Below are 72,089 nucleotides of genomic sequence, written 5' to 3' on the forward strand. Positions count from 1 at the left end.
GTGAGAAAGATAAAGTTTAGAAAAATACTTATTTTGGTAAATAGTTTTTTCAAATCACCTATTTAGCAAATAATATTTTCACCATCCCCATTTTGATTAAAAAACCTCATATGTGATGTCCTGGTTTAAACGTGATCTTAGGATCCACATTTTAATTGTAAACATTATCTTGGGAAGTCAAAGAATATATGGGTAGTATAATTGGGATTAATCACCGGCTCATGACTAGTCGCTTTAGCAAACTTTTTAATGAGATTATATATTCTAATAAAAGGGGGAGGGGCACTGCGTGAGGAGCTTCCATCACGCGTGATGGCTCACCGCACACCGTCGTCGGTCATTGCTCACGCGTGACGGGGGTTGGTTGCGTGATAGCCATCACGCAAGTGATGGGTGTTTATCGAGATAGTTTGACCGTTGGAGAGGGAGCCGTTGGGAGGGGGGTTAAATAAAAAAAAAACAATATAAAACCAAAACATAAACCAAATCCAACTCAAAACACTCTCAATCTTCCCCTTCATTCACAACAAAAAAATATGGAATTTCCGAATTACTTGGTTCCCTTAGACACCGATAGCTCTTCGTCTTCGGACGATGACATTATCGAATGGTTCCCGTTGTTATATAACGAACTTGAAGGCACGAGCCATCCAAAGAAAAAAATGGTGGAGAGTGATCGTATGCATGCCCACGAAGTGCTAATGAACGACTATTTTGTGGAGGAGCCGAAATACAATGACGGGACGTTTAGAGAACGCTTTCGTTTGCCGAAATCTTTATTTTTAAAGATTGTAGCCGACGTCGAAGCAAACGAAGAATGGTTTCAAGAATCTTACGACGCGAGGGGCATACGAAGTTTTACGGCGCTTCAAAAATGCACATCCGCTATTCGTCAACTAGCGACAGGTAACCCACCCGACCAATTCGATGAATACTTATAAATGTCTGAGAGAACTTCACGTGAATGTCTACAATTATTTTGTAACGCGATTATAAAATTGTATGGCAAAGAGTTTCTACGAAAACCAACAAGACACGAAATTACACGTCTTTACGCCACGCACGAGGCTAGATGGCATATTTTCCAGGGATGCTCGGTAGCATCGATTGTAGACATATCGAATGGAGGAATTGTCCACGGGAGTTGCGAGGGGCGTATATTAGGGGTGATATCAAACGACCGACCATCTCACTAGAAGCGGTTGCGTAAAATGATTTATGGTTTTGGCATTCTTATTTTGGTGTTCCTGGCTCAAACAATGTCACACCCTCAAATTCCACTAACGGAGTTTTTACCGTCAGAGGGTGTGAACGAACAGGATCGGAATCATCTGTTATAATCAAACCATAAAAACGTTTAAATGAAATTAAGTGCGGAAGCGTAAAAACCAAAAGACAAAAGTTGCGTCACGCAGGACGACTTAAAAACCCAAGTAATAATAGTTAAAACATGTTTGCATATCAGAATGTTCAAAAACCATGCATGATCCTATACCGCGCACCCGCCTCGGCTACCTGAGAATAACATACTAAAAGTGTCAACACAAGGTTGGTGAGTTCACAAGTTTAAATAAAATAAAGCGTTTAGGGTTTGCGTTCAGCGTTTTGCGTTTAGCGTTTTGCGTTACCAGATAGTGTTAAATCAATTATATATCGATAGGTAGCTAGCCTATACAACAAGTATTATTAAGTGTTCGACACCGAAGCTGACTGTTTATCAAGTGCCTTGTCACCAGGTCATCCAGACCATGGTACGTGTTAGCCAAAATTACACCCGCTCGACCTCCAGTCGAGTTTAGCGTTGGGTGGGGTTTGTCAAACCCAGTAGTACTACTCAACAGTGACTCGCTATTCCAAATATTAACCGGTTCGATGTTTAGGACTTCAAATGTTTCGTTTTCCACTTAGTCTTTACAAGTGATATATAATTTACTAAAAAAATCTTAAATGCGTTTATCGGAGTATGTTATCTCCACCAAGTGAAAAGCGTTTAAAACAGTTTAAAGGGGTAAGTGAAACTCACTGTTTGCGAAGAATTCCCAAAATACATCACCAAGTGATGTGCGTCACAGAAAACTCTCTCTAGCGTTCTAAAACAACAAGGAGATTTTCTAAGTATCGGAACTAACATCGAGTCTCTAGACCCGGCACATAAGTCCTAATCACAAGATACGTTTCGTGTTTGTTTGTGAATCGTGTGTGACTTAATGAGTACATTTGTGATACGATACGTGTGTGAGCAATTATTTACGTGTCATGTATTAATAATGTACATCACTAGCAATTACTCCCCGTAAGGGCAATTTGGTCACACATAACAATTAACTAGCAATTATTCCCCGCAAGGGCAATTTGGTCAAAACACGACAACTATTTAGCAAGTATTCCCCGCAGGGGCAAATTGGTCAAAACATAACAATTAACTAGCAATTATCATGTTTCATGCATTTTCACAAAATTCAGCAGCTAGTTTCACCGAGACAGAAATTCTACTTGAAAGATTGTACTATTCCACCGATCATAGCATCTCAATTAATTTACCAAAAATCATCATTAAAGCATGCATGTGTTAGGTTTCCAGAACATATTTTATTTTATTTTTATTCCACATAGATTTCTCATAATGATCAAAACACTACAGCAAGCTCATAACAGTCAAATTCATGCGCAACAGAATGTTATTTGAAATTCCCGTTAAATGAAAAATCCAACAAATGCAAGACCACTTGGGTTAGGTTCCTAACTCAATAAGTCAACTTCCAGAAGTGGAACCAACCCAATTGGTGTGACAATCGTCAATTTCAGGTTAACTCTGTTAACTCAACTCCGTCAATTCAAACTTAAGATCACTGAATCTATAACGCACACCTCATTACATTTAAACTAGGGTTTAAATGACGCTTAACACTTACTACATGTGTAGTCTTTCGGGAATTGCACCGAAACGCAAACGAGTTGACGCAAACGATTGGTGAATAAACGAAAAACCTCAAAACAGTAGTTATGTGATAATTATGTGTTAGACTTATGTGTTGTGTGATAACATCGTTATAAACGTTAACTCAATGTACTAGAACTAGTTAGTTAAGCTAGAAAAGCAACAATTGAAAGTTGAGGGACTTGAGTGTAACATATTATTATTATTAATAATAATAAACCTAAACCCTAACTCACTTTTTCCCTCCTCTCCTCTACCCCGATCGGACCCTTCTCCCCCCCCCCCCCCCCCTCACGGCTGCCGCCATTCACACACACACATACAACCAAGTTTTCAAGCTTTTGATTGAAGATTAAGGTGCTAGGAAGGTATAAACGACTATCCCTTGCATCCCTTATACTTAATTTCGATGTTTAATGGGTTAATTGAAAACCCTAGGGGCCGATTTATGTGTGTATGGTGTTCATATGATTGTTGTTGATTTGATGATGATTTGATAACTAGAATGGATATTGTTACATGTTAATTGCTTGTGTCTTTGATTTGAGTTCAAACAAAAACCCTAATCATGTATGTAATGTGTAATTGATGTGCATGGATAGTGATTATGGAGTCTAGAGTGTTATATGAATGAATTATGGTTCATAGATAGTTAATATGTTGAGTTTGGATGCAAACAGTTTCTGGACAGATTGTGTTATTGATGTTTAATTGACTGTAACGGGGTGTAAAGGTGAAAATTGGTTGAGATTATTGATACTAATGTAAACTAGGTTGAGTCTAGTTTCTAAAGAATATAAATTTGCAATTTTTGGACGTGGAAAAGTTAACTTTTATGATTTTACAAAAACGTTGTGCAAAGCTGAGCTGTTAGACCTGCTGTTAGGTTGTTTTGTACATATTATATCTCATGAACTACAAGATCAATTGGGTTGGTTCCACTTCTGGAAGTTGACTTATTGAGTTAGGAACCTAACCCAAGTGGTCTTGCATTTATTGGATTTTTCGTTTAACGGGAATTTCAAATAACATTCTGTTGCGCATGAATTTGACTGTTATGAGTTTGCTGTAATGTTTTGATCATTATGAGAAATCTATGTGGAATAAAAATAAAAAAAAAATATATTCTGGAAACCTAACACATATATGCTTTTGTGATGATTTTTGGTAAATTAATTGAGATGCTATGATCGGTGGAATAGTACAATCTTTCAAGTAGAATTTCTGTCTCGGTGAAACTAGCTGCTGAATTTTGTGAAAATGCATGAAACATGATACTTGCTATATAATTGTTATGTTTTGACCAAATTGCCCTTGCGGGGAATAATTGCTAATTGATTTTCATGATTTGACCAAATTGCCCTCGTGGGGAATAATGGCTAGTTAATTGTTATGTGTTGACCAAATTGCCCTTACGGGGAGTAATTGCTAGTGATGTACATTATGAATACATGACACGTAAATAATTTCTTACACATGTAACGTATCACAAATACACTTGTTAAAGTCACACACGATTCACAAACGAAACACGAAACATGTTGTGTGCATAGGTATTATGTGCCGGGTCTAGAGACTCGATAATATTCCGACACTTAGAAAAATCTCTTTGTTGTTTTAGAACGCTAGAGAGAGTTTTTCTGTGACGCGGATCTTGGTGAATTATTTTGGGAATACTTCGCAAACAGTGAGTTTCACTTTCCCCTTTTTAAACTGTTTTCAAACATTTTTCACTTGGGGGAGATAACATACTCCGAAAATGCAATTAAGATTTTGTTAATATAGATTATATATCACTTGTAAAGACTAAGTGGCAAACGCAATAACTAAAGTCCTTCATTCACATCGAACCGTTTAATATTGGATAATAGCGAGTCATTGTTGAGTAGTACTACTGGGTTTGACAAACCCCACCCAACGCTAAACTCGACTGGAGGTCGAGTGGGTGTAATCTTGGCTAAACACATACCATTGTCGAACACTTAGTGATACTTGTTTTATAGGCTAGCTACCTATAGATATATAATTGACATAACACTATCTGGTAACGCAAAACGCTGTAACGCAAAACGCTGTAACGCAAAACGCTGAACGCAAACGCTAAACACTTTATTTTATATAAACTTGTGAACTCACCAACCTTGTGTTGACACTTTTAGTATGTTATTCTCAGGTAGCCGAGGCGGGCGCGCGGTTTAGGATCATGCATTGCTTGAAACACTTTTAATAATGCAAACTTATTTTAAACTGTTATCATTGGGTTTTAAGTCGTCCTGCGTGACGCAACATTGGTTTCTATGGTTTTTACGCTTCCGCATTTAATTACTCGTAAACGTTTTCATGGTTTTGAAACTTTGTTTTATGGTTTGATTATAACTAATGAATCCGATCCTGTTAGTTCACACCCTCTGACGGTAAAACTCCATTAGTGGATTTTGAGGGTGTGACAATTGGTCTCGTAGTTCATGAGATATAACATTTACAAAACAACCTAACAGCAGGTCTAACAACTCATCTTTGCACAACGTTTTTGTAAAATCATAAAGGTTAACTTTTACACGTCCAAAAATTGCAAATTTATATTCTTTAGAAACTAGACTCAACCTAGTTTACTGTAGTATCAATAATCTCAACCAATTTTCACATTTACACCCCGATACAGTCAATTGAACATCAACAACACAATCTGTCCAGAAACTGTTTGCAACAAAACTCAACATATTAACCATCTATAGACTATAATCCGTTCATATAACACTCTAGACACTATAATCACTATCCATGCACATCAATTACACCATACATACATGGTTAGGGTTTTATTTGATCTCAAAATCAAGACACAACAATTAACATGTAACAATATCAATTCTAGTTATCAAATCATCATCAATACATCATCAAATCAAACAAAGATCATATGAACACAATATACGAAATTTCCAGATTTTAGGGTTTATAATTAACCCATTCAAACTCAAAATTAAGCATGTAAAATACATAGGATAGTTGTTTATACCTTCCTAGCACCTTAATCTTCGATTAAACTTGAAAGATCTTGTGTATATGTGTGTGTGTGATTGACGGCAGCCAAGAACAAGGGGGGAGGGGGGCCGATCGGTCTAGAGGGAGGGAGAGGGAGTGTTAGGGTTTAGGTTTATATTATTATTTATAATAACATGTTACATCTAGGTCCCTCAACTTCTAATTTGCACTTTTCTAGCTTATTTTAACTAGCTCTTGTTTCTTGTTTAGTATCATACATAATATAATCAAGTAACACATATGTCTAACACATAATTATCACATAATTATTGTTTTGACGTTTTTCGTTTATTCACCAATTGTTTGCGTCAACTCGTTTGCGTTTCGGTGCAATTCCAGAAAGACTACACATGTAGTAAGTGTCAAGCGTCATTTAAACCCTAGTTTAAATGTAATGAGGTGTGCGTTACAGATTCAATGATCTTAAGTTTGAATTGACGGAGTTGAGTTAACGGAGTTAACCTAAAATTGACGATTGTCACATCATTCCCATGTTAAAGAATTTTCGTCCCGAAAATTTGAGTCAAGTCGTGATGAGTGTCTGAAAAAGTAAGAAAAATTTTCAGTTTGTCATATCAACTCCTAGTAGAAAGAAATTTCGTCCTGAAATTTAATTCATACCTCCGGTGATTTCTGACGGTTTGTCGGGTTTCGCGGTTTTCTGTGTTTGGTCAGCCCTTCAAAAAGGTGAGGATACTTTTTCATCATTTGATCCTCGCGTTCCCACGTGAACTCCGGTCCACGTCTTGAGTTCCAACGAACCTTAACGATTGGAATTTTGCTGTGCTTGAGTGTTTTGGTTTCCCAGTCCAAAACTTCAACTGGTTCTTCAATGAAACGTAGCTGTTCATCAATTTGCAGTTCGTCCAAAGGGACTACTTGGGTTTCATCGGATAAGCATTTCTTCAAATTGGATACGTGGAAAACATTGTGTACACTACTGAGTTCCGCTGGTAAGTCCAGTCGGTACGCCACCGGACCAACGCGTTCCGTTATCCGGTAAAGACCAACGTATCGTGGGTTGAGTTTGTTTCGCTTCCCAAAGCGAACCACACCTTTCCAAGGTGAGACTTTGAGTAACACTTGGTCATTCACTTGAAATTCGAGAGGTTTTCGGCGCTTGTCGGCGTAACTCTTTTGGCGATCTCGTGCTGCTGCCATGCGATTTTGGATTTGAACAATCTTTTCCGAAGTTTCGAGTACCAGTTCTGGATCAGTGATTTGGCTGTCACCCACCTCTGCCCAGCAGAGTGGTGATCGACACTTCCGTCCGTACAGTGCTTCAAACGGCGCTGCTTTAATACTTGCGTGGTAGCTGTTATTATACGAAAACTCTACCAAAGGTAAGTGAGGTTCCCAACTTTTTCTGAAATCCAACACACATGCACGCAACATATCCTCCAGGGTCTGAATAGTTCGTTCACTTTGCCCATCCGTCTGAGGATGGTAGGCTGTGCTCATATCAAGACGTGTGCCTAGTGCGCTTTGTAGTGACTTCCAAAAGTGCGAAGTGAAACGAGAATCTCGATCAAAAATGATTGAGACAGGCACTCCGTGTCTAGACACTACTTCCTTCATGTAGACGCGAGTCAATCTTTCCATTTTGTCCGATTCCTTAATCGCTAAAAAGTGTGCGGACTTAGTCAACCGGTCAACGATCACCCAGATGGTATCGCATCCCGTCGGTGTTTTAGGTAATCCCGTGATAAAATCCATTGAAATGTGTTCCCATTTCCACATTGGAAGGTCCGGTTGTTGTAGTAGGCCAGATGGTTTCTGGTGTTCTATTTTGACTCTGGCACAAGTCAAGCATTTTCTCACGTAGGTGGCAATGTCGGCTTTCATATTCGGCCACCAGTAAAGTGCCTTTAAGTCATGATACATTTTATCTGAGCCAAGGTGGATAGAATATCTGGACTTGTATGCTTCGTCCATCACCAGAGTTCTCAACTCTCCATATCGTGGAACCCAAATCCGGTTCTCAAAATATCGGACCCCGTCCGATTTGGTTTCAAGTTGCTTGTTCATGCCCCGCATGAGTTCCGATGGAAGATTATCATCTTTCAAAGCTTCGAGTTGCGCCTCGCGAATCTGATCGGGTAAGTTAGTATGAATCGTGAGTTGCAATGCTCGCACTCGTCTGGGTTTATCTGTTTCTTTTCTGCTGAGGGCGTCGGCCACTACATTGGCCTTGCCAGGGTGGTACTTGATGGCACAATCATAATCCTTAAGCAGCTCGACCCAACGACGCTGTCGCATGTTCAGCTCCTTCTGATCGTAGATATGCTGGAGACTCTTGTGGTCGGTGTAAATGGTAAACTTGGTACCGTACAAGTAATGCCTCCATATCTTAAGGGCAAACACCACAGCTCCGAGTTCCAAATCATGAGTCGTGTAGTTCTTCTCGTGAACCCGCAGTTGTCGAGAGGCATAAGCTATAACCTTCTCGAGTTGCATCAGCACACAACCGAGACCTTGTATCGATGCGTCACAGTGTACCTCAAAATTCTCCGTTCCCTCGGGTAGGGCTAGAATAGGGGCGCTACAGAGTTTGGTTTTCAACAGTTGAAAAGCGGATTCTTGCGCGTCACCCCAATTGTACTTAGTACCCTTGTGAGTCAAATTGGTGAGAGGTTGGGCAATCTTTGAAAATCCTTCAATGAAACGCCGGTAGTAGCCGGCCAGTCATAGGAATTGCCGCACCTCAGTCGGGGTCTTAGGTGCTTCCCAGTTTTTGATGGCCTCTACCTTACCGGGATCGACATGGATACCATTCTCGTTGATCACATGTCCTAAAAAGTGAACCTCGCGAAGCCAAAATTCGCATTTCGAGAGTTTTGCGTACAGTTGTTCCTTCTTCAATAATTCCAGAATTACCTTTAAGTTTTCCTCATGGTCAGCCTTGTCCTTGGAGTAGACCAGGATATCGTCAATAAACACAATCACAAACTTGTCGAGGTACGCCTTGTATACTCGATTCATGAGATCCATAAATACGGCTGGTGCATTGGTTAGTCCAAAAGGCATAACCGAAAACTCGTAGTGACCATACCGTGTTCTGAAAGCCGTCTTTGAAATATCTTCTTCGCGCACTCTTAGTTGATGGTAACCAGATCGCAGATCGATCTTCGAGTAATAACTCGATCCTTGGAGCTGGTCAAACAGATCATCAATTCGGGGTAAAGTATAACGGTTCTTGACCGTCACCTTGTTCAACTCCCGGTAGTCGATGCACATGCGGAAAGTCCCGTCTTTCTTTCGGACAAATAAGACAGGGGCTCCCCATGGTGATGAGCTAGGTCGGATAAAACCTTTATCCAATAAATCTTGCAACTAAGTGGACAGTTCCTGAAGCTCCGCCGGTGCGAGCCGATACGGAGCTCGTGCTATGGGTGCTGCACCGGGGGTCAACTCGATTTGGAATTCGACTTGTCGAATAGGAGGGAGTGCAGGCAAATCCTCCGGGAAAACTTCCGGAAAATCTCGCACAATCGGTATATCTTCAATTCGCTTCTCTTCCGCGGGTTTCTCAACAATCTGCGCCAAAATTGCCGGATGACCCTTTCGTAGATACTTCTGCGCCTTCATGAGGGTAATGACGCTGGTGGTCATGCCGTTTCTCTCGCCCCGGATCGAAATGATCTCGCCGGAAGGGGTAATAATGTGGACTATCTTGTCGTGACATATAATCTCCGCTCGGTTCTCGGATAACCAGTCCATGCCGACCACGACATCGAAACTACCAAGCGTAAAAGGTATGAGGTCGATATCAAAAATATGACCTGACAGTTTTAACTTACATCCCGCAAGTACATGAGTCGTTTCTACAGACTTTCCGTCGGCTAATTCTACTGGAAACTTAGCATCTAACGGGGTTGGAGTTAAGTCTAAGAGTTGACTAAAGGCTTTCGACACAAAACTCCTATCAGCTCCAGTGTCAAACAATACAGAAGCAAAACAATCGTTCACAGGAAACTTACCAGTCACCACGTACGGATCATTGCGGGCTTGACCCGACCCAATAACAAAAGCTCTTCCTTTACCATTGTTTCCACCACCACTGCCACTTTCATTACCTCCATTGTTGTCGTTCTGTTTCAGCTTGGGACAATCTTTCCTGAAATGACCTTCCTGCCCACATTCGAAACATCCCTTCGTCGTCATAGGTGGTTTAGGAGCACCCTTTGCCGCAAGGTCTCCTCTACATTCCTTTGCCTGGTGACCCATCTTTCCGCATCTCAGACACTTGACACGGTCACACGACCCAGCATGATGATAATTGCACCTGTTGCACTTCGGATATTTCCCAGCATATCCGCTCGAACCCTGCCCGCCACCGTTGTTATTGTTATTGTGACCCTGATTGTTGAAGCCCCGAGTGAGTTCGGGTTTACGGTAGTGTTGTTGCTGTGGAGGGTTCGAGGATGAGGATCTGATGTTGTCAAACTTTCTCTTTCCATTGCTCGGGTTGTTGTTGCTGTTGTTGTCTGTACTCGGGTTGTCACGGGCTTTAGTGGTTGAACCCCTAGGTGGTAGCGTACCTTGGGTCTCTTTCAGTCCGTCAGACGTACATGTTGGATTCCCTGTAATTTATCTTTTTTTTCGATAAATATTCAATCTCCAAGACCCCCACTAGCATCTCTAGCTCCTGTCGATCTGTAACAATATTATTATTATTACTATTACTGGTAAGTCCAGCTCTTTCTCTTCCATCACACTTCTTGAATTCTTGTTATTATAATTAACAATACCAACGGCACCGGTACGGTTTTAGGCGGGTAATTAATAGCAGCGTGGTGGCTTGAATATACTTTTAAGTCACTCTCATTTTGGCGTGTCTCTCTTAGGACCACTTCTTATTAATATTCCCAAAAGATGTCATTAATTGAAGATTCAAAGAGCCTCAGAATACCCTTTCAAGATATTCAAGAAGCCACTCAAAACTTCACAACCTTGATCGGAAGGGGTGGATATGGTCCCGTTTATAGAGGACGACTCGCACTTTCTGATGAACTTACCAACGTTGCGGTAAAGCGACTGCAAGCAGATTATGGACAGGGGATTAAAGAGTTTTTAACCGAGATTCAATTGCTCTCTCGTTATAAACATCAAAATCTTGTTTCATTTGTTGGCTTCTGCGAAGAGCTCAACGAAAAGTTCCTTGTTTATGAGTATGCAGACCGTGGAAGTCTGGACAATTACCTCAAACAGACTAAAACCATGTGTCCACTCACTTGGATGCAACGAATCAATATATGCATTGACGCAGCACGCGGTTTGGATCATCTCCATAACCATGTTGCAAAGAACCAAAGAGTTATCCATAGAGATATTAAAAGTGCAAACATCCTGTTAGACCACAAATGGAAGGCTATGATTGCGGATTTTGGGCTTTCCAAAATAGGCCGTGCAAATGAGAATGACACTTATCTTATTACTAATGCTTCCGGAACTCATGGTTACTGTGATCCAGTATATATCCGCACAGGGATCCTGACTAAAGAGTCTGATGTTTATTCATTCGGAGTAGTATTGTTTGAAGTTCTATGTGGGAGGCTGTGCTTCGTAAATGTAAACAGTGAAGAACGATTTCTAGCCTCGTTAGCCCAACGTTACTATGAGGAAGGGAAATTAAATCTTATTATTGATCGTGATTTGAAGAACTACATGACCTCGGATTCCATGAATGTCTTTTCAGATATTGCATTTCATTGCTTGAATGATGATCGGAGACGAAGGCCCTCAATTGGACTGGTGTTAAGAAAGCTTCAGGAAGCATTGAAACTGCTAGTAAGTTAGAATTCCAACTTTAAACAATTTAATGTATGTTTTTGTTTGGCAATTTTTAATTGACTATTTGGAAGTACAGGAAATGGAGGAAGCACCTGAATTGCTAGTAAGTTTACTTTAAAGAGGTTCCTTTGTTTGCATATATGCTACATTTACTTTATTAATAATCAAACTCATTTACTTTGAAAAAATTTGCTGATGGTACAGGAACTTGAAGAAGCAATGGAACTTAAAGTAAGTACAACTTTAGTGGACATCAAGTGAACTTGGTGTCTAACTAAACTAAGTTAAACCACATATATCAACCTCCTACCCTTTTGCTGAAAATTTACCTGGTTGTACAGAAACTTGTGGTAACTTTGCAAATTCAGGTAAGTTCACATTGTGGAAAAATAATAAATGATCTAGTACACGTACTATGCTAAAATTTTCTTTCGCGGTGAAGCAATTTGAGGAGGCAAGAGAAGTGCAAGTAAGTTCGAGTTTGTCAAAAGTAAAATATTACTTTGTGCTTATATATGCTAAACGCTTATTTGAAATTTAATTTGATGTCTGTTGGGAGCTTGAAGAGGCCTTGGGATTGCATGTAAGTACATACTTGTCAAAAATTTACAAGAGGTTACTTTGTACCAATATTGTAAAGTTAACTGTGAAGTATGAGCTCCCACACCTTTTCTGATGATTTTCTTGATGATACAGAAACTTGTAGAAACATTGCAAGTTCAGGTAATCACATATATGTTCAAAAATTATGACGCTACTTAGTATTCATATATGCAAATGATCTCACACACTCTTCAAACGTTTATTTGATGGTAAATTAAGCAATTTGAGGAGGCGCGTGAAATGCAAGTAAGTTGAATTCCTTCCAAAATATGTGCTTCCTTTGTTTGATTATGTTCTAGATTGAACCCATATTTTTATTTCAAATCGTTTTGATATCAGGAACTTGAAGAAGCATTAGGATTGCACGTAAGTTCTAATTTTCAGAACATGAAAATGTGATTTTGTATCCGGATCCGTATATTATAAATGAACTGGATTAAACTCATAACTTTGATGAAACTTTGTATGGAGTCACAGAAACTTGTGGAAGCATTGCAGCAGCATGTAAGTTCAAATTGTTGACAGTTAAGAGGTTTCTTTGTGTAGCTGCATGAACTCATCCACTTTTCTGAATATCTGTTTGCTGATACAGGAATTTGAGGAAACATTGAAATTGCAGGTAAGTTCAGTTTTGTTGATAATTAAGTGAATACTAATTCATTGAATCTATACTAAATTAATTCCATTGTTGTAACTTTAGGAAGCCTGGAAGTTGCAGGTAAGTCCTAATTAATTTTAATTCAAAAAAGGTTAGTTTATGACATTATATGTTAATGCAACTAGAATGATTTCACACACCTTAATTTTCTGAGTTTTTATTTGGTGAAATGGTGGTACAGAAACTTTTGGGAGCATTGGAATTGGAGGTATGTTATATATATTTATGATGTTCATTTGTTTCTATATACAGTATGTCAAAATAACTAGAATAAAATATAATATAAATCAACAAACTGAATATATATATATATAGTATGTTATATATATTTATGATGTTCATTTGTTTCTATATACAGTATGTCAAAATAACTAGAATAAAATATAATATAAATCAACAAACTGAATATATATATATATATATATAGGATTAGGTTCATTTTAGAAGTGTTTTTAGAGCGAGAAGTGCGAGAAAATAAATTCAACCAATCACAATTTATTCTTTTATTAACCATTTTTTTTATTACAAGGGTATATTAGTAAAAAAGATTTTTTTTATATTTTTGGAAAGTAACAATAAGTTACAGATAACTTGTTTTTATATATAATTTATCAATTTTTCCAAATTACGTTTCAAATTTAGATAGCCTTCAATATTCTAACCAAACCCCTTTTATCGATCATTCAGTTAAACCCACATATTTCAATTTAATTTTGTAGCTTTATCCCCAATTAAAACAATATACTTGATTATCAAAAATCTATTTTATATTCTTCTATTTGCACAGTTCGATTGAATTTTCACATATACTTTACCTTAGTGGAGGTCTTTCTTCAATTTCTCCATTAAATATCACATGTTAAATACTAACAATACACATTATAACCATACACACTACTTACATGGATTGTAAGTTTAATCATAATCGGTTATAATACACTACGTACATGGGTTGTAAGTTTAATCATAATCTTAGATTAAGTATAAAAAAAACTTGTTTCATCAACTAAGGAAAAAAAGTTGGTGCATGTAAACTATAATACACAGCACGTAGATACAAAATAAAATTTACAAAATCTGAATATTGACTTATTACATTAATACTTTTAAGAATAATACCAAATCCACAAAAGAGTTTGTGCTAAAACATCATCTAAATGTTCCTGTGATGTGATGAAGCATATCCAAAGTTTAAAAATATCGTAATTATCAAAGAAATTTTAACATATAACAATGGTAAACATCAACCAAATTTATATATATACAATGGTAAATACCGAACTACAAACTCATATTTTTAATCCATCACGTTAACCAAAAAACTTTCAAACAATCTTGTATAAAAAATCATCCAAATTCATAAAAAGGTCACAAACACTTGACCAACTAGTTTTACTTTAAAACAATATTTAATTTAAAAAAAACGAGTTAGAACCATCTAACTAGTATCTTATTAGTTAGCTGCTCATGGTTCAACCAAACACTCATTTTAGACACTAAAACCTCCTTAACATGTTACCTGTTCATGCTTATATTTGAATGCACAGTCTTGGCCGCAAAATATACTCTTAAATCATATCGTATGCTTTTTGACTCATGAGAGCTTTTGTCATCCTTCAACTTCCGTTAATAGGATTATTTTAGCAGAGCATCATCTCTTTTGTAAAGAAGACTTTTCGAGTATGTCAAATGTCTTTTATTCTGTTTTTAAAACAAAACAAAAAATTAATAAACACCTAACAAAAACAAGTAACCATATCAAACACCGCTACACAAAAATTCGACCATAAATGTTGATACACATATCTTATATACTAACCTATATATACCTAATTACCAATACAACTATTCCATTTCGTTACCCATCCTACACCTATATTCTACCATTCCTACATAGTAACAAAACCAATACACAAGCTATAACCAATATCCGCATAAATTTAAAATACATTACCTATATTCCTACATAAATTTTAACATCCCTACACACGATAGAACCAATATACAAATTTCAACAAAACCAGTTTACAATATACATACATCCATGACAAACACCCTACAAAGATAAGTACACATCTTTTGCAATACGATAATAACATCTACGTACTTTTCATACATGCATTAAATAGTCCTACATAGCAACAAAACAAATACATATTTTTCATGCATGCACTAAATAGCCCTACACGGCAACAAAACAAATACACAAATCTAACATATTCCTACATAAATTTAGCATCCCTACACATGGACCGTTCATCAGAAGCACAACCAACCAGTTAATACATATATTGCATACTCCTACACAACAATAAATCAAATACACATAATCTAACAGATTCATACATAAAATTTAACATCCCTACACAAGGACTAAACATCATAACCACATCCAATTAAGACATATATGATGTAATCCTACACAACAACAAAACACATACACATAATCTAACATATTCCTACATAAATTTTAACATCCCTACACATGGACCGAACATCAGAACCACAACCAATTAACACATATATTGCATAATCCTACACAATAACAAAACAACTTCACATAATCTAACATATTCCTACCTAAATTTTAACATCCCTACACATGGACCGAACATCAGAACCACAACCAGTTAACACATATATTGTATAATCCTACACAGCAACAAAACAACTACACATAATCTAACATATTCCTACAAACATTTTAACATACATATACATGGACTGTACATCAGAACCACAACCAATTAACACATATATTGCATAATCCTACACAACAACAAAACAGTTACACCTAATCTAATATATTCCTACATACATTTTAACATACATACACATGGACTATACATCGAAACCACAACCAATTACATCTTCCAATCACATATTTTAGATTACCTATATATTATATATTAAATTTTAGTAGTCATATTATAAACACTCTTTACACAAAAATAGATTCCTCATCATAGTAAACCCTCATCCATAAAAACTGTTTTACCTACCCAATTTGCATATAATCCCTACACAACCAACACACATACACATACACATACATACCATATAATTTCACTAACTGTACATTGCCGGCTCTTGAGATAATCCTACACACCCTACACAAATATGATTACAATACCATACATGAGTGCATTACCTATTGTAGTTCTGGATGAAAACCTGAGATTTTTCCCATGATTCCTTTTTTTAAATCCCTAGTTTTTCCCCGAATCAATAAATTCAACAACATAGTTTATATTTTGATTATGAATTTGGTATATTGATTCCTAAAACACAGATGTATTGAGTTATAATAAAAAGAAAAGGAAAATGAATAAAAAATAACAATATACTAACCATAGTGGATTGGAGATTGAGATTCTAAAGATTCTGGAAATCGATTGGATTGGTGATTGAAGATTTGTAGAATTTAAATATTGTTGATGATGATGATGGGAGAACTAATATGGATATCGATTAGTGAGGATGTTGAAGAGAATTAATAGGGCATAAAAGGGGGAACCGATTATGTACGCTTTAATTGGTTAAGCCCACACCAAGAGACTAATCTATCCTTTTTACTTAAAAATATGTTAAAATATTGTGTTGGTAATTACAAATATGCCACTTCTAATCAACACCATTGATTACATATAATCAATGATCAAGATTTATTTCTCGCATTTCTCGTTATAATTTCACTTCTCGCATGAACCATCCCCTATATATATATATATATTTATAGTTACTATATCATAATGTAGAGCATAAGGGCATATAGTCATATCTACCTTCTACCAATACTATTAAAATTTAATGCAAAACAAATTATTTCATGTCATTTAATTAGAGTAGTTAAATAAAATGCCAATTAATACTATTATCATTTATAGATTTACTAACGAAGTTTTAAATGTAACTTTAAATGATATATTAAATGAAATTTTTAGATATTTATGAATTAAAAAAATTTATTTATCATTATTTGTATCTTATGAATTAATATAAGGTATGTTATTACGTATATTATTAAATTCAACCTTTTTGTTATATTAACCACTCGTGTATTATACGGGCTATATCTTAGTATATTATTAAGTATTAACTAAGAGCATTCTCATCCAATCTTTCATATTATGTGAGGGAGTGTTTTTATAACTTAGAGAGTGATTTAGTGTGTTGTGAGTGAAAAGTTTTTATATTTTAGAAAACGTGGTTATTTTTCTGTATATTTGAAAAGTTACTATTCACCCCCTATAATTTTTTAATAAATTTTAAAAATGGTTGTGAGTGAAGGAAAGAGAAATGATAATGGTAAGGTATAAAAAAATATTATTTGATTGAAAAGGAGAGAAACAATATAGTATGTTTTAGTGCAATTTTGGATTTAAGGATAGGGAGTTAGATGGAAATGCTCTAATACAACTATTAATGCTTATTATAAAGGGCTTAATGGATCTAATTAATAGTTACTAGTTTTTTGTCTTTAGTTACAATCTTGTCTCAACATCTTTACCCATGTTTTAGTTATTTAAAAACTACCTTTTTTATTTTTTTAACGATTAACAAATCCTCCAAATTGGCTACTAGCTAAATTTATCATATTAGGACATCCTAGAAAAATCCTCACCTAAGGTCAATGCTCGTGAACACCCGCCTAAAGGCACGACAGTACGGTGACTCAGTGAGATAAAACCTCGTTTAGTTCAAGGATCTTACTAGTGAAAGTCACCTACTCGACTAGTCTCACATCATCATCCATGATGCCTCTGAAACTAAATACTAGAGGTAGGATCGAACTTGGGTCATATGAAACACCACGTCTCTCCCTTACTACTCCACCTCTAGCCCATTGGCTATTTAAAAACTACTTACAATTTTGACCCCAATCTTTAGTCCTAAAATTCTTTTAATTTTATTGTTAAACCTACTTTACCAATGATTTTAAAATGGTCATTACTTTTTCTTACGTTAATAGTATTACAAAAATTACATAATAAACACAACCATCTAATTTGTTCGTTTTAACTTGAGTATAGTATTGCTAGAGTTTTCTTTTTCTTTTTTTAAGTTTAAGTATGGTATTCAGTGTTTAGATTACTAAACGAGTTGACATTTATTTCCATGAGATTGGTGAATCACGGATAGACTATGAAGTCATGAAAGCCATATATGACTTGCCAGATACTCCTCTTTTATACATTGCCGGCGATCAAATTTGTTCACATCTCTCCAGGGGAATCTTAGTCGATAATGACAATGTGGTAAGTTATTTTCCTTTTATATATTTAGTTTTCGTCCTCTAGTTATGATAAAAGCCCATGTGGACATGCACTCATACAACCTAGAAAAACATTACACATTAAGATATAATAATCTTTCACTCTCATTGATATAATAATCTTATAATAATAAATTAAACTCGTCTTTAAAAGGATAACTTTGACAACAATAAAATATTTATTAATCAAGAAACGCGTCGTTCAAAGGATAATTAACCTTAAAAAACATTGATTAGACAAGAACCTTTTGTAGGCTTTGTTGTCACTCCTAAAAAGAATCGTGTACTTTTTGTTACAAAAGGACAACTTTCTTTCTCTTATTTAGTTATTTATTTATTATCAGAAACTAACATTGGTGTATTTAACTTTTTAATTTAGAAAGTTGTTTACTATGTTGCAATAGCATAGTATTTTTTATACGTATACATAACGTCGAATTAATTAATTATCATAAAATTTGAATTCATAGATGTATTGCATTCAACACTAGAACCTCATGTGGCATTAGTGATTAATTTGTGGTATCTCTAGCCAAAAATGGTAGGGGGTTCGGGTGTTTGGAGTATTTTAGCCGTTAAAAAAGATAAACTAAATCAGGTATGGAAATGATTTTCCATATATTTAGAAGCATATATAAGCATATATATATATCATGTTCCTCTAGCTTACAAAATATAGCACTGCATGTGTATGATACATTTTCGCAGTAGAAACAAACTTATTCTTAGGAGCTGGTCCTGAATGAGTTCATGTGTGATAAAGAGAACAAATTTAGAGAATAAGAGATCAAGAGAAAGTCGGTTAGAGTTTGAATTTAAACGTTTAGTTTATTAGTTTATTATGGTAATTAATTATTATAAATATAAGTCTTGGGTGTGGGTATTTGAGTGTCGAGTTTGAGTCTATTATAATGAATGATTAGGCAGTGGTTCGGAGTCGAACTAAGCTCTCCGTGTTAAATATGTTATATATGCTTTGGTAAACTATGCGCTCAAAGTCTCTCCGTGATGCAAGCAAATTGTTAGATACTTGCATGACATATATAGAGATAAGCTCCATTTTCATTTAATGTTGACCCAATCGTTACATAGTAAATGAAACTTCTATATATCACGGAACTTCTTACTAGAAGCATCATCTTGCCCACGCATTTGTTCAAGTGAATCTTTTTGTTCCACATTTTGATATATATCAAAGAGGGCAGTGTAGGACATGGGTCACAATAACATTTAAAGTGATAAAATAAAATAAGTATAACGATACTATCGTTATACAAGGGAAATATTGTAGTAGAATACCGTGTACAAAACTAAAAATAAATTAATATAGAGAACAATTAATATAGATTCGTGTCGATGTTTTTGGTGAGAACTTCACCATAAACTTCTCGACTCGAGTCTTCCACACGTTGAGTATCTTCACATTCGTCTTAGTTTTCCTTGGTGTGGCTAGATATTCTTATCCTTGACCCAACTCCATTGGCTGCAACAATACATGAGCATAATAATATATATACTGAGCGTTGGTTGAGTCATGTATTCAATACGCTTCTCTTAAAATAGATTTCGGGTCTCTACTAAAGAGTCTGTCTGTCTCCCAGGGTACAACAACCGAAGCAGTATGTACTACCGGGAAAGGCTACGCGCCCGAGGTTACATCGGGCATATCAGTATTCTTGAAAATGAATATGCTAGAATAATGTGATAAAGGAATCAAGTAGAGAGTACTCCTCTCTAACCATATGGATTTTTGAGTGAACACATTTTTCTCTAGATCTCTCAAATGAGGCACAAAGCCAACTAATATATTCAAGAGAAAACAAGTGTCTCACTTAATTAGTGACTTAATGTAATAATAAAATCTCATTAAGTGTCATCAAGTCACTTTACTCAAGAGTTTCACCAAACCAAGAGTTTTATATTATTATTACAATAATTAATTTACATTCACATTTTCTAAATTTTCCAACAATCCCCCACATGAATGGAGATTGATCAACACACACACAATATATCCAATGGAACCTCGACGGTTGAGTATTGCAGGATAGGTAGGTGTTAGCTTTGAACCTTCCTTTATGAAGTATACTTAGTCTACTAGCGGTTAGTAGACGCGATGTCCTTAAACTAACCCCCATTTGTGTAGACGACAATACACTTCACACAATACTCTCCCTAGCCGAGAACATCCCCTCATTTCCGTGTCCATCATGGTCCTAGAACACTAGCTTGGTTCTGTGAAAGCTCTAGAAAAATTGCGCACCCCAAACTTTCATTCGAAGCGACCTCACTTCTCTTTCACATAGGTAATTATCTATAAATCATTAAAAGCATTGAGGTTATGATGATTTACATAAATCATTAACCATAAATTATGCTTAGCCTCACAACATGCCACTATTGTTATAGGAATGGACTAGGAAGTAATTAAACTTCCTTTACAATTTTGGAGGATATATATATATATATATATAAATATATATTAGCTTATATGTCAACTTATACATTGGCTATGCCTCCACAGTGACCACTCTTAGATATATAATTAGGTTGTCCTATTGAACTTAGATCTTGGGATCTACAGTCAACTAAGTTAGGTTTTCCTTCATATATCTTTTTTTTTCATGGGCTTTAGTCTCATTCCACAACTCCATCTTTCATCAACCCTTGGGTTGTTGGATCCAAAACCTTTATCTATGACTTTGTCAAGTCAATACTAGATAATTGCAATTAAGATGAGTTGTTATGACGTGTTATTAACTTGTAAGTTAATATTGCCTCTAGTATGCCATATCATACATCTAGCAACCATTTGGCATTCGAGTCTAATAACTAGATTAGATCGTTATGACCATTGTGTACTCCACGAGGTCACATGTTTGAAATGTTTAGATAATAATCCTTATTGGTAAACCTTCCACGTTCAAATGCAAGATACCCCCCACATTTAAGTGTTATTGGATAACATCATCCAACTTTCAAATGGGGTATAGAAAGGTTATTCCTTTCCACACAAATTTGATAAATCATATCAATTACCATTTCTACATACTTCTAAAGAGTACTTTCTTAAATGGCTTCCCCCAAATTTCTTGCATTTTGATATAGTTTGTTTAACTTTACTTATGAAGACAACTCGACAATTATGATTTGAACAAGACCACCTCTTTGTATCAGTGGTTCATAGCACATGCCTTAGTGTTAGCTTCCACCACTTTCTAAAGTGTAAGCTAAACTTGTCATAAGTGTTGGGCCATAATTTGGTTAGACTGACGCATATCAAAAGGCCATGACAAGATCAAGACTAAAGTGATATAAAAAAAGACGAGTTGAAGAATTGCCTTGGTGTAATACCGAAATCCCTAACGAAGCTACAAACCAAGGGAGAGATTGTTGGGTCCATATTTGGTGGTTTATACTTAGTTATATGTTTATTGGGCAGGGCTACGGGTTAGCTATGTAAACCGAGAACTCTAAAGAGTTCTCGGTGGGCTTGTGATTAATATGGGCCTAGTGTTTTGGTTTCCCTATATATAGATATTATTGTATAGGGTTTAAGGGATAGTTCACATTAAGAGAGGTTAAACACTTTGAGAGCCACCATCTAGAGAGCTTAAGATCTGTGTGAATCGGTTTATGTATTTGACGATTGATAATATAATCGTATGCATTGAAACCATATTACGTGTTTGTCATATTCATACTGTTTATCATTGTTCTTGAATCACCACATTAACTAGATTCCGCATATTTGACGTGTGTTGGTTGATATCATATTGTAGTGATCCAGATTCGGGACTTACAATAAGGTTGTTAACATCACAGATCTAGAATAAATCACCATCTAGAACATACTTAAAGAGTTCGAGGTCTTCTTGTAATCCTCACAAGTTATATCATTTCCTTAGATTAAATGAAAATTTCATTAAATTTGTCTACACACAAATTCATTCTTGTGTTGTTGATGTTTCAAATTTCGCGTTAATTAATCTTTATAAAGAACCATAATTAACAAGTATTAGTCTAGCATGCTTTAGACTACAATACTTTAGCATGTGAACAGAAGATGCATCATTCTGATCCTTTACAGCCACTACAATATCACTTTGAAACACTCAACCCTTTGTTTAGACAAAATTATGAGACTTATTCACAACCCCCAAACCTTAATACTTAGGAAAGTCTAACGAGTTATTGTATATTGCGCATACATAACTTCATCATTAGTTTAAGGAACATAACTTGTTTTCCTATGATCTTCAAGGCTTCATCATTGACTTATATGGACTTTGAACATAAGTCTTAATCCAAATTATTTTGATGAATACATTCATCATGATTTATGTTACTCATCTACAATCACTATTATGTTGAGATAAAGTCAATTGGATTAACACTCAAACTCTTGGTATTTACATTTGCATAAAACAATTTATGCATTTCATTTTTGTTTCTTGAAATTATTTATTGGGATACTCTCCCGATGTGAAAGATAAAACTTCCACATAGTTCAAACAAAGTGAATGATGGTAGAAACATCTATATGTCCATCGCTAGTGTAAGCATATTATAGTAAATCTCTTGAGATTTACTTAAATTCAATTAAGTCGGTGAATTTTCGATGATGAATATCCAAGGATTTAACTATCTCATTACCATTCACACTTGTGAATTTCCAAGGAGTTAATACGTCATTAACACATATTAATTCATATGTTACAATTCACACTTAGTGAATTTTGAAGGAGTTAATACGTCATTAACATATATTAATTCATATGTTACAATTCACACTTAGTGAATTTCCAAATGAGTTGATACGTCATTAACATATATTAATTCATATGTTACAATTCACACTTAGTGAATTTCCAAAGAGTCAATACATCATTAACATATATTAATTCATATGTTACAATTCACACTTAGTGAATTTCCAAAGGAGTTAACATATAATAATTCATATGTTACAATTCACACTTAGTGAATTTTCAAAGAGAAAAAAATATGAACAGACACACGTGGAATCTTTTGTGCACTATTTCACCAAAACACACATGTACGCCTCATACAATATTTTCTAACACGCCCGTTAAAAAAATTAACGTTTACACAAAACGTTATAAATAAATCGTATCTTACACGCATGTTAGATATCTAACGTTTACAAGAAACAAATGGTTTACTTAAAACCATTTCTATCACAATTGTTAGACATAAACGATTGCAAAATCGTTAAACAAAACTAATGAAAACCTAACGGTTTTCCAAGATCGATTCTAACACTACAGTTAGAATACAAGCGATTACACAAATCGTTTTCTAAAACAAACGGTTGAATCAAATATTACGTTTTGTAACACGGTATAAGATTTAAGATTGCATCATGATATCTAAAATCCAAACACACCAAGTTGTACTACTCACATAATTTCCCAAAAGAAATAAGATTATAATATCTAAAATATTTTTATTTCAAACCATGTTGTGAACCCAAAATCCTTATAAATAAGGTTTTAAGATTGTAGCAACAATCTCACGAAGTCTGTTTTAAGATTGTAGGACATGGGTCACAATAATATTTATAGTGATAAAATAAAATAAGTATAACGATACTCTCGTTATACAAGGGAAATATCGTAGTAGAATACCGTGTACAAAACTAAAAATATAATTAATATAGAGAACAATTAATATAGATTCGTGTCGATGTTTTTGGTGAGAACTTCACCATAAACTTCTCGACTCGAGTCTTCCACACGTTGAGTATCTTCACATTCGTCTTAGTTTTCCTTAGTGTGGCTGCATATTCTTATCCTTGACCTAACTCCATGGGCTGCAACAATACATGAACATAATAAGATATATTGAGTGTTGGTTGAGGCACGTATTCAATACGCTTCCCTTAAAACAGATTTCGGGTCTCTACTAAAGAGTCCGTCTGTCTCCCAGGATACAACAGCCGAAGCAGTATGTATTGTCGGGAAAGGCTACGCGCCCGAGGTTACATCGAGTATATCGGTATTCTTGAAAATGAATATGCTAGAATAATGTTATGAATGAATCAAGTAGAGAGCACTCCTCTCTAACCATATGGATTTTTGAGTGAACACTTTTTTCTCTAGATCTCTCAAATGAGGCACAAAGCCAACTAATATATTCAAGAGTTGAGAGAAAACAAGTGTCTCGCTTAATTAGTGACTTAATGTAATAATAAAAACTCATTAATTGTCATAAAGTCACTTTACTCAAGAGTTTCACCAAACCAAGAGTTTTATATTATTATTACAACAATTAATTTCCATTCACATTTTCTAAATTTTCCAACACGCAGCACATATTGTAAGAATAATATACAATAATATATATTTATATATGACCATTATAATCATTTATATTATAATAGATCAAAATATTAACTATACCTTATTATATATTAGTTTGGTAATTGTTGATGGGTCATATTACCTATAATTTAACTAATAAAGGGTTTCCCTTTGGGTGTATATATAGAGAGAGAATAATAACATCATAAACCTAATCCCACACACATACAATTTTGTGTGCCTCCTCTCTCCTAAACCGGGTTCCTCTCAAGAACCCTAACACCATCCTTAACTATACTTCCTAAAGGGGAACTTGACCAAGCTGACAACTATGTCGTCTACATCCTTCTCTGTTGCGGTTACTACTCTCACTGCTGTAACAGGTTCATAGGTTTAATATTTATTCATGTTTTCTATTACTTACCTGAAGAACTTATCAACATGTGATATCATAGCGATGTTGATTAATCAGTTCTTTATGCTTTCCCCAAATCTGGAATTGAATTAGAAGACATGGACTAAAACTTGATAACCCTAATTTTTTCGGTTTCCTTTTCATGTTCTATTACGAAAACAATATAAGAAACTGTTTAAAATCGCTAAAATTCATATTTAGTAAACTCCAATATTTTCGAAATCTATTAATTTTATGTTTAAAGATTTCGATTCCAGGTTTTTTGTAAGTTTAATTGTTAAAATTTTCGATGATGTTCTTCGTGTTCATCACATTACCGAAAATTATACGTATGTTGGTTCAAATCTAGATTAAAATTTGTTAATGATTATTTAGGGAAATATTTTTTCAAATTTTGGATAACTTAGTAGTTTTAATATTTTCTTAAATTGAATCTTCTTAAAATAGGAAACAAATATAATTGTTAATCACTAAAAAGATTTGAACCAAATATATCATTATTTATTTAGTTAATAAAGATCATGGGTTAAGGAATTAAACCAATTTACGGGTTATTTAAAAAAATAATATGTTATGGACTTAAAACAGATTATGGGTTCTAAGAGTTTATGGGCTTGGGTCATAACCCATAAACCCGAAAACACACTAATACCGGAATCAACATTTTCCCGAAAACTCCATAAAATCATGTAAACACCCAAATACTGAAAACCCGCTAAAAGCCGGAAACTGAAGATTCACGGGAACCTAAAATTCTCGAGAACTAAGGTTTTACCGGAAACTTAAAAATCTTTACCCCTAAACATTCTTTTACTATTAACTAATTAAATGTTTTGTAAACACTTAAATTTTATAAAAATTTACAAAACATAAAAAGGCTTAACTTGAATGAATTATTTGATGTATCACTTCTGCCCAAAGGTGATGTGTTACATATACCTTATCTTTCAAGTCTAATTAAAGATTTTGTTAGTTTTGCCTAACATGATCAAAATGTCTCACTTCTGCCCAAAGGTGATGTGCTACATTTTAATCTAGCAAAATTAGTTCGTGCATAATTAAAATAATTGTCTCACTTCTGCCCAAAGGTGATGTGTTACAATTGTTTTGCACACATACTTAAATAAATTTTAATTCTGCCCAAAGGTGATTTATTTTTTGTTTAAGTAGAACTTTTAATTATTGTCTATTAGTTTGATGTTAATAATAGACATATCACATCTTCAATAAAATATAATGATCCTCACATTAATGATCATTCATTAATCTAATGATCATAAACTTTAATCTATCTTACTTTAATACCTCATAGCATTACTCACTATAATTTTCTTTTATAAATAACTATCTCATTCAAATCATCCACTCTAATATTAAAGCATAATATAAGTTTTACATCATAAAGAGTTCCAATAATATTTAGCTCTCCTCAGTTTTAATTATCCCTTAAGACATGATATGACTATCCTACTGCTCTTTCTGAAAACAATCATTCCATTGAAAACTGAAGCATAACAAATAGAATGAGTCAATTATAATGTCTCTTACGATAATGATAATTAAGAACTTATATAAATAAATGCTATCACTAGAGTTATTCTAGATTTAGTTTTTCCTAAGACTAATCAACATAACTCCTAAGATTCATGCACTCCTTAAAAGTTCTAACTATAAGGTTAAATGGCATTACTGAATACATCATAATGTACAATACCATGACCCATAAAGTTAAGGGCTCACACATGGAAATAAGTACACTTTTCTAATGCATTACATACTAAAATTTTATATTATTACAATTTGTTGCCTTAAGTATCAACTATAACACTCATAAGTACAAAAGGAAAACGAGTATGTTCATCAGTAGCATATGTACAAGAAAAAAATGTTTGGTACTGAAATAAGATGTTATTCAACTCACACCATTAAAACCTAAAATAGGGTAATTCTAAGGTTCATAGACAAAATACAAGTATTACTTCCAGCTTTAAGTTCTTTAAGGAGAAGTCTCATTGCAAAAATGTGCCATTAGATAATGCATAAGCAACAAGTATCCATAATTAAAAAGAACAGCCGGCTAAAATTGATAGTTGTATAATATTAATGATATTTATTTATGTTAATCCTAATATTCCAATTAGCACATGATAGGTTGAGTCTAGTTCTATAAGTTTCTTTACTGATATCAACAAATAACTAACATGAGTGTTAGTGACAAAATTTAAATGTTAAGGCTATTATAACCATGAAACTGTCTTCTAATTACGCTTTATGATAACTTAAATATTCTGGAGATTAATCAGAATTTAGTATCAATACTTAAGCTACATTAAGACAGTTATGAGGTCTGCATAGCCAACATAAAGTCACTCTTACCTTAAACTCTCATATTATTTGTTATCAATATCTGAATTGAAACATTTATAAAATAGAATTAGATGATACTACATACTTTCACGACTTTTGTTATCATGCAAATAAGAATTTAACAAAATACAAATGAGACTTATAAAGTCCATCCATTAAAACCAAATTTCATGAGAAATCATGACATGGTTTATAAGGGTGATTTTTCATCTAATCTTATTCTTAGTGATTATAATCATGTGTTAGATTCCCTAAACATTTCTTGGCTTAAGGAATAAGTATGAGTCCACCATGAGTTATATTTACTGACATTCGTGGAACTTATTCAAAATGGAATATTCAGACATAATTCTTTTATCATTTAAAAGGCTATTTACTTGTATCTAATCTGACTTCTATGGTCCATGGTTTTAAAGAGATCCATTCATATATGCCTAATACGATTTCTTCTAAATATGTCCCTGAGTTTATTATGACATCTGGACGTTAATGAACTCAAATCAAGTCTAACATATATATGAGAAATTACCACATCACGTACATCATTGAAACTCCTTATGTAGTTTTTCTCGAGATATTAAAGATCAGTGGGAGCCTTAAGTGTCTCAATCATAACTTACAAGATTTGCAAGAGGTGGGGGAGTGAAATCTTGATATTATCTCAATTACACCTCTTGTATAAGACACTGCTCCATCACAATACTATTTCATCAAAACTTATCTCTTTAGAAACTACCACTACCACTACCACTACAAAAGTTTCATTGTTGCTTAAACGTGGGCAAATTCAGATTTCTTACTAAACTAATCCTCACTAAGAGAAACTACAACTTATATTATTAACTTGTTTCTCTATTAGAATCTATTGGTCTTTAAATATTGAACATAAGCATGTAAATTTCCTAAAGGTTTCTAAGGTCAGTGGGAGCAGTAAAAGTCTTTATAATGACTTGTTAGAAGTACATGAGGAGGGGGAAATAGAGTTATTAAATTTTACTCCAAATTTAACTCCAGTTACACCTCTTGTACACCACACTGCACCAACTTTTACACACTTAGAATCCTGAAAATGATAGCAACCTAACTAAGAGCTAATCCGTAAAGCTGAGAGTTTTAAAATTACCCAATAACAACTTAGGAGGCCATCTAGGTTTTAAAACCTACTAAAACTGATGATTATGTAACCTCTCTAACTAAAGTTGAAATGGATGTTGGAAAGTTTAATGATCCTACCCCTTATAATTAAACCATTAGCATCAATCATAAATGACTCCATAAGTCAGGCTAACGTTTTGATATTTGGTTGAATCACCTAAGAGTGTTCATAACTAAACTAAATTCCAATATGAAACGTTAAGTCAGTAAGAAGCACGATTGATTGTAAAAGGTTATATTCAAGGATAAACCAATTATCAAAGAATCTTCTTACCTATAGTACAAAAGATTTCTTTAAGGATCATTATTGTTCTGGTAGCTTATAATAGTTAAGAGCTACATTAGATGAACATTAAAACAACTTTCCCTAACAACTGACTTACATATTTACATGTTCATAAAATAACCTGAAAGTTCTAAACTGAAGGTCAAATAACACTTAATATGTGAGTCAATAAAATCCATGTATGGGTTAATGTAGACATCATAATGTGATGAAATCTTTATACAATTATTTTCATCAGAAACCAAGTGGATTAATGTACCTACCTTAAGATGAGTGGGAGCAACTAAAACAAACTTTTCCTTATATAGGTGAGTATATGTTACATAAGTCAAAGCATTGTTCACACACTTTGATATTATAGATCTCAGAGATATACCTTACATATGTAACAAATAATACTGCTATACTTTAGAGGGTAATAGGAACACATAGATTATTTCCTTATGCTTCTTTAAGTAGAAGCCTTATATAAGTTCAAGTCTATACTCGTTTAGATATTACTCAAAATTGCAACACACTAGATATGTCTAGATTAATGTGAAGCATCTAAAAGAGTACTGAGATATCTTTAAATGAAACGAAAGACTTAATTTAAAAGAAGAAGTGAGAATTCAAACCGGTAGATTACTCTAAACTTTGTCATATTCAGAGATAAGAAAATGTAATTTTCGGGATATATTCTTATGTCAGTAGAAAAATCTATCTCATGGAGGAGTTATAATGAACTGATAATGACCCAAATCATAACGACATAATATGTTGATTAATTACAACGCTGTTGTCAATAAATGTTGTTGAACATTTATTAGTGGACTCATAAGTTTTATTAAACTCCATATAAATTATATATTGAAAACTTATTGGGATAAATTCAGATACCATGTTTTCTCACACAATAACAGTTTGAGAGGTGCTGCATTAAATTTTGATATGAAATTAATTATTCGTTTATGAACGAATTAAGGAATCTAAATTTTCATATCGAATACATTCATGATATGCTTAAAGATCCTATAACTAAAGGTCTGTTACCCATAAGTATTATGAAAGCACTTATAATCATGTGGGGTTTATTGATGACCGAGTACAACTGCATAACGTAGTATAAATGATTAACTATTAATTTTCCTCATCAATTTTGAATTTGAATGTCTCTTAATATATTCTGCATGCATAATGACATATAGACAAATTATTATACAAATCAAACGTTCTGAAGGGCTTACTTGAAAATTTTGATCATAACTACTTAGGTTTTAAATAAGGACTGCAGTAGATTAATGGGGGTCTTGAGCTGATGTTCAATTCAATGACTGTATTTCTCTACTTCAGTTTAAGTTTATAGCTAAAATGAGTGTTAACTCCAGATCACTCTTATCTAATACTCATAATAAATGATTACTCGGCCAAGTGGGAGAATGTAAGAATAATATATATTTATATATGGCCATTATAATCATTTATATTATAATAGATCAGAATATTAACTATACCTTATTATATATTAGTTTGGTTATTGTTGATGGGCCATATTACCTATAATTTAACTAATAATGGGTTTCCCCTTGGATGTATATATATAGAGAGAATAATAACATCATAACCTAATCTCACACATATACAATTTTGTGTGCCTCCTCTCTCCTAAACCGGGTTCCTCTCAAGAACCCTAACATCATCCTTAACTATACATCCTAAAGGGGAACTCGACCAAGCTGACAACCATGTCGTCTACATCCTTCTCTGTTGCGGTTACTACTCTCACTGCTGTAACAGGTTCATATGTTTAATATTTATTAATGTTTTCTTACTTACATGAAGAACTGATCAACACATATATCGTTCAATATGTAGCGTACATTCCCTTATTTTTATAGTTACTAAAACTTTTGGCAAGTAACTTCTTACAAGAAGCATCATCATCTCTACATTATTATTCAACTGAATCTTTTGATTTGTTCATTAGAGGAACATTGTGATTCATATTGTATTAAGATAAATTTGGTATTTATTGATTTACTAATCATTTGTTTATAATAATTATTTTATAGTGGATTTCAATAAATGATGATGGAAAGACTCAAGAAATGATATCAGCAATCAAGTTTGTCTCTCTAGATCGTGATAGATGTACAATACGCCGTGAACCTAATTCTCGGTAATTATCTCTCCACTCTTTACTTCACAAAATATTATGTCATGATCCCATAAGTTTGATAATATACATACTAATTAACTACTTAGAAAAAAATAAAAGAATATTATTCTTTTCAATAGTTTTGTATAAGCAAATTCATTCATTTTATAAAAAATGGTAGTGTGTATATATATATTTATGAAATAGTGATATAGTTGTATGTTTCCTAACATGCTCAGGTTCCCTAAAGTAGCAAAGGTTCTTTTACCAAATCAAGAAATGCAAGTCAAGATAAGAACACAGTTTCTATCATCTGATGTCTCATATGCAGCATACCTAGTATGCAAACCTGATTCTTATCCTGGTTTGGAGGATAATGCGGCATATAGTTTGATATACACACTAAACAACAAAAGTAAATCATATATTTCATAACCTAGTAAGATGGAGGACGGTGGATGGTGGATGTTTGAACTCTTCCAAACGGCCAATTTCAAAAGAATTATTGATTTTGAAGTTACTTTTCTTAGGCTGGACAGACCTTTTGGTTCTAGGTCTTATCTCTTGTTTGAAGGCATCCACTTCCTACCAATACAGAAGGTATACTTGAATATTTGTGATCATTAACTGAATTTTATGTACTTTCTATATTAAAGCTGAATTTTATGGGCTTTCCTTTACACTATAGTGATATATTTGAAAGAATAAACCTAAAGGTACCATGTTTAATGTCAGGAGAACATAAAATGTTAGAAAGATTTAGAAGAAAAAAATCAGAAGTACATATCTACCCTTTTTTGGCGATACACATTGTCTGACATCTAATACCACACCATTTTAAATGGCCGTCAGGATAGAGGTTAGGCAACTGTGTTAACAAAAAAGTTTCAAAGTTGGATTGATAATGGTCAAAACGGTTGTCTAGATATACAACAAAACTTCTCTAGAAACATTAAGTTCAAAAAACTTTAGTATTATTTAATTTTATACTTTTGAGATTATATCTTAGTTAAACATGAATATGCAAAATTTTCCCTTAAGCTATAAATTTTACACGTTTTGCGACTTCAGGTAAATCATGAAATCGAAAAATCAGAAGTGAAGAATCTCTTAGTTGTATCAAACAGAGAATGGAATAATCTATTGCCAAGTGACTATAAACAATATATATATTATTCAAACAAAGGTATGATGAATACACCTCAAACAGATGTGATATTTCCGACAAAAGAGGAAGCATACTACATTCTTTCGAAGGGCATACTTATCAAGTTCAATTATGATGTTAACATGGTTAGTCTTTTACTCACACACACACACACACATATATATATATATGTACATGTACACGTACACGTACACGTACACGTACACGTACACATACACGTACACGTATATGTATATGTATATGTATATGTATATGTTTGTGTGTATTGCTATATATATTAAAATTGTCATCCCTTTTGGTTGCCAGAGAGTATAAAAATGAATGCAATACGTTGTTTCTGTTAGTTAATCATCGATCCCGTTAAGTTTATTAGAGCTTAGTTAACTCTGTTAGAAAATACCGCTAGTATATTTAGTGCCAAAATTGTAACTAGGTGATAGTTTGTCTAGAAAATGTAAATATGTAAAATAGAACCGATGCAAAGTTTTATGAAACGTCGCGACCCTTGCCGGAGTAACTGTCGGAATAACCGTCGCCGGAAATAACCGTCACCGGAGGGTATAAATATCCCTCCCCGGTCAATTGTAATTCATCACAAACACATTCAGATTAATAAAAGAAATCGTTTTCATATTATTGTGTGTTCATATTATTTATCCAATTTTCTATCAGTTTCCCATCATACTTGAGATATATTAATAGGGTTTATAGTTTAGTTTTGAGTTCATGAATCGAGTGCATGGCATTTCATTTTAGGTTTAAATAATAATTTATATCATCGATAAGCAATACAATGGACCACATGATCTAGGATGATGTCTGCTAGCTATCCAAGTTCAGCCATGGAGTTTTGGGTAATATTATGACTGGTATAAACTTTGTAAGAGCTACTAAGCTAATTCAACACATTAGCTAATGGGTCATTTTACTAGAGTAATCTGAACTTGAATATATAGTTATATTAAACCTCATGACCTTATTTTCAATTAACTTGAATTGCATATTGAAGACATCATATAGAATGCCAACTGCTAAGTCTGCTCATTTATCATTTATCATAAGTCTTAGTATTGTTTTATTATTTAGTGAATAAATTCTAACCTTTAGTATTATAAACAACCGACTAAACAAGAGAAATAGCCCTATTTATAACAAACATTAAACATTTGGGTCGGTATGATTTAATGGACTAGATGCTCCTGCATCATTATCATAGAGAACAAGTTACTCATTTAACAAGTGATAAGATCAGGGTGTCTTAACTACAAATTGGGATTTAGGATTGTAAGTTTTATAATCTTAATCTGATTAGTGATCTAATATCATTAACAACGTTAGTTACCACTCAAAAGTCAATCTTTGGAGAGCTGATCGACCTCTCAAACATCGATTAAAACTACTTTCTATAAGAGTTATGACGTTGTGGATTGTTAATGATTCATTTCGCATAATACCGCCATATATAGGCATTTTTAAAGTAAGGAAATAAGATCATTTACTGTAGAGATTTGTGTACACAAATTAGGAAACAGTTTCAAGGTTTGAATAACTTATTTTGAGTATTAATTCATATGATTGTGTTGACTGATAATCCATTAATGTCTCGATTCATTCACCCCTGCAAGATGGAGGATCCATCATATACGCCAATCTTGGGCCGGTTACGAAAAAATGGTGCTCTTGACAACGGTGTGGTGAGCATGTCCTCAAGTTGATCGTGTGAGCTGATGAGAAGGACTTGTAAGCGGTGAGCCGATACTTGTTCTCGTACGAAGTGATAATCAAGTGCAACATGCTTCATGCGTGAGTGATAAAAGAGATTTGCACACACATACGTTGCTCCATTATTGTCACAAAATAATGTTGGTGTATGATTGATATGCATACCTAGTTCTTTTAGTAAATGCTTTAGCTATGCGATTTCCGCAAAGGCATTGGCCAAAGCTTTGTACTCGGCTTCTGTTGAGGACTGAGAGACCGTCTTTAGTCTCACAGACTTCCATGAGACAATGTTAGTATCAAGGTAAAGCACAAAGGAAGTGGTGGACCGATCGACATCATTTACACCACTCCAATCAAAATTGGAAAAGGCCGAGAGATTTAGTGACAATTTACGATTTAGAAAGAGACCATGATGAATTGTTCTTTTAAGATAATGGAGGACCCTTTTTACAACTTTCCAATAAGCTTGTTTGTGAGCATACATAAATTGAGTTAGTTTGTTGACATCCAACGAAATGTTCGGGGGGGTAAGTGTTAAATATTGAAAGGACCCAACAAGTTTACGATACGATGTGGCATCAACAAGTGGGGATGGATCGTTGGGTGATAATGGATAAGTGGCACTAGGAGGTAGGGCTATCATAATATGTCAAGAGTGATAGAGGCGATGATATACGAGATCGTAACATTTGTATGTAGATTTGGAGGTGTATTAACCAAGAAAAATGCATTTAATAGATTTTGGTTGTAACTTAGAAGTGGCATAACGGCATAGCCATGGGAAACACAAACAACCAAATTGTTGTAATTTCGTGTTAGTAGGTGTGGCATTGTAAAGTTGGTCATAGGGTGATTTGAAGTCAAGAATTTTCATGGGGAGGCAATTGATGAAGTGAACGACCGTTTGAAACACATGAGACCAAAATGTAAGTGGTAAATGGGCGTGATGAAGAAGGGATAAGCCGTTTTTAACAATGTGCCTATGGCGTCTCTTGGCAATACCATTTTGTTCTGAAGTATGATGCGGAGTGGTGAAGCGAGATATTTCATTTTTTTTTGTATATAAGAAATAAGACCAATATTTTTCAACCAACATTTTGAATGTTTGAAATAGGGTGGAGATGTCTAATTTGCGTTTTATTGGGTTTAGCCATGTGTATTTAGAATAAAAAATCAACAATATGACATAGTAAGTATAGCCATCATTTGATATTTGAACTGGGCCTAAACATCCGAGTAAACAAGGTCTAAAGGCTTAGATACTTTGAAGGAATTTTCTTCAAAAGGCATTTTATGACTTTAATTTATTTATTGAGCAAACATCACAATGAAATAAAGTTTTACGCGTTTTATTGTATTCAAGTCCCAAATTCATGAGTAAAAGTTTCAAAACGTTGATCGGGGATGTCCAAGTTTATGATGTCGTGAGAGTTGAACCGGTTGATTTGATGAGATTGACTTGAGATAGATGTTGAAGGGAGTTGATTGCCGCATGGTAGGCATCATTGACGTTCATTCCCCGCATTAGTAGCGCCCCCGTTCGAAGATCCTTTATAAAATATGATATGGGAAAAATTAACTGAAACATTGTTAGATCTGCAGAGTTTAGCAACAGACCAAGATAAACATTATATAAGTTTAGCGAACGAGAGGAAGTTGGGAATATATGTGTGACCGGTGTGAGAAATAGAAAGACCTTTACCAATTCCAAGAGCAATCTCGTCGGGCCACCATATTTTGATAAGATGTATAAAGATGAGTGGTCGGATGGAATATGATGGGATGCCCCATTGTCAAACATCCACGGTGGTGTAGGCACGAAAGAACTTTCCGACGAGAAGTTAATCGTTGAGTTGGATGGTGGTACCGGTGAGATAGCAATCTTGTTTTCATGCAAAAATCTTGTCAATTTCCTATTGACCTGTAATGTTACAATAATGACAAAATAAAAATATGATAAATATTTCGCAAAATAAGGTAACTTAAAAAATAATATAAAATGGTTTCATGGTAACCGATGGAAATGAGATTTTAAAAAGCAACAAATAATATCAATCAAACAAGGTGGGTATGATAAAAAAAACGACGTAAAGCATTAACGAAAATACAAGTCCCTTTTCATTTCTTATGTGGTTTTATCACTATAATTAATAAAAATGAATTCGCTACCGGAAGTTTAAATTTAAAGAATTAATACATTATCTTCTCCAAACTCATGTTGTCTTGTATGATTTAGTTGTGTACAATGTAAACATTAGGGTGCACATATCATATTTCATGTGGAAGGGTTAGAGCATTCTCAACATATCCTCCATATTATTATTCTATTATTGTGAATGAGTTTTCTATATTATATAAATAGTTGAAAGTGGTTATGAGTTGAAAAGATAAAGAAACTTTTGTTTATAAGAAAATTTGAAAGCTAACACTATTTACCTTTATAACTTTTAATGTTTATTTGAAAATGTTTGTAAGTGAAATAGAGAGAAAATGTAATAATAATAAAATTATGAAAAATATTTTTTAAGTGTATTTATAGATATAGATATAGAGATAACATTTTTATCTCTTTCTTTATAACTACAGTAAAAAAACACTAAATTTACTCTCTCATTTTCAATTAAGTAATTTTTTATCTCGTTCTTTATAATTAGAGTTAAAAAAAACACTACATTTACTCTCTCATTTTTAATTAAATAAAACTTTTTATACTTTTATCAATATATTTTTCTCTCCTTTACTCACAACCATTTTCAAAAACATTAAAAATTATAAAGGATAAATAGTATTTTCAAATTTACTTATCAACAAAAGTTTATCTATCTTTTTTTTTCATAACCACTTAAAACCACTCTATATATAATATATATATAAAACCCACTCATAATAATATAGTTGACTTGTTGTGACTAATCTTTTTATAGTATCCTCATACAATTTAATAACTATCTACATATATAATAAAAGAGTGGATTTTCAACAACCATTTTTTCTTACTTTTCATCAAATCAATTTATATTGCCACATGACATTTTGACATTTTAGTTTTATTTTTCATCTTCATTCTAATACCTTTTTATCAAATCTTTTTAATTTATCATATGCCATTTTGGCATTTTTTTTTCTTTTTTCCTTTTTCAAAATATTTTTCATCAAATCTCTTTAAATTGTTACATGGTATTTTACCATTTTTTTTATTTTTCCTTTTCATTAAATTAAAATTCAATTCACATATAACGGGTTATGTAAACAACCAGACTATGTAAAAAACAATTTTATTTCCATCCTTTAGGCTTAAACCTAACAATTCTATGTAATCTTCAACCCTAATTCTATAATGATTATACCCTAATTCAAAGTATAAATGCAATTAGACTATGCATATTCAGTTAACGTCGTCGTCTACTTTTTCATTCGTCTTCTATATTGGAATTATAAGGTTTGTTAGATTTCTTCTTTTTACATGTGTTTCAATCGATATTCATCAACATGGGTATCGATTTATCGAATGCAACACAAAATTAAAACATTCATAGGAGATTCGTCGGTAAAAACATGGATTTCGATAAATTAATTATATCCTTTTGGTTCTTTGATTAAATCCAATTTATGAAATGGGACTTCTCAAATTATATTACTTTGGTTTGAAATTAAAGAGTTCTATTCAAATTTCTATATAACTTTGTACAACATGTTATTTTAAACCAGCGGGGCTTTCCCCAATGGCCATGAACATGATGGATGACCCGGATATCTCGGGTTTGAATCCTGATTCCGGTCGGATTTTACCAGAGCATTAAAAACCTGTCGTGCTTTCGGGCGGGGTGAGCCAACTGGGTTTTACCGGGATCACCAAGCCAAACTCGGATGCCAGCGTGGATCCCGATCATGTCAACGTAGTTGGCCTGAGTGGGGTGGTGGAGCGCGAGGTGTTCGCGCAGTGAGATAACTTAACTGTGAAAGTCACTGATTGAAAATAAATAAAAAAACTTTAAAGTTTGGTAACGTTTGTTAACTATTACAAAACACTAATGTCTATTATGTGTATGCTATTGATAATTTTATGATATTAACAAAAATGTTTGTAAATGTTTATATTATTATTTATTTATCGTTTTTGTTTTATTATTACCCTGTGTATTACATGTGTTTTTTATATTATATATTTTTTACTAACCCGTGTATCACGCGGGTTCTAACCTAGTTTAACAATATTATTGTTGGGATTGTTGAAATACATAATTTGTTTGATTGCAGTGGTTTTGGATAACGAAATTATATGGAAAGAAATGTTTCATGATACCACCAATCTTACTTTCTTATAATCAGAGACCGGTTAAAATCAATCGGATACCTTTGAAGGAATCCAGGTTCTTCTCTCTTTCTCTCTTAGCTAAAATTTATACTTGCGTAATCATAAAAAATATTTATTCTCTCTCCTTATTAATTTCTTAATCATATTTATTCTCAAACACATATTTCATACTCATTTAATAAAATGTATGGTCCATATTGATTTCTTAAAGTTCTTACAACTCATCAAGGTTATCAAAATATACATCTTACGTTGAGTTCTTTCGAGTTCTAAAAACAAAAAGTGGTTCTGATGTGTGTCTAATTGTAAGGCCCCGTTACCGGTAACCCTACTTTCGTGTTGGATTTACTCATAAACACAGTTCTAACTATCAGAGTTGATTAAAACATTTACGCGGAAAATAAAACTTTCATAAAACATTACAATATTTCACAACTTGTCCCAAAACATCCATTGTCTTCCACATTAAAACATTAAAATTAAAACATCGTAAGTCTTCAGATGCCAGACTCCTGTTCAGTGCCATGTGTCTCCTCAAGCGAGCTGCCTCATCCTACTCACCTGCGTGCATACTAAAAGTCAGCTACGCTGAGTGAGTTCTAGTTAATCACATAATCATACAATACCTTCTTACATTTCATACTTAATCTCTTAACTTTCTTTCATATACACCTAAGTGCTCTTACCTTCATTTTTACTTTCTTACTTTCTTTACATACATAATCATACTTTTTAAAGAGCCTTTCGCCCTATAACCTCACAGATATTATAAGGGTCTGGTCCCTTGTTTTCGAATATTAGAAGGGTTCGATTCCCTAACATCACAGATATTATAAGGGTCTGGTCCCTATCATCACAGATATTATAAGGGTCTGGTCCCTAGTTTTCGAATATTAGAAGGGTTCGATTCCCTAACATCACAGATATTATAAGGGTCTGGTCCCTATCATCACAGATATTATAAGGGTCTGGTCCCTAGTTTTCGAATATTAGAAGGGTTCGATTCCCACTTCGTTACCATACAACCATACATCATACCTCAAGTATTATTAGGGCTCGGTACCCTTTTCGTAACCATACAACCATACATTATCATTTCTTTCTTCTATTATCACTACCATGCTCAAATACATAACATACATAACATTCTTACCTATACCTAGCGTTACAACCTGACAGTACGTGCAATATCCGAAGATCGTTCACGTACCATCAAGCAACCATTCTTACATAACACATATATCACATAGGGCATACACTTATCACTTAGGATAAATGTATTAACAACACATCAAGTATGCACACAGCCCCGAAAACATAACAAGGAATGGGGCTAGAAACTCACCTGAACACGGTTACGTTCACCGTTAATCGTAATTCCTTTCTTCAGTTGTGCACGGCTGACTGTATAACAAGTATACGTATCAATTAACTATCACTTCTCATAATGTATTTCTATCTTTATATGACCCACAACGAACGGGGGTCCGGGGCAGCGCCCCTGGCAGCGGGGTCTAGGGGCGGCAGCCCCTAGCAGGGTCCAAGGGGCAGAGCCCCTGGCTGGGGTCGAGCTGCCAGGTCAGCTTGGAAAAATTTTATTTCCATTAACTGTCTTAACACATTTTTCATTAGATTTTTAATTTATTTTCTAAACGAACTTGGCTTTAGGCGAAGTTAAACCTCAGGCGAACTTGGCTTTAGGCGAAGTTAAACCTCAGGCGAACTTGGCTTTAGGCGAAGTTAAACCTCAGGCGAACTTGGCTTTAGGCGAAGTTAAACCTCAGGCGAACTTCGCTTTAGGCGAAGTTAAACCTCAGGCGAACTTGTCATCAGGCGAACTTAAACCTCAGGCGAACTTGTCATCAGGCGAACTTAGCTTGCAGGCGAAGTTCATCAGGCGAACTTAGCTTGCAGGCGAAGTTCATCGCTTGAAGGCGAAGTTGCCCAGATGAAGGCGAAGTTGCCCAGACAGCCTGCTGTTTGGTTTCTGTCCAACATTTCGAGCGATTTTAACACCCCCGCTATGGTTCAATATCACCCACTACGCTTCCCGACCATTTCCGGTCACTTAACACTAAAAAGCTTGGATCTTTAAACTTCAAAGTTCAAGGATCTTACCTTTTTGAGCTTGTTGGATCTTGTTTCCTAGCTTAATCACAACCAACCGCTCTCTCTTCTCTCTCGGATCTTGGTCTCTCTCTCTACGGCTCTCGGCCTCTCTCTCTCTCCTCGGATCTCGGCCGCCGGTCGGCTGGTGTATGGGGTGTGTGTGTGTTTTGGAAGTGTGAAGGAATAGATGTAAATGAAGATATTTTTGGGTTTAGGGGATATTTATATCCCTTAAATCCCATTCTCATTTAACCCATCTCAATTAATCCAAGCCCCTGATCCGCTCCTACCCGATATTAATAATTAAAAACGCGAAATCACTAACATAACTTTCTTTATTCAACATTATAAATTTTAGGATGTTACACTAATGATGCTCTTTCTATGGAACTCACAACTAAGCTTTAAATTTACAAAACGGAACTCCTAACGAATCCACACACAACCGGCAAGTGTACAGATCAAAGGTAGTATAGACCTAAGGAAGTGCGAGTATCGAACACAAGGACACGTGAAAACGTCTATGATCACTAACCCTAGAAAAGACCTTCCTAAGAATAATATTTTTTAAATGATTTTTAATTATTAAACTACTTGACCTAACTTACTTTAACTAAATTAAAAGACTTAACCTAACAAGACTTAACGAAACTTTAAGAATGAGACTTAACAATGGAGAAAAAGTCTACCTAGGTAAGAATCCTATTGAAGGTTTGACAAGCTAATGGATTGAATAATATCACGACACCGGTATCTAAGGATGACACAACTAAGGTTCACTCAAGAAAGCTAGATCACCTCTCGGTCTCACTAACAAACCCTAACTTACACTTAGTTGATTTAAGAACAAACCGGGAAACGAATTGCTAAAGTGTTCTAATGTCGACTCTCCTCTCGATCTCACCGACACACGATCCTAATGGAAACGAATACTCGCAACCAAGGATAGATGAACCATTTGGTTTAACTTAAACTAGATCAACTAATCGCTCACAAACCCAAACCCGACAAGAACCGAACCCGCTCTTGCGCGATCCTAATCCTAACAAGTAAAAGCTATGAGACGACCTTACTTCCTATCATCTCTCGGTCTCTAAGAAGGTGTCTGCCCGCTGAATTTAATAAATTAACACACCCACTAAAACCCTACGGTTGTACTACTCGCAAACAATCTCTAAACACAAAATAAAGAGTTCAAACAAGCTAAAATCAATCAAAACTGATTCAATCAATCAAAGCAAGAGGTATATGAGTATAATTAATCAAATCACGGCTAATAAACACAACCTAATTCAATATTAAACCAAACTTTCATTAACAAATCAAGTCATGATGATCAACAATCCATATTACTTACTAAAACCTAACAATATTCATCTAACCTAGGTAGAACTAGCAAGTTTAGCCTACCATTATTTCTGGACAGCAGCTATACATCAAAGTAAACACCATAAAACTCAACCAAAACATAATTAAACTCATTCAATAATCAATATCAATCAAACACAACTCAATCTTCAAATCAATTGCAAAACAATTCAAGTTAAAGATCAAAATCAACAAGTTATAAGTCTTAAACAAGAACACAAATTTATGGAGTTTTACTCAATGATTATGGCTGAAATAAACGATGAGGATGAACCCTAGCTGTTGTACCAAGTCTACCTTGATGCTAATATCCTTCTCCTAGCCGCCGCCTAGCCTCCACAAAAACTTTTCTTCCTTGGTTGCTGCTGCCAGATTCCGATCGGCCTAGTGTAGGGCTGTTAGGTTTTTTTTTTCTTTTTTTAATTATCATATATTATGGTTTAAAAGGCTTGGATCTTGTGGGCTTGGGTCGGGCCTTGAGTTGTAGTCTTCAAAATTGATCAAAAAGGCCCCTTGAGTCTTCAAACTTAAAACTTTTCTCCCTTAAAACTCATAACCTACAATCAATTATCAATCTTTGTAAGATTATGCAACAACAAGTCATAACTCTTATTTATTAAACTATTAAGCACTTAAAACATGGTAAAAAGGTACGGAAAGTAAGTGTGTTTTAGAACACATCAAGTTCTAAAACGAAATCAAACACACACACACACATATATATATATATATGTGGGAATGTTAACGTATAATAATGGCTTATCGTACATTACGTACACGACCTTCCACAGCGTTAGATTAAAAAACAAGTATTGGCATTTTCGTAAATACCCAACAGTATTTCGCGATCAAAATTCGTCAATTACAAATCGACTCTGATCCAAAATCGGAACTCCTTGCTCAATCTAATCATAGATTAAAGTATGAAATCTCTAAAGTCAAAATCCAAATCAAAATCGAACGTCGTTGAACATCAAGAAATATTCAAAATTGATCAAAAATTGATGATTAAATCAATCGAATTGATGTGTAGAAGTATTTAGATTCATCAATCGATTATGGAATTGCAGAAATAATGCACTCAATCGAGCTCTGATTAGGGTTCAAAATATTACGTTTTAAACGTTTTGAAACAAAACTGAAGACCTTTACATGTTCTAATACGTTCAAAGAAGTTCTAAGAAGAAAAAGAACATTTTTTAACGTTATGAAACAAAAGTTAACATCTTTAAACGTTTGAATACGTTCTAAGAAGTTCTGACAAAAAAAGAACATCTTTAAATGTTCTAATACGTTCTAAGAAGTTCTGACAAAAAAAGAACATCTTAAAATGTCCAACCTTAAACCTTTAAACGTTCAGTTAAAACCCATCACTCAAAACTCAAAATTGATCAATTGAAACTTCAAATTAATGATTAATTGGACCAATTATAAAGTTTAAATGATCAATTAGTTCAACAATGTCAATTTCAATTGGCCAAATTTTATCAACTGGTATGTGAACAAGTCGTGACGGAGGAGATGGTGTACGGTGGATGGAATCGTTGGATGGTGGATGGTGGACAGAATCGTTGGATGGTGACGGATTTTTGAACGGTCATGGTGAAGGTGGACGGAATCTATGGGAGCAGTGGATCAAAAGTTTTGATGAAAATTACATTATTGCCACCGCATGTTACTTTAAATTGACGAGGATACGATTCGCGTACGTAATGTACGATTAGGGATTATTGTATTGGATCCTTTATCTATCTATCTATATATATATATATATATATATATATATATGTGGTATAGTTAATGTAAAAAAACAATAATTTTGTGAGAAGCATAAGAATCTAGACCCTTGGATGTAGGATCTGGTGGTTGAGATTAGTAGTCTCTAAAAACCGTTAGTTTCCTATTTACATGGTATAGTTTCCTATTTAGGTGGTTTGTTTTATTTTAAAGTATTCTCACACTTCCAACAAAACAATTGTTTTTATTTGAAAAACGTCTATAATTGTTATATATATATATATACACACACACACACTAGTTTTAATCCCCCGTATTATGGAAGTTGTTTTATACTATTGTTTCTAATATTTATTTATTTTTTGAATTTTTATTTTTTTATTGTATGAAAGTTAATAATATACGTATGGTTTGATGATAAATTGTTTCACAAATAAATGAAATGTTATAACCTGGCTTAAAAACTATATGGGTTGATGAGACCCAAGATCCGTTTATTTTTTTACTATAAAATTGGTTTTTTTAATTATAAATAATATATATCTTTTTTTAAATAAATCATTTATTAATTTTTAGTATATCCCTACTTTATAGGATTTTTATATCAAATATTTGGTGAGATTGGTTTTTTATTTTAATGAGATGTTATATCCGTTTATGAAATATCTGGGTTTAATGAAACCCATACCCGCGAATTCGGGTCAAATACATGGGAAGCCTCCATTTAAAAATCAAGCAAATCTGGTGACTCCAAAAAAAGGGGGAAGCGACTACATCGCGACACATAGGATTTTTATGGTTTCGTTTATATTATATATATATATATATATATATATAAACATGATCAAATATATTTTATTTTCAACATTAAAACAGTGAGAATCTATTTGTTGTCATCATTAATTTTATTTTTTTTTATAGATGTTTGCTGTTATTTTTTGTTCGTATTTGCTAATTTTCGATTATGAGACGTTATAAGTATTTGCTGGTTTATATTTTGTTGTTATTAGATTTTTTTTTCTTTTGCTATTATAAGCATTTGCTGGTATTTGGTATTATTATTTTGTTATTGATTTTGATTCTTTTGTTGTATTTTTAAACTTTTTTTTATAAATCATTGTTTATGTAGATTGGTATTGTAGTTGGTATTATTTTTTACGTTCTCATTTTTTTATAAATTGTTATTATTTTTTACGTTGTTCTCATGTTAAGATTAAAATGTACATGAACCTTCCCGTATATATATAACCCGGAAGCCCATACCCTCTAATTCACTTACTTTAGGCCGAGGAACGTAGATTCATCTTACTTTTTATTAAAGGAAAAAGAGACATAAGTCACGCATTCGAGCAAGTCACTTTGCCTTTCTTCGCTATGTAAATAGAGGGCCGGAGGAAGAAGTGCCAGTTGCTCAACAAAAGAATAAAGGTGATAGAGTCTTACAGGAGTACAATAAAAATGAGAAGGATGAGAAGGAATATAATCCATTGATCTAAATTTGGATGGTGGAGATTAATTTAAGAATAAAAATTGACGAAAAGGGCATGAAAGTAATAACCCACGTATGATTACTTTTATTCTCCACATGCAAGACATATGCCAATTCCTCCATTATTTTAAAACGTCTATAACTTTTTCATACGACATTTTCTTAGAACCTTTTTTTACCATAATGACAAGCGTTTTTTATCTTTAATATGAATATCATATTGTTATATAAATATAAAAAAAAGTTAGTGGGTTTTTTAATATTGTTTTATTTGGTTGTTTATTGTGTTTTTTAATTGAGTTTTTCTATGCACTGTGTTATAAATTTTGTTCATTGTGTTTTTTAAATTGGTACTTATATTAAAGATAAAAATTATACCAAAGATTGCATCATTGTGTCTTTATACTCAACATTTTTCTTTTGACATATCATTGTGTTTAGTCATTGTGATCAACATTCACTTAAGTTGAGACAAATAGTATTATGTTAATTGTGTATTACGTTCAAGTCATTGTGTAATATATAGATTGCATTGTGTTTTATGTTTTAGGTCATTGTATTATATGTATTTACCATTGTATCTTACGTTTCAGGCCATTGTGTTATATGTATTCATTATTGTGTTTTACGTATTAGGTTATTGTGTAATATGTATTCATCATTGTATTTTATGTATTAGATAATTCGTTGGTATTTTTCATTATATTTACATATTATTACACAATGGCGAAAAAAACACATTGACAAAAAGAAAGACACAATGACGAAAAAAGACACAATGGTAAGAAAAAAGACACAATGACGTATTTTTTTTATTTTATATATAACAAAATCATACTCATATTAAATATAAAAAATGATTGTTCTTGGTGAATTTTAATTTAAAATAAATATCATATAAAAAAGTTATAGACGTTTAAAAATGATGGGGAATTAACATTTGACTTGCATGTAGAGAGAGAAAATGTATACTGTTACTTTTATACCATTTTTCCTTTGGTCCCTACTTGACACATGTCAGTTAATTATGACTTCTCACACTTCTTATTTTCGTTGCACTTTATAGAATAACTCTACACTTGTTTTTATATGGTACTTTTGTCTTTTCTGTTTTCTAAAAAAATTGTCTTTTCTTTCAATTTCTCAAACAAATATTTCCTCTCTAAATTAGAGAGCGATTAGTTTAAAATATGTGGTGAAGTAAAACAAGCACCTTATAATTTTTTTTAACTTTTTTTTTTGTGAGGATATTTTGAGCTTATTATACTATGTGTTGTATGTGTTGTAGGCTAACTAAAAATTATTAAATTACAATTCTTGTAACTAATAACAATATTAAAGAACAGAAAATGATAATAAATATGTGTGTTATCATGTGACTGGGGAAAACAGTGAATCTCACCCACCAAAAATTTAGGAGGGCATTAAGAGGATGGCTTTAGTAGTTTAGTGGGCGCTAAGACTATGCCCATTGACAACCAGGTTGAACATTTGGATTGCTAAATTTAAAAAAAATAAATAAAAAATTAGTAAAAACTCACGATCCGTTCGTTCCACCAACCATGGTTGCAAACTAGATTGTACAAAGTGGATTCCACATGTCACTTGTGTGTTGGTTGATTTTTATTTTCTTTTTTCTTTTCCTTTTCTAATAATTCGTTTTAAATATAATTTGATTTTTCTTTAATAGCTTATAATATTTAACTTTTTAAAATATTTTAAAAACACTATGTTGTTTAGTTTTTTTTGTGAACATTCCGGTATAAATTTTATAAAAAACGGAGTTCGTTTCAAAATTTGTATTTTCTAATATAAAATAAATATTAATTGAGCATATTTGGCAAAAATAGAGTAACTCATAACGTGCTAAAAAGCGATTTGATTGAGCGGCAAAAATTTGGTGTTGATGAATAAGTATGTAGTTTTGTATCATTAATATGTGTAATTTTGTATTTCATGCTACTATTGAAACTTATTTTTATCTATTTTATAAAATGTGTTTGATTAATATATATATTTAAAGTTTTTTATATTTATATAGTTAATCAAAACTAATTATAAATTGAATTTATTTAATAAAAAATGATGAGATTGGGTTGTTAATGGGAGTAAAAGATCAGAGTGAGTTAAATTTTATAGATTGAAGAGAGAGAAACTAATTTTATAATGTGAGATTGAGATTGTGAGATTATTAATGGGGGTAGTCTAACGTCCTTTGGTGATTGTGTTGCTGTGGTTTGGCTATTGTTGGGACGCTAAAATGCTTGAGATAGCATGGGCGTTATCCCAAAACGCTTATCCTTAATTATAAATGATTCTAGCAATTTGTTTTTTTCATTCGGTAGGAATTTGAGCCGCAATATAATCAACAGGTAAATTTTCATTTCAACTGCTTAAAGTTATTAAAAAGGACGAAAAGTCTTAAATAAAAAATTGGTAACTAGGTTTTCTTTAAGAAGAATATTCTAAGAAAAGCAGGGGTGTGCGTGATATGGTTTGGTGAGGTTTTTGGTTAAAACCGAACCGAAAACCAAAACTTCGGTATTTGGAGTATTTGAAACCGTTTGGTTTCGTTTTTTCGGTTTTCATTTTGGCCTCGGTGTTTTCCGTTTTTTGCTATTTAATCTTGAAAATTTTAGGTAAAAAAATGTTTTAAAAAATAATTATTTTAGGTATAAATAATTTTGTTAATTGTAAAATAATAGACTATTAAACATTTTACCAAAAATATTGGAGTTACATATTTATTAAATTCTTATAAATTATTTAATATAAAATATAAAAAACAAAAATTTAGGATTTCGGTTCGGTTCGTTTTTTATTACATGCAAACCAAAACCGAACCGTTAGTTCGGTTTTACAAACACAAAAAACCAAACCATCGGTTTTTGTTTCGGTTCAGTTTGTATTTTTCCGTTTTCTCGGTTCCGGATTGTTTTTCGGTTTCTTGCACACCCCTACAGAAAAAATTTAAAAAATTAGAATTTTAATAGACTGCTACTAGTGAGGCTATGTTTTTAGAAGTTTCTTTCCAGTGTTGACGTGTCACTACCTGGTTGCTAAGCCCATTGCAGTACCGATCTCCTGCATGTTGCCCAGAATCTTAGATTAACACATAACTGAAAGGTAGTTGAAGAAATAAAATTGCCTGAAGAAGACTTTTATATTTGATTGATAACTTCTAATTGTACTGAGGTCATCAAAGGTCGAATAGTTTCAAGACACTGATTCGATGATGCATCTGACACATCATCTTGGTAGTTACCAAGTTTTATTCTAGACACTCTAGAACTAATGCTTTACATATACAATAGGTTGAAGACACAACTGAAATGTAATTGAAGAAACAAAATAGATTGAACAAAAATTTGATATTGACTTCATAACCTCTGATTGTATTGATCTTTAATTGGTTTGCCCTATTTATACAAGTCCAACCAATGCCTTCCAGGGTTGAATTGTTTCAACGCACTGATTCAAAAATACATATTTATCTTAGGCATCATCTTGGTAGTTAACAAGTAATTTTATATTCTACATGTACACCCTAGAGTCTAGACCCGGCCTACACTTTACATATAGAATATATATAATAGTGAACATAGTTTCTTTTAATTATAGAATAACCCCTATACTTAGACTTACATGGATTAAACAAATTAGAGTTTCTGTACCGCAATGGTTGTGTTGCACTAAAGAAAGTGATCTGTTTCGCCAAAGATACGTATTAAATCCGATTAATTTGTAAAAGTATAACGTTAAAGCTAGGTAGTTTGGCAAATTGGTGATTTAAGGCTACATACACATCTCCTCTTTCTCTTATATGGTTCTCACTCTATCCTTTCCCTCATTTATTATTTTATATTAATGTTAATATTCCTCAACTAATATGGATGAAGCGGGCATGAGTTAAGACTAATGTGTACCTTTTGACATATATTATATATTTTATATTTTATATAAAGCTTTGCTAACCGAGACAATTTTTTTTTTATATATTCAACACATAATTTGCTTATATAACACATAGTGGCACAAGCTTGGAGGCCAAGAATATACAGTTAGTAACATATACGATAGTTTGGCCTTCTATGTTACGCATTTACGCTAATGGATAGATTTTTTGAATAGGTATGGTTTATGTAGTCTAACCTTGTGCCTATTGACACTTTGAATGCCAAAAGTTTTTTTATATGAGGTTGTTTGTTTTGCTCTATGCAGAATTGAAAATGTGTTACACCTATCGCCATCAAAAGTAGTGGGTATGCGTTTCGAGGTTCCAACTAATCTTTTTTCAACAAACACAGCATATGGATGCTACCTCGTTTACAAGTTGCCCCAACATTTTGCTTGGGAAAGTATGGTGACAATGACGTTGGATGATGGTCGTGCGCTACTCAGCCAATGCCATGACAAACTAATAACATATCTGAGTATACCTCAAAGCCCTGTAATTGGACCACACGGTGTATCTAGATCTTCGAGACCAATAAACAAACTTAAAACCATACAGTTACCACAGAAGAGAAAAGATGATTGGTTGGAGTTGAACTTGGGGACCAAGTCAGATGTTCAGTGGATGAATATACAACAAGATGAGCAGTACCATCATTTTTGGCGAAGGTATGTATCGTCATATCATGAAGATAACAACCAAACAGTTTTACAAGTTAAATACGTTTACTCTAAAAATTATTACAATTATTTTTTTTGAATTTTCATTCAGGGAAAGCACGTGGAAATCTTGCTTTCTTCTATGTGTCTCAGATAATGAGTCAACTAATATTTATAGTGAAGGGAAAAACGTTAGCTTTACATTAGACCCTAGATGTATCTCAACCATCACCATTTATATGTGGCCTCTTTGTAACCCGATAGAGACCCCAGAGCTCATTGTGCAAGGTATTGAGTTTCGACCCGTATAAATTCCACATGTTATGCACAAAGAAAATCGTCTCATATTATCGTAATAGATTTTTCTTTTGGTTTAAGTCATTTGTTTCTTAGTAAATTCGAGATGAACACTTCATACCGATCTAATTAGATGCATCACTAGTCGTACTATCCAATCAAAAGCAAACCGTGATATTATTGTTTGAAATAGCAACTAATTAATTTCTCAAAACTAGATAGGTGACATAAAAGAACCACCAAATAGGGCTAGTTTGGCATTAAACATATTAGAATTGGTAAAATCTACATTGTTGGTTCAAACTACCAGTTTATAAGACAAGGAATGAAAAACAGAATCTACCCTAAGGGTTTTCAAAAGAAAACAAAGGCCAAGTCCCAAGTGTGATCTCAATGATTCAAACAAACAAAGGCCAAGTGTGATCTCTATTGTCTCCAGTAAACCGCTCGCTTTATGAATAATCTTGATTTGAATCACCTAAATCGCATCGTTTGTAGATTTCAATATAGGACAATGAACATGGGATAACAACCTCACAAGCTTGTGTTACAATCTATTTGTTTGGATTATGCGAATCTCTTCGGTCATGGTATCTACTCGTATGACTAAACATTCTTTATTTAGTCGCACATACTTCTACATTCTATTCTACGTTCAATACAAAATTTCAAAACAAAACACAAACCTAAAATATAGTTTGTATTGAATGATGTTTTCTCGTTGCCCTTGATGTCACACCCAGCTTCAGGCATTGACGGAACTTGAACATGTAAACTGCGGGGGCCGAAATAAATTTCAATAGGTCTGATAATTTATATTCTCTTCTTCAAAAATGGAATGTATGTGGTCGGTAAGGCAAACAAAATAGTAATGAAATAAAATAATATATTTTAATGTAATTTTATAGGAAATAAAAATAAACAAGTACATTATAAACCAATTAAAATATGAACTCTAATATAAAACAAATAAGTAAATAACAATTAATAAAAATGAATATATAAATGATGGAAAAGTTTACCTGCAAACCCGCATGGCTATTCTCTGTCAAAAGTATACACTCAAAATAGTTAATTATAATATTATTCTGTTTTTCTTCATCTTCTTCATTTCTCTTCAAATCAAAGCTCATGAAAAATGGATCTCCATCTTTATGTTTTCACTCTCCTCACCTCACTTGGTGCTCATGCTACACATTCAATTAAAAAATTAACATAAAATAGTTTCCTCCCTTCAATAGACCGTTAAGCAGCTCTATCTAGTATGCTACTGATCCGAAAAACCGAGAGGGCCACGACCCCTCCCCGCCCCACATAAGATCCGCCCTAGGCTTCAGGGGCTTGGACGTATGACAAACAGTTGGTATCTATTTTATCTTTTAATCTGAGTTTGATTACACAACGGAAATTCTTGTATGAAAATATTATTTATATATATCCTCGGGAAATAAACACCCATCTTTCAGTTACGTAAGGTTGTTCATTCAAAATTATAATGTATGTTTGTTAGGTTTACAAAACTTAATGAGCCATCAGATAGATTCTAATGACTATTCATCATCATCCTTCTTTCTACCTAACCTAACCTTACTATTCACCTGAAAAGAGTTTTGATAATACGCCAGCACATGGTTGGTGAATAACGTTGACTTGAATCAAAACCTTTTCAAGTTTCGTTTTCAAATCATCAATAATGCCTTTGCGACGACTAATTAGGGACACCAATACTTGACTCAAGACCTTTTCAAGTTTCGTTTTCACTATAGCCCCTCTGCTCTACCTATATATAATAATATAAAGCATCTGATACAACAATCTCTTATCGTACATTACATACGTGACTTCACACAACATCGATTTCAAAAAACACGCGGTGGCGAAATTATAAATTTCATCAATTCCGAGTCCGTTCAAATTATTCGTTTGTTTGATCAGTTCACGATTTACGTTGATTTTGAACCTAAACTCTTGGATATGAAGATGTCAAATTAGGTCACTTTTTAACTTAACGTGATTAGAGGATTTAAGAACTTGTGAAGTACTTCGCATCTCACTACCTAATGCATGTCACACCCCACAAACCTTAACTTAACAACGAAAGACTTAATTATGCTAATTTAGGCGGTGATAGATGTCATTTAGCCAATAATACTCAAACACGACATTTACACAACCATGACATTTATTTATAAATAGAAAATCATTGTATTGAGTTTAGTACACATTTATTAAAATAACATCTTTGTCCAACTTTTTGGGTTCGAACACGACACCCATTTTCCCACATTCCTTCACGAAGCTTTCATCATAGTTACCTAAAATCACGTTTAAAATTTTGTCAACACAAAGGTTGGAGTTCTTAATTTATAAACCATATTTTGAAACCATGGTATTTCCCATTATATATATTTCATTATATATATTTCATGTCAGAGCGTTTTATCTTATGAATTATTTACATAAAACTACTTCGTCTTTTGCTAGCACAAAATCAACTTTCACTTTAATTATGAAACTACTTTGTCCTTTGCTAGCACAAAATCAACTTTCACTTTAATTATGAAAGAGTATGAATATAACTTTTTAATCCAAAGTGTGACAAATCATATTCACACAAAATACCATTCGAATTCTTACGAAGGTAACTTTTAAACTAAACTTTTTCTAAAATTTATAATATTAACATTTTATTTCTTTGAACAAATCATATTAGTCACAAACTAGCTAAGAATATGACACGTGTATGACTATTCATCACAACTTTACCTAGAGTGACTGAAAGTGACGGGGCGTCACCCCAATACATCTATTAATATTTCTATGTCCTACTTTGAGGTAAACTATTATAACGACTTGGTAATTTATACCGGGCAATTTATGTCTGCTAATCTAACTCATCCCATTTAATACGTTTGTAAAAATAAAATGCAATTCATGAAAAATGTTCTTCCCCAAAACATTTATAAACATTAAAACATTTATGAAGTAGGGATTCTGAGAAGCTCACATTTGCCTCAGCACAAATAACACATATGAGGTGATACACAACAAGTTAATGTCAATATTTTAATAACACTCATCCAATGATAACTGGATTCCTATGTTTAATACAAACTATATTAATACATAAACATAGATACAAATATGATCATATCCTAACTTAACTTGGTTATCCACATGCGTCTTATTTATCATAATTATAATAATTAAATTACGAACTTCTATTGTTTTAGAAAATTGTAACTGAATCGAATGTTTCAAAATATCCTATAGTCATTTGAATAACTTGGTTTCAAATATCTGTTGTAAAACTAATATATATTTTCAAAACTAAAATTGGATATTATTTAATAAAAAGTATTGGTTTATAACAAATATAATATACTGTTGTTAATCAATTATCCGAATAAAAATATTTTAGTCCAAAATGGTCCAAGTCTTGGTTGTATCGTTTTTAACACGTGTAGTCATGAATTTATATTAGTTATTTACCTTTTTATTCTCGTTATTAACGCTCGCTCATAAACTAATTACAGTTAAATTAATCATTAACCATATTTTAATTGTCCAAAGTAACTCAATAACTCTATTTATACAAATCTATCACAATCTAACTTTATCGAAACTTAAAGGATAAAAGTTATACCCTCTCGCTTGCGGTTCACTTCCAGAAATTTGTTCAAACCCACATGCAATGTGATCAAAAATACCAAAAACCTGCATAAACATTTCTATGGTCTCTGATCATCCGTAATGTAACACCCCGTAACCGCAGCGGAAACGTACACGGGATGCAACAGACACATCTGATATCAACAGCATTGCTTATAAAGAATACACCACTACATTAATTTAAACGTATTACATTATTCTGAGTTTCGTTACCATCTAGGCGTTATCACATAAGTTTTACCGATAGTACATTAACATATCTAATGCAAAATATAGATCTTTAAGCTTCCACAAAATAGCACACATCATCAAGCACGTATCACTTATTCCAATTTGGGTGTACCTAGAAAGCATGTAAAGAAAACGGGTCAACTACGAATAGTTGGTGAGTTTCACTAATTTAAATAAACCATGACAAATCATTTTAATAATCATAACTTAATGATGTAATTATGCTGAGCCTACAAGTGAAAACTCTGTTAACCCAGAAACACATTTAATAACCTCTGGGGACACTGTTAACCCAGAAACACATTTAATAACTTCTGGGGACACTGTTAACCCAGAAACACATTCAATAACCTCTGGGAACACTGTTAACCCAGAAATACATTTAATAGCCTCAGGGGACACTGTTAATCCAGAAACACATTTAATACCCTCTGGGGACACTGTTAACCCAGAAACACATTTAATAACCTCTGGGGACACTGTTAACCCAGAAACACATTTAATAACCTCTGGGGACACTGTTAACCCAGAAATACATTCAATAACCTCTGGGGACACTGTTAACCCAGAAATACATTTAATAGCCTCTGGGGACACTGTTAACCCAGAAATACATTTAATAACCTCTGGGGACACTGTTAACCCTGAACACTGTTTCGGGCCTTACAATATTAGCAACTCAGACAATTACCATCTTAATACATTACCGTACGATTCCCGTACAATAAACATTATATAATACATTCATTTCCATGCGATCGGCATGTACTTAAACACTTTGATAAAAACATGCTTTCCGCCCCGGGAAAATATTTAAAACAGTTCAATAAAAAGGGGCTCGTGAAACTCACCTTTTTGTGAGCAAGATGTAATACTGTGAACAGCTACCGGCCCGGATCTGTAATACGATCCCTAATTCGTTACTACACAATTTCTATTAATATAACTTAAATTCGTGTTAACCGGTACGTCTGGGGACACAGTTGACCCAGTACCGTACACGATCCGGGGACAATGTTAACCCCGAAACACTTCTCAGGACTTAGATTGTGATATCCCTTAGAGTTCTTTAGTCAAAATTACCATTAGTTTGTTTTTCTCGTTTTGCGTGCCTAGCACGGTTAACCGTCTTTATGTTTTCAAAAAAATGAGTTTGGTCACATACGACCCGAAAATAGTTGTTACTGATATTTTAATTAAAGCGGTGAAATTATAGCTCGTTTTAGACACCCCGTTTGGCTGCGGGGCCCGTTTCCGTCTTTAGTATACCGGAAACTGCTAAATCGGGTAAAATTACCCAAATCATCCGAATTTCTTTCGGATGATTTATTTTTACTTGATTAACTTAGTTTCATGAAAATAGTCCATTTTTAGGGTTTTTATACACCAGTCAGCTCGCTTAGGCGAACTTTGCCGGTTTACGCGTTTTAAGCTTTAAAAGTTTGTTTTTATGTTCTGTTTAGCACAAATAATTATCCGTTTAGTCTCGGATCTTGAAATTTTGCACAATTCAGTTTTTGACAGTAAGGAATTTTATAAAAATATTTCCAGATTTAATTTCTATATTTAGCATTTATTTATCTATTTTTAAACGTCATTTAAATACCAAATATGTCGAAAATACCAAATGACCTTAGAAAAATCCCAAATTTTTCTGGGATGACCCCTGCCATCCACATAGTCCCCTGTAATTTTTCCAGAACCAAAATCTCATTTTTCATGCCATTTTCACCAAAACCGAGCTAGAAAACCCTAGAACTCGTTTTACCGAAAAGCCTACTTAGACTTCTCCAATGGACCTGAAATTTTGTGTGTGACTTTCATATGTTATAAAAAGCATATCTGAATTTTTCCAGAATTTTTCATGATGTTTAGCTATTTTTCACCATTTTTAGCCAAAACCGAGCATTAAATTAACAAATATTCATCCTTTATCCAAAAATTACCAAAATTTCACAGATCTCATATTTTCATGTGTAGATCATCTCTGTGAAATTTCATGACTCAACTCTAAGTCTACCACAATCTGTCCAAATCTTACAAATCATACGAAAAACCGAACTACCTTGTGTTTCTAGCTTTAGATCGCAAAGATCTTGCTTTCTAGCCTTTGCTAGCAACTAGCTACAACACCTACAAGCACAACAACACCACACCAAGCAAGTTATACCCACAATCAAGCCATTTCTTTCATGGTTTCGGTTAAGACATCAAAACAAAGATTTTAACCGTAAAAATTCGTTTTTGACTCTTTTAACTCCTTTCTTGGACCAAGATCCCTTGTATAACTTGTATACATCACTTGATCATGCAAGAATCGGTTTCATCTCGAGTTTTCACCCATTTTTCACTTGAAACCTCATTTTCTCAAGATTTTGGAATTAAAAGGCAAGATCAAACCATAATAACATGTTTATACCTTGTGGATCTTCTTAAAAATCAAAGGTTTTTGGTTGAATGAGTGAAAGGTTGAGAGGATTTTGAGAATGTGGTGATAGAAAAAAGAAAATGGGAGCCAAGGGGTTCCCCCCTTGGTCCGATCGGTGTAAGTAAGGAGGGTGGGGTGGGGCCCACACCTCCAATCTTGGCCACAAGTTCAGATTACGCAATCTGGATAATGTTGTGGATAATCTGGTTCAGTTCGTTTTTCGGTTAAACGTTTAATTCCGCCCAAAACGAGGCCAAAACGGTCGTTTTTCGGCTTAAAAATAAAATTTATATAAAACCGATTTAAAAACTTTAAAAACTTAAACCATGACATTTATTGACTTAACATATCATATTGTCGGTAATTGTGCATCTTTTTCGGCTTGTTCGATCGTCTTTTGCTTGGTTTGATATTAAAGGTTTCGTTTAACGTACCGACGTACCATTAAATCGAAATCCTTTTTCTGTGCTATAATTCACTTATCCCGAAGCTTTAATACTTCGTAAACCTTACTAAACATCATATATTTCGTCTATAATGAAATCCCCGATTCGTTCGGGTTTCAATAACCGTTCATCGATTAATCGTAATTTCAATACGACTAGCTGTACATTCGAGTATAATTCGTACTGTGAATCTTATATACTCGTATAAACACATTATAGTTCATATATTCAGTATTAAATAACATGTAAATAGTATATACCGGCTAGGGTATACCTGAATTTGCCGGAGTCGTTACATTCTCCCCCTGTTATAAAAATTTCGTCCTCGAAATTTTACGCATTAACTACTTCCTTTTGCGGAAATAGGTGGGGGTATTTCTTCCGAAATTCGTCCTTTCGTTCCCATGTATATTCTGGGCCTCGTTGTGAGTTCCACCTAACTTTGACCAACGAGATCTTATTGTGTCTAAGCTGCTTGATTTTCCCGTCCACTATTTCTATGGGTTCCTCTACGAAATTAAGCTGATCACTTATTTGGACACCCTCTAAGGGTAACACCGATGTCTCATCCGACAGACACCTTTTCAAGTTCGACACGTGAAACACGTTGTGAACTGCACTTAATTCATCAGGCAGTTCTAATCGGTATGCTACAGGACCGATTTTTGAAGTAATGTCGAATGGTCCAATGTATCTAGGGGCTAACTTCCCCGCCTTTCCAAATCTGACTACTCCTTTCCAAGGTGATACTTTCAAATACACTTTATCACCTTTCTCAAATGATAACGGTTTTCTACGGGTATCAGCATAACTCTTCTGCCGATCCCGTGAGGGGCCTTCAGATTGTTCTTAATTTCAAGGATTTTGCTGGTCGTTTCCTGGACCAGATCTGATCTAATAACCTGTGTGTCGCCCACTTCAGTCCAGCAGAGTGGTGATCGGCACTTCCGTCCATACAATGCTTCGTAAGGTGCTGCCTTTATACTGCTATGGTAACTGTTATTATAGGAAAATTCAACGAGTGGGAGATGTTGATCCCAATTTCCCTTAAAATCCAGTACGCATGCACGAAGCAAATCCTCCAGTGTTTGGATGGTCCTCTCAGACTGACCGTCGGTCTGAGGGTGGTAAGCTGTGCTTAGATCAATACGCGTTCCCAGCGCTTCTTGTACAGCTTGCCAAAGATTGGAGGTGAAATGGCTATCTCGATCGGAGATGATTGAGATGGGTATCCCATGACGAGACACAATTTCATTTATATAAATCTGCGCAAGTCTTTCGGTGTTATAATTATTTCTAATCGGAATAAAATGTGCCGACTTGGTTAGTCGATCCACGATTACCCAAATTGCATCGTGTCCACGGGACGTCTTAGGGAGATGTGTCACAAAATCCATCGTGATTTGCTCCCATTTCCATTCGGGAATTTCCGGTTGTTGTAACATCCCCGAGGGTTTCTGGTGCTCCGCCTTAACCCTCGCACACGTCGTACACTTGCTAACGTATGTGGCTATATCCTTTTTCATACCCGGCCACCAGTAGAACTCCTTCACATCCTTGTACATCTTATCCGATCCCGGATGTATGGAATATTTCGATTTATGCGCTTCGTCCATGATTAGTTCTCGAAGGTCATGGAGGGTCGGGATCCAAATCCGATTTTTGAAATAGAGAATTTCGTCCACGCGCTGTTTGAAATTCTTCCCGTTACCGTAAAGTCCCTCTTTTTCCAATTGTTCCTCTTTCAACACTTCGCGTTGAGCGACTCGAACCAGGTCCGAAAGGTTCGACTGGACTATCATTTCCAGTGCTCGCACTCGCAATGGCTTAACCCGATCCTTCCTACTCAGGGCATCGGCTACGACGTTAGCCTTGCCGGGGTGATAACGGATGTCACAGTCATAGTCGCTTAACAACTCGACCCATCTTCGTTGCCTCATATTCAGTTCTTTCTGATCGAATATGTGTTGGAAACTTTTATGATCGGTGAAGATGGTGCACTTTGTACCGTAGAGATAATGTCTCCAGATTTTAAGTGCGAAGATAACTGCTCCCAGTTCTAAGTCATGAGTAGTGTAATTTTTCTCGTGTATTTTTAACTGTCGAGAAGCATAGGCTATAACCTTATTATTTTGCATCAACACGCATCCTAACCCTCTCCGGGATGCGTCACAATACACGACAAAACCATCGTCTCCGTCGGGGAGACTTAAGATCGGCGCTTGGCACAATCTTTGTTTTAGCGTTTGAAACGCCGTTTCCTGCTCTTCACCCCATTCATACTTTCGATCTTTTTGGGTCAGAAGGGTTAAAGGTTGGGCGATGCTGGAAAAGTTCTCTATAAATCGACGATAATATCCAGCTAAGCCTAAGAATTGGCGGATTTCCTTTGGCGATTTAGGCGCTTGCCAATTCTTAACTGCTTCAAACTTACTTGGATCAACGTGTATTCCTTGATGGTTTATAACGTGACCAAGGAATTGCACTTCTTGTAACCAAAAGTTACACTTGGAGAATTTTGCATACAACTTCTTCTGATTTAGAAGCTCTAAAATTAATCTTAAGTGTTGTTCGTGCTCTTCTTTACTCTTCGAGTATATCAAAATATCGTCAATAAACACGATGACGAATTTATCGAGGTAGGGTTTACAGACTCGATTCATGAGATCCATGAACACTGCTGGCGCATTTGTTAGCCCGAAAGGCATAACTAAGAACTCGTAATGGCCGTAGCGAGTCCGGAATGCGGTTTTTGGGATATCCTCCTCCTGAATTCTAACCTGATGATATCCCGATCTAAGATCAATTTTTGAGAAATAGCTCGCACCTTGCAGTTGGTCGAACAGGTCATCAATTCGGGGGAGAGGATACCTATTTTTGATTGTCAACTTGTTCAGCTCCCTGTAATCAATGCACATTCTAAGGCTTCCGTCCTTCTTTTTCACGAATAGTACCGGTGCACCCCACGGGGAATAACTAGGACGTATAAATCCTTTATCCAACAATTCTTGCAATTGGTTGGATAATTCTTGCATCTCTGATGGTGCAAGTCGGTAGGGTGCCTTAGCAACAGGGCCAGCTTGGGGTAATGGATCGATTCTGAATTCGACCTGTCGGGTTGGCGGTAATCCAGGAAGTTCTTCTGGGAAGACTTGTGGAAATTCGCGTACCACTGGAATATCATCCACCCGTTTCTTCTCAGAATCAGTGGCCGTCAAGCTTGCTAGATACGCCACGCATCCTTGGCGTATGTATTTTAACACCTTGAGGTGGGATATAAATGGTATCATGGTGCCTGACTTTTCTCCTTGCACTAGTATCTCTTCGTCATCCGACACCCGGATCTTGACGATTTTCTTTTCACAGTTTATTTCTACTTTGTTGCGTGCTAACCAATCCATTCCCACTATCACGTCAAAACTACCCAATTCTACCGGTAACAAGTCAATCGGAAGGGATTGATCGTTCAGAATAAAAGGGCAATTCCGAACTATTCGATTAACTATCATGGTTTTACCGTTAGCGACTTCTACGGTATAAGGTTCTATGGTCTCACCAATTGGAAGATTTGCTATCGACAGGAATTTAACGGAAACAAAACTCCTATCGGCGCCTGTATCAAATAATACTGAAGCGTAATGATCAGAGACGAGGAATGTACCTGTCACTACACTGGGGTCCTGGCGTGCTTCGTTCGCCCCCATCACAAATGCTCGGCCTCGCGCCGGATTGGACGACGATGCCTGACCCGTGGGTTGCCTCCCGTTTCCTCCCTGGTTCAGTTTCGGACAGTGTCTTTTGAAGTGATCCGTGCTGCCGCATTCATAGCAAGCACGGCTGGTGGTCACCATTTGGTTTCCTTGCGGGTTTTGTTGTCGGGTTGGTTGGGTCCTAAATGGCTGCGCACGGATAGGTTGCGGTTGTCGGTTCAGGTTGTTCAGGTTTGTCCTACATCTCGGTGCGGAGTGCCCTTCCCTGCCGCACCGATGGCACACTACCACCCTGCACTCGCCTCCATGTTGGTAACCGCATTTCCCACATCTGGGAAACGTCCTTGTCTGCGGTTCTTGCCTTCCGCCCGAACTAGTCATGGCGTAGTTCTGGGCAGCGGGCCTAGCACGTTTACCTTGCTGCTTTTCCTGAATCCTATGGTCATGTGTACCCCGCTTTCCCCCGGCGGATTCTCCCGCCACCTTCAGTGACCCGCTCCTTACGAAATCATACGTGACGATACCAGCTTGCGTCACCGCACCCTCATACGTCTGGTGTCCCCCAGAATTGACTATACTCCTTACAACTGGAGTTAGCCCCCAAATATAACGCTCAACCCTCTTCGACTCTGGGGTGACCAACCATGGTACCAATCGCGACAACTCATTAAACCGGTTCGTATAACTCAAATGGTCTGCCCCCTGCATCTCCAGGTTCCACAATTCATTTTCTAATTTCTGCAATTCGTTTTTCGGGCAGAAATGTTCCAGTACAAGAGCCTTAAGCTCTGTCCAGGTCATGCGGTTTGTCGCCGCCTGACCCCGGGTCTGCACTATCGTGTTCCACCATGTCAAGGTATGGTCCGTGAATGTGCAGGTGGCGTACTTTACAACACAGTCCTCGGGGCAGTTGCTGATGTTCACAACTGATTCTATTTTCTCGATCCACTTAACCAACCCATTTGGTCCTTCAGACCCGCTAAACTCTAGAGGTTTGCACAACATAAAGTCTTTGATCGAACATCCCCAGGATGCAGGAATCGGTTCAGTACGGTTCGTCTCTACAGTTGGTATAGGGCCATTACTGTCCGTAACGACCACCCTAGGCGGTGCGTCATTACTTGGAATCGTGTCGTCATTCTGTGGAGGATTAACATTTTGTTCCCCGTCATTATTGGTGGTCGTTTGATTGCTCGGAGGGGTTGGATTGGTCGAATTATTAATACTGGCGGCGATGCGCGATACTATATCCGGTATCGCCGCCTCCAACTGTTGAGCAATCAAACGGCTCACATCTACTTCCGACAATTGGGCTGATCGTTTTGGTGCCATTCTACACATCATCAGAAAATACATATAATTAATACAAGTTCCAATCATAAAACACAACAAACATTCCATTCATTAACAAACATTAGTACATATTACATCCATGTCAGTTCACATACTTTTCCTGTCATCATTACATAAGTTAAGTTTTCCTACATAGGGCCTATGTCGGCATCATCTCGACATAACCCGCAATGGGTCAGTGCTTGAATGATACCCAAAAGTATCTATAACGATATACCCCAAAAGAGACCCCCTAGGGGCCAGTGGTTGTACTATAACTACCCAAGATTCACTCTATGTTAGCATCACCACTAACTGCTTACACAGAGTATCAAAAAGCGGTCCCTGTCTACTCCCATCCTAACACAACTAAGCACGGTGGTATACCAAACCCACCAACACCGCCACCAACACCACCATCACAGCCAGCATAACCCGGATCCGCGTCTCCATCCGGCCGATCATCCACTGGGAGTATGAGCACTCCCTCTTCAGCTGCGAAATCGCATACTGGTGGTCCAGTATGCAGTCCCCCAGGTACATCCGCCTCTGTACCCCCACTGTCAAGGCGGCGGAGTGCTCATTCACCTGTTCGGTGAGCACTCGGAGCCATGCCGCCGCATCCCTTTCCTGCCTAGGGAGACCCCACACAGGTGGAGTCACAGGCTCGGGCTGGGAGCGGGAGGACTCGCCCCTGCGGGTAGCAGGTCTGGGTGGGGGCGAGGTAGGTGGGACCTGCGGGACACTGATCCGCGCCGTGAGGCGGGGTCCGAATCCGGGAGGGATAGGGACGGCCTGTGGTGCGGGTGGGTAGGGGATCTGGCAATCCTGGCTGGGGAGGACTGGCTAGAGCTCCTAAGACTAGCCTCGCTAGGCTCGGAACTGGATGATACGCGGAGGCTCCCAGAGTTCCCGGAGCTGACTTCCTCCGGGTCCTCCTCCATCGATACACTAGGTGTTCTCGACATACTTACCTGCACACAAGTTAAACAAACATATAGTTCTTTTCATAGTGTGAACCATAATCAAATTAATATCCACTTACTTATACAACTTGACCACATAAAATATTATCATATATTTGCACATATGTTGCCAATTTTACCTATTAAAGTCCCCCGTGACTTCCCCTGAATTCCCTCGTGCGGACAAGTCTGTTATTATGTTCCGGACCATAATAACTCACTTGTCCATCCAAGTTCATCCAGACCTCGTCACAATAAATTATTAGTTGATATTCAGATCCTATAACACTTGAGCTACTGGTTATATTTTAGGTATCTTTTAAAGACATCCTAATTCTTTATAACCAATGGCTCTGATACCAAGTTCTGTAACACCCCGTAACCGCAGCGGAAACGTACACGGGATGCAACAGACACATCTGATATCAACAGCATTGCTTATAAAGAAAACACCACTACATTAATTTAAACGTATTACATTATTCTGAGTTTCGTTACCATCTAGGCGTTATCACATAAGTTTTACCGATAGTACATTAACATATCTAATGCAAAATATAGATCTTTAAGCTTCCACAAAATAGCACACATCATCAAGCACGTATCACTTATTCCAATTTGGGTGTACCTAGAAAGCATGTAAAGAAAACGGGTCAACTACGAATAGTTGGTGAGTTTCACTAATTTAAATAAACCATGACAAATCATTTTAATAATCATAACTTAATGATGTAATTATGCTGAGCCTACAAGTGAAAACTCTGTTAACCCAGAAACACATTTAATAACCTCTGGGGACACTGTTAACCCAGAAACACATTTAATAACTTCTGGGGACACTGTTAACCCAGAAACACATTCAATAACCTCTGGGAACACTGTTAACCCAGAAATACATTTAATAGCCTCTGGGGACACTGTTAATCCAGAAACACATTTAATACCCTCTGGGGACACTGTTAACCCAGAAACACATTTAATAACCTCTGGGGACACTGTTAACCCAGAAACACATTTAATAACCTCTGGGGACACTGTTAACCCAGAAATACATTCAATAACCTCTGGGGACACTGTTAACCCAGAAATACATTTAATAGCCTCTGGGGACACTGTTAACCCAGAAATACATTTAATAACCTCTGGGGACACTGTTAACCCTGAACACTGTTTCGGGCCTTACAATATTAGCAACTCAGACAATTACCATCTTAATACATTACCGTACGATTCCCGTACAATAAACATTATATAATACATTCATTTCCATGCGATCGGCATGTACTTAAACACTTTGATAAAAACATGCTTTCCGCCCCGGGAAAATATTTAAAACAGTTCAATAAAAAGGGGCTCGTGAAACTCACCTTTTTGTGAGCAAGATGTAATACTGTGAACAGCTACCGGCCCGGATCTGTAATACGATCCCTAAGTCGTTACTACACAATTTCTATTAATATAACTTAAATTCGTGTTAACCGGTACGTCTGGGGACACTGTTGACCCAGTACCGTACACGATCCGGGGACAATGTTAACCCCGAAACATTTCTCAGGACTTAGATTGTGATATCCCTTAGAGTTCTTTAGTCAAAATTACCATTAGTTTGTTTTTCTCGTTTTGTGTGCCTAGCACGGTTAACCGTCTTTATGTTTTCAAAAAATGAGTTTGGTCACATACGACCCGAAAATAGTTGTTACTGATATTTTAATTAAAGCGGTGAAATTATAGCTCGGTTTAGACACCCCGTTTGGCCGCGGGGCCCGTTTCCGTCTTTAGTATACCGGAAACTGCTAAATCGGGTAAAATTACCCAAATCATCCGAATTACTTTCGGATGATTTATTTTTACTTGATTAACTTAGTTTCATGAAAATAGTCCATTTTTAGGGTTTTTATACACCATTCAGCTCGCTTAGGCGAACTTTGCCGGTTTACGCGTTTTAAGCTTTAAAAGTTTGTTTTTATGTTCTGTTTAGCACAAATAATTATCCGTTTAGTCTCGGATCTTGAAATTTTGCACAATTCAGTTTTTGACAGTAAGGAATTTTATAAAAATATTTCCAGATTTAATTTCTATATTTAGCATTTATTTATCGATTTTTAAACGTCATTTAAACACCAAATATGTCGAAAATACCAAATGACCTTAGAAAAATCCCAAATTTTTCTGGGATGACCCCTGCAATCCACATAGTCCCCTGTAATTTTTCCAGAACCAAAATCTCATTTTTCATGCCATTTTCACCAAAACCGAGCTAGAAAACCCTAGAACTCGTTTTACCGAAAAGCCTACTTAGACTTCTCCAATGGATCTGAAATTTTGTGTGTGACTTTCATATGTTATAAAAAGCTTATCTGAATTTTTCCAGAATTTTTCATGATGTTTAGCTATTTTTCACCATTTTTAGCCAAAACCGAGCATTAAATTAACAAATATTCATCCTTTATCCAAAAATTACCAAAATTTCACAGATCTCATATTTTCATGTGTAGATCATCTCTGTGAAATTTCATGACTCAACTCTAAGTCTACCACAATCTGTCCAAATCTTACAAATCATACGAAAAACCGAACTAACTTGTGTTTCTAGCTTTAGATCGCAAAGATCTTGCTTTCTAGTCTTTGCTAGCAACTAGCTACAACACCTATAAGCACAACAACACCACACCAAGCAAGTTATACCCACAATCAAGCCATTTCTTTCATGGTTTCGGTTAAGACATCAAAACAAAGATTTTAACCGTAAAAATTCGTTTTTGACTCTTTTAACTCCTTTCTTGGACCAAGATCCCTTGTATAACTTGTATACATCACTTGATCATGCAAGAATCGGTTTCATCTCGGGTTTTCACCCATTTTTCACTTGAAACCTCATTTTCTCAAGATTTTGGAATTAAAAGGCAAGATCAAACCATAATAACATGTTTATACCTTGTGGATCTTCTTAAAAATCAAAGGTTTTTGGTTGAATGAGTGAAAGGTTGAGAGGATTTTGAGAATGTGGTGATAGAAAAAAGAAAATGGGAGCCAAGGGGTTCCCCCCTTGGTCCGATCGGTGTAAGTAAGGAGGGTGGGGTGGGGCCCACACCTCCAATCTTGGCCACAAGTTCAGATTACGCAATCTGGATAATATTGTGGATAATCTGGTTCAGTTCGTTTTTCGGTTAAACGTTTAATTCCGCCCAAAACGAGGCCAAAACGGTCGTTTTTCGGCTTAAAAATAAAATTTATATAAAACCGATTTAAAAACTTTAAAAACTTAAACCATGACATTTATTGACTTAACATATCATATTGTCGGTAATTGTGCATCTTTTTCGGCTTGATCGATCGTCTCTTGCTTGGTTTGATATTAAAGGTTTCGTTTAACGTACCGACGTACCATTAAATCGAAATCCTTTTTCTGTGCTATAATTCACTTATCCCGAAGCTTTAATACTTCGTAAACCTTACTAAACATCATATATTTCGTCTATAATGAAATCCCCGATTCGTTCGGGTTTCAATAACCGTTCATCGATTAATCGTAATTTCAATACGACTAGCTGTACATTCGAGTATAATTCGTACTGTGAATCTTATATACTCGTATAAACACATTATAGTTCATATATTCAGTATTAAATAACATGTAAATAGTATATACCGGCTAGGGTATACCTGAATTTGCCGGAGTCGTTACACGTAAGACACCTCAAAACCTGCATGCAACTCGTTTTAAGAAACTATTTTTGTTTTAGAATCTGATCAGTAACTTACAAAGCTTATAACTCACCATACATGCATTTGATCATCGATTCCTTCGGTTGAATAAAATATCTATGTGTTAGGAAGGTCACCGAAAATTTCAACTCGATCTGATGGTCAAATCTCTTGGAATATGCGTTTCTTTAGAGCTGCATTTTGCAAATCCGACCAAAAAGCCCGTCGCGAAAACGAGTCTAAACACCATACGTAGACAGCTAAAATCCTCATCAGCCATCTCCATTGTTCATAATGATTATCGATTGGTTATGAACCCTCTATATAAAAATCAAGATGATCGGACCGTTAGATATTCCGTACTGTAACACCACGGCTAAAGCGAAAGCCCCTGAATGTGACGTACAAATTGCCCAAAACACATGTGACACTATTAAGTGACAATATTATCATTAATTTATTCAAAGGCATCAAGTACACAAGTTTACCAAATGAAAAAATACAAGGGAAAAGGAACAAAACAAACCTCTTCTTGTTTATTATTTAGATAACCTAACTTCTAATATATTCTTCATTTCATCCTCTAATGAAAGTACATGTAGCGTATATATAAAATAAAGTCAACTAATTTTATAGCTGGTGAGTTCACACAGTTTAAATAATATATAAAAATCATACAATTCTATGAAAACTTGTGAAAAGCACATAAGGGTTCTTTACACTAGAATCAAAGGTCCTGAGTGTAAAGAATAAATGAAGGTCTTTTCCAGTTGGGATTGCGCACCAACGTACTCAGATCGGAGTCCTTTTTCCACTAGAAACATGGTCCTGAGTGCAAAGGGGGGCACACGATAATACTTATCGAAGAAATCCATGCACGTAATATTTGAGCAAGTAACAAGTAAACACACAAGTCTATGTAATGAATTGTGGTTTGTAAATAATAAATAAGAGAAATTGAATTGCTGATAGGATATTTATGCTACCCTCAAAATAGTTAAAAAGGGTAGGGGGGTGAGAAACTCACCTTGAAGTTGAAGGCAAACTTGAAATAAAACCAAAAGCGTGTAAATGAAACCAAGACAATTGAACTTCACGAACTAGAATTTAATATACCAAATAAAATATTAACTAACAAATTATAAAAGTAAGCAGATCGATTTGTTGGAAATTAGAAGTGTTTAAATGTATGTTTTATTATGGAGTTGGATAGTATGATTTTTATACGTTAATGAATTTTAACGAATTAATATTTTAATAATAAATTATGAGGTTAATATCGAGTTTGAATATTATAACATTTATAGGATTTTGATGTTAACGGTATATTTTATTTTGAACAACGAATATGTTAACAAAGTTTAAAGTTTACAAACGAAAGTATATATATATAAATAAAATATGTTTCACGAGTTTAAACAAGACTTGACGAGTTTGAAAATATATAATGATTATGAATTATGGATATTTAACGAAATTTTAGCTTGAAAGTATTTATGTTAGCGTAATATAGAGTTTTAACGAAACAATGGTATTTAATATAATATTAATCGGGCTTACACAAAGTTGTAACGAAATCTAAAGTTAGGTTTTAGGTGGAAATGATAAAGGTAGTTTATATTAATTTTACTTAACTTAAGATAATTTTATTTGATTTAAAAATGATTTTTACAAATTTTTATTTGGTTTGTTATATAATAAAAAAATGTTATGAAAGAAAAATAAAAATTTGGTTTGTTATATAATAGAAAAATGTTATGAAAGAAAAATAAAAACAAAACGGCCTGACCCGGGTTTGAACCGGGGTCCTCCTGTTCACACAGAAGAGAACTAACCAATTGGACTACCTTGATAATTGATAAATATACAAAAACAGTTAATTAAATATTCTATCTGATGTTCATCATCTTCCTCATACAAACCCTAGGTATTAATACGTTCAATAGGTTCCATGTTTGCTTAATCTTTGTCAGGGGTTTTGTTAATTGGGTTGAAACGAATCATAACCATATAAAACTTACTTGGATTGGTGCTGGATTGATGACGAACGGGACTCGCTGGAAAACAACTTCGACGAGCTAATTTATGATGTTTGAGATTGTTTCATATTAAAGTGATGATCGGGGAAAGTTTAGATGTATGTTAAAGTCATATTTGTAATTTTAGTTGGGTCGATTAGTGATTAATTCAAGTTTTGAATAATAATCCGATCGGTTCGATGATTAATACGAGTTATTGGGTTGTTAAATGATGAAATAAATCGCATTATAATGTTTATTATTAGTGGAGAAGTCGTTTGGTATGGTTTAACGGGTCAAGAGATGGTTAAAACGGTGTTTGGAATACTTACCGGAAAAATGGGAAGAATTCGGACATGTGGGCTGCTGCTGCATGTTTTCATTATTATTATTATTATTATTATATATATATATATATATATATATATATAATTTGAAGTTAAGCAACACTCACATATTGCTATTGTTCTACTGCTACTTTTTTTATGCAGAAGTTACAAGTCAATTGTGCACAAAGTTGTTAACACGTTTAATGACAGGTGTTCACTTATCTCTTCTTTGGTCTCTCTCATTTGGCATCTGTCTCTCACCTACCTCTCACATATTTGTTTCTTATGTTCATGTCTCACTCTTTATCTGGTGAATGTCTACTGCTATATTGGTTTTGTGATGGTAGAGAAAGAAACAGAGACAGAGAGGGAGCGACGGTGATTCGTTGGCCTGCCGTAGCCGGCGGTTCCGACCGTCCTTGGCGGCGGCAGCTTTAAGCTCGTTTCTCTCTCTAAAAGCTTTATGCCCTCGCTCATTTTTCGACGAGTGTCTATCGCCTCCGTGGATCTGTGATGTTGTGGAGAGAGAAACAAAGACAGAGAGGAAGCGACAGTGGTTTAAGTGAGAGAGATGGCCGTTGGCGGCTCCGGCCGTCTCGGTAGATCCGACCGCCTATGGTTAAGGCGGAATTAGATGACTGCCGCCTTCTGTTGTTGTCTGTTACTGACTTCGAATCTTCGGTTTGATTCCATGATGGTCAGAGTGTGACTTGTCGCTACCCTGCCCGTTGTCGCCGGCTCCGCCCGTCTATGACAGTGATTTTGTATGTTAAAGGCTATGATGATACCTCTTAAGACTTATCGGAGCCTCTTAGCCACGATAAACTCAGTGATGATGAGAATAGCTTTAGCTGAGAAGTGGTTTTGTATGTTAAAGGCTATGTCTTAATTAGTTGTATGAACTTATGTGTTTTTTTGTAATTTTCATTGTAGTTTTTATGTGTGTATTTGTTATAGTTGTCGTTGATTTGTTTTTCATTATAACTTGGTTTGTATGAGTTGTTTTTAGTTTGGTGTTTTGAGTTTAGATTTGTTTGATTGGTTTTGACAGAATTCTTATAATGATATGTTATGGTTCTAATGTTCCTGGTTCTAATGTTCGTTTTTGGGTTTCAAATTTTGAATCATTTGATGATTACTACCATGAAATTGGTTTCGCCCCGTTACTGAAAGAATCTGATCAATAGTTTCAAATTGTTTTAGGAAGTTGTCGAGTTTAGTAATCTTTTTGTTAATTGTGATACAAATTCAGTCAAATTTGGGCTTATGGCACTAACGAAAAAACAATGTGCAGTGATAAATTTATTATTCGGTCAAATATGTCTTTAATTGGTCTTAAAATAAGGCAATATTACTAACTTAGGGGGTGTTTGGTACAGAGAATGGAAAATGAGAGAAAATAGAAATGGAAATGGAATTATAGAGAAAGAGAATTGGTATGGAGAATGAGAATCATTTCTCTTGTTTGGTACACGAGAAAATAAACAGAGAACTATACCATACCCAACCCCACCTCCACCCAACCTGACACCACTCACCACCGCAGCCCCACCACCACCAGCACCACCACCACAGCCCCACCACCACCACCAGCACCACCACCACAGCCCCACACCACCAGCACCACCACCACAGCCCTTTCTTCAACCACAGCCCACCACCACCGGCTGCCGCCACCAAATCCCCTTCTTCAACCACAGTACACAAGAAATTAAAAAGATTCAAATTTTTGGAACATAAGATATAGAAAAAGGAGGCTCAGATCTGTCATCACTGCCTCTTTGGAGATTTTGTGGTGGTGGTTGTGGTGGCGATGATGATGATGATAATCAGAAGCCACCTGCGACCACCGCCGATTTCCACCACCACTGTCACCCACCTGCGACCACAATCACCCGACCATCTGAAAACCCTAACCTACCACGAACCACCACTTGAAACCCTAATCTCCGTTCACCCGTACCACCTGCAACCTACAACCGGTTACCATCTATGTTTTCACCACTGCGAACGACGGAGACGGGGTGGTGGTTGCAGACTTGGAGACGAGGTGGCGGTTGCAGACTTGGAGATGAGGTGGCGGCCGGAGACGAGGTGGTGGCCGGAGACGGGGTGGTGGCCGGAGACGAGGTGGTGACATGCTATGAGGAGGCTGCTGAGAAATGGATTTCTCTTTGTTTTAAAGAGAAATGGAATTCTCTAGTTTTAGAGAAATAGAAAGAGAAATAGAAATGAAAAGTGGAAAACAAACAAAAGAAATATTTCTAATTCCATTTCTCCCCAATCAAATCCCTCTACCAAACACCCCCTTACAGTAATGCTTATTGAGAAAAAGACGTTAACCAAGTCTAAAAAGTCAACATTAAAGGAAATGGTTCTTTTTATTTTTTAACAAGAAATGGTAGTGTGATTGAAACACATACTGTGGTTTCGAGTGTGTGGACTTGCAAAATTCGGTTACGAGCTACTGATGTTGGGGCATGCAACATAATGAGACGATAATGTGTATCAACAAATGACAATTCCACGCCCGTTAACGCATATCAACAACTGACAATTCCACGCCCGAGTTGTGAAGCGCGGGTAAACCTCCTAGTTATTATTATGTTATATTTTGAAATGAATTTACACTTTCAGCCCCTAGACTTTCATTTTATATTTAAAATATAATAAAACTTTAATTACCATTTGAACCTTATACTTTTAGATATCATATAAATGTAATAAAATGTTTTTGATTATTTTTTATATTATACCCGGCTAGTTTGCGACTCGTTTAAATATTACATTAAATATCGGAGATTTGTTATTTGAACAAAAAGACTAGTAACGAACGGATAATAACTTAAACCATCGGAAATGTTATATTTATGGCAAACAAATGACATGTAACATCCCGAAAATTCTAGAATAATATTTAATATAATATTTGCGTCAGGTGAATTATTTGAGTTAGTGGAATAATAATAATAATAATAATAATAATATAATGCTTAAAGAGTAGCGGGCTTGGTTAATAGAATTAAAGGTGGACCAAAAAGGAAAGATGGGCCTTAGGTCCATGGGCTTGAGGGAGTATAAATACCCCTTAAACCCTAATCCTTTCCATTTTTTATCTCTACACCATAGCCTACACCTTGGAAAACACACACGAACTCTATCATATAACCCGAACCAAGATCCGAAAGTGAAAACCCGAGCTTGTTGGTGCTAGAACGTAGTAATGGACCAAACCTACATCAGGATCAGCTCGTGTTCGTAGTTTGACTCGTTTAAGGTACATTTATATCTAGAAATCATCCATTAAGGTTCGATTTTGTTTGGGAAACCTTAGATTTGTATGTCAATGATAAAAACGAACCTAGCAAAACAAACCTTACTGAAAACCATAAACGATTGATGGGTTAAACGATTGATAAACGAGCCATAGGTGCTT

General features: G+C 34.9%; 1 protein-coding gene and 1 pseudogene across 2 annotated transcripts; both read left to right on the forward strand.

Moving 5' to 3' along the window:
* The first annotated feature begins 10,858 nt into the window (after nucleotides 1-10,858).
* On the forward strand, nucleotides 10,859-12,037 carry LOC143535898 (receptor-like protein kinase HERK 1 pseudogene; annotated as a pseudogene). The gene is made up of 3 exons (XR_013135791.1): nucleotides 10,859-11,773; nucleotides 11,853-11,879; nucleotides 11,981-12,037. The product of XR_013135791.1 is annotated as a receptor-like protein kinase HERK 1 pseudogene (transcript).
* A 5,999-nt stretch (nucleotides 12,038-18,036) lies between these two features.
* Nucleotides 18,037-49,863, forward strand: LOC143535891 (putative F-box protein PP2-B2). Its single transcript, XM_077030016.1, has 7 exons — nucleotides 18,037-18,295; nucleotides 30,913-31,019; nucleotides 31,238-31,598; nucleotides 32,070-32,291; nucleotides 38,146-38,258; nucleotides 49,128-49,529; nucleotides 49,633-49,863. The coding sequence occupies exons 3-7, from the start codon at nucleotides 31,443-31,445 to the stop codon at nucleotides 49,829-49,831; spliced, it is 1,092 nt and encodes a 363-aa protein (XP_076886131.1). The 5' UTR covers nucleotides 18,037-18,295; nucleotides 30,913-31,019; nucleotides 31,238-31,442; the 3' UTR covers nucleotides 49,832-49,863.
* The last annotated feature ends 22,226 nt before the right edge of the window (nucleotides 49,864-72,089 follow it).

This window comes from Bidens hawaiensis, unplaced genomic scaffold, assembly GCF_021521415.1.
Source record: "Bidens hawaiensis isolate Kalapana, Puna unplaced genomic scaffold, B.hawaiensis_p1.1 tig00010699_1, whole genome shotgun sequence".
Classification (NCBI taxonomy): domain Eukaryota; kingdom Viridiplantae; phylum Streptophyta; class Magnoliopsida; order Asterales; family Asteraceae; genus Bidens; species Bidens hawaiensis.

Coding starts and splice junctions, on each gene's coding strand:
- LOC143535891 (XM_077030016.1), top strand. CDS start 31,443: ATGGAGGACGGTGGATGGTGGATGTTTGAACTCTTCCAAACGGCCAAT. Junction 32,292..38,145: donor TCAATTATGATGTTAACATG/GTTAGTCTTTTA, acceptor GTTTGATTGCAG/TGGTTTTGGATAACGAAATT. Junction 38,259..49,127: donor ATACCTTTGAAGGAATCCAG/GTTCTTCTCTCT, acceptor TGCTCTATGCAG/AATTGAAAATGTGTTACACC.